The sequence below is a fragment of the Eurypyga helias genome, unplaced genomic scaffold (genome assembly GCF_000690775.1).
Source record: "Eurypyga helias isolate BGI_N326 unplaced genomic scaffold, ASM69077v1 scaffold1032, whole genome shotgun sequence".
In the NCBI taxonomy this organism is placed as follows: Eukaryota; Metazoa; Chordata; class Aves; order Eurypygiformes; family Eurypygidae; genus Eurypyga; species Eurypyga helias.
The window spans coordinates 5,535-59,579 of record NW_010237651.1 but is presented as its reverse complement, the minus strand read 5'-3'; the positions used below and the strand labels follow the sequence as shown (position 1 = coordinate 59,579).

At 38.6% G+C, this 54,045-nt stretch overlaps 1 protein-coding gene across 1 annotated transcript; it reads right to left on the bottom strand.

Annotated features, from left to right (window-relative positions):
* Positions 1-18,176: 18,176 nt before the first annotated feature.
* Positions 18,177-44,916, bottom strand: ARHGAP29 (Rho GTPase activating protein 29). The gene is made up of 22 exons (XM_010147517.1): positions 44,770-44,916; positions 36,453-36,549; positions 36,028-36,100; positions 32,163-32,223; positions 31,550-31,687; positions 31,206-31,270; positions 30,607-30,717; positions 30,416-30,496; positions 29,926-30,114; positions 29,535-29,672; positions 28,082-28,272; positions 26,089-26,255; positions 25,453-25,581; positions 25,182-25,280; positions 23,498-23,661; positions 23,066-23,254; positions 22,795-22,932; positions 21,373-21,605; positions 20,312-20,618; positions 20,046-20,151; positions 19,621-19,740; positions 18,177-19,115 (listed from the first exon to the last, which is right to left on the bottom strand). The coding sequence occupies exons 3-22, from the start codon at positions 36,082-36,084 to the stop codon at positions 18,229-18,231; spliced, it is 3,570 nt and encodes a 1,189-aa protein (XP_010145819.1). The 5' UTR covers positions 36,085-36,100; positions 36,453-36,549; positions 44,770-44,916; the 3' UTR covers positions 18,177-18,228.
* Between the last annotated feature and the right edge of the window lie 9,129 nt (positions 44,917-54,045).

Sequence of the window (54,045 nt, the reverse complement as noted above, 5' to 3'; positions counted from 1 at the left end):
AGCAGGTTTCAACCATTCTTTTGGTGATGGTGTTGAAAACTTCAGTCCTGTGTACACTGGCAGGCAGAGATTTTAGGAGATGAATCAATGCTACTGTGGAGCTAACAGAGATTAACACAGCAGCACACTACTCCTGGCACAGTAGATGTCTGAAGAAGAGGTTAAGGACCAAAGGGGAAAGAGAAGCCCAGCAGGGTTATCTGTATGCATTGTCATGAGCAGCAAGGAAACAATTTTCACCATCTCAACTGATATAGAGGTGTGAAAATAAGTAGAATGTATCAATTGACACTGGCTTTGGTATGATCTTGTGGTATCGCTTCATGAAAAAGTGTGGAGAGGGGAGGGCTTCCCCTGGTACTAACCAAGAATAGAGCAGATAAGTAATCTGGCTACTAGTCACAACAGCTGGAACCTGTGGTTCTCAAAAGGAACTGCATGCAAATTCATTAGTGCCCTCCCTCTTTCTGTCCACACACAGTTCCAAGCATCTGTGTTTTATTTGGCAGCGAAAAAGAGGAATTGTGTCTTTCAGCCTCAAGTATTCACTTTCTTCCACCCCCACACTAACACAGCATAGAAATTGTTCCAGAATTCTGATTCAGCGGCATTCATTAATACAGCATTCCTCAGAGAACCCCCAGCCACCAGTACATGCAGAGGCAGAGACAGCCTGGACTCGGTTGAACAGTCTCTTCTGCTTAGCTGCTTCAGGAGGGATTTGACCTGCAGTTTTCATTCTGAATTTTCTGAGCTGATCTGTTATTCCATCAGAATTCAAGGAACTCCGCTCTCACCCATTCACGTGAGACAATGCCATAAAGCCACCATATCACTCTGCTGACATTGGGCAGAGAACCTCAAGTTGTTCTCTGCTGGTATTCTTCAGGACTGCTGTCTCAAGAGGATGCACAGCTGCCTTATGCTTTTGAATCAAGTCTTTAGTCATGAGGACTGATGCATTGCTTGGCAGTATCGATTTTTAATGCTCCTTATTTGTGAGAAACTACAACACTGAACCAAACACCTAAAATCAATGCATATTCAGAATGGTTTTTAAAGACAAACACCTCTTTCTCTAGATTCACAAAAAACAAAGGCAGAAGTTGTACAAGCAACCTATAAGGCAGCAGGTATTCTGGGCACAAGGTCTTCACTGATGCTACTTTACATATACAGCTCAAGAGATTGCATTCTACACAGGGAACAGCTTGTTAGTTGTTATACCCTACCCACCTGTTCAGGGCGCACTTGAGCGTTGATAAGCTGGAACACAACCCCATCTGGGAGGCCAGCATCTTCCAGCAAGAAGGAAGTGAGAGTCTCCCCATCTTTCAGAATGTCTAGAATTCGTATTCCTCTTCCTGAATGAAGAAAGGAGTGCAGAGATCAGTGAGATACCAGACAAAGGAAGTTAAAGAACCACGCATACCCTGGCTTAAACCTGCAAAAAGTACATGCTTTGGCTCCTATTTCCTATTTTCCCCCAGGATTGTGTTTTGAGTTTGGTAGGTTGTTTTAAGTAAAAATTAATGGAGTCACATAATTTTCAATCCTGTTTATAAGAAGTGTACTATGCCTTCACTAAAAACATCATCAGAACAAGAAGGAAGTGTTTTCTTCTTCACTGTTACAAACCTATTTCAGCTAAAACTTGAAAGAAAGTCACTGGGTTATACTCCTAGTGTCTATAATATGTCTAGGCATATTCCTAGCTTTCCATTCCTCTGCATCTTCCAGTGATGCCTTCTTATTGCTTCTGTCTCTACAGTAATAATAATTAATGAAATCTCTTAATCCCCATGTTTTACTTTGGCTTGTGAGATACCCATGTTTTCATGTTTTGAGTTTTGGCTACTGGTGTTTAAGGAAGATGGTTGTAGAATGGAGCTGAATGCCTCTCTCTCCCAAACGAAAGGTGTTTGGTTCCAACACTGGATGAGTTTTAACTTACCCTCTCTAACAGTAAGCAGAGTAACAGCCACGTATGAAATACATTAGAATGTTGTCAGGCTGCAGAGTAAGTACTAGTCGGCTCTCAGAAAGAAAAAAACTCAGTAGTCTAAAGGATATAGACCAAACAATTACCTGCAATTCTTTCAGGATTAGTTCTCATTGTTTCCATAAACTGAGTCATAATGATCAGTTCTTCCCAGATTCTGCCGAGGTCATGGATTTCAGGGGCTTCCAGTAACAGCTCTTGAGCATCTTTATATACCCTTGCAAGTCTAAAAGAAGAAACAGTGAACCAAGAATAATTTAAGACTGATGACTCTTAAGAACCTTTCACAAAAAAAAGGTGAGGTTGACTTTCTCTGTATTAGGGATGAGGAAAAAATAAATTAATTTGTCCTCAGTCTTGAAACTCAAAGCTCAGTTTTGTGGTGAAAAGAGAGTAGTTTCAGGTGGTGTGTGATTCAGTTAGATATCCAAGTCCATAGAAGGTTTAAGAGGGCTACTGGTGTTGCAGAAGGTTGGCCTCACACACTTTCATCATTAGTCATGCTGATCTCACCGGGAAGACAGGGTCTTCCCCAGACAGCATTCACCTCACAGCTATGGTGCACATCTGCTCTGGTTCTGGCCCAGGCTCAGCTCCATCAGTTGCATGGGGCGCTCTGGACACATGCAGCCCTCCTCAGCCAGATAAGTGATATGGAACCACCCAGACACAGAATCCTCCCTCCCTCTCCCAGCTCAGTCCCTTCCAATGTAAGGGTGGCTTTTAGGTCCCCTTCAAAACATTTTTTCCAGAAGAGGCAGGGAAACAGGAGTAACAAACTGTCACAGGCACCTGTTTACCTACTGGTTCTTGATTAGGACATACAGTTCAAACAAGGATGCAAGCAGGGCCTGTGTTTATAAACAAATACAAAGATGTTTTTATTAGCAGCAAGGGAGGGCATTACACTTCTTTGACAGTGTTAAGTTTTTCCATACATGGAATGGTATATCTCAGTCCTCGTGCCTTATTTTAGCTTAGCGGAAACAGCCAACAGGAAGGACTAAATTCTTTCAGAAAACACAATGTATTTGCTTCCTCTGAAATGCACTGAATTTACTCTGACTCACAAAGAGATGGTTTGCCCTGCAATAAGCAACCTAGAAAAGCCAGAATGTATAGAAAACAGAACCCTCTAGCTTCATTGTGTGATTGACTGCACCCCACAAAAAAGTCCAGCTGACTTTTTGAAATCCTGTTCATTAGGAACAAAAGGTGAAATGCTAAGTTAACTCCAAGCTCCGGACTTCCATGTGACTAGAGCTTTAATGGCCTTGACATCGTTAGCACATGAATTTTAATCACTGGATGCTTCAAAGCGGACTATTTGCAGAGGGAGATTTGAAGCATTTTTTTATAGCTATTCAAACAAGTTTTTACTCTAAGGGCCTTTTTCTGCTATGCTGGCTTTCACAACTCTGCTATAACAAACAATGCAATGAAGTACTCCCACAGGTCTTTTTCACTAACAGTCCAGAAATCTCCCATCCTCCTATTTTGTTAATAAGCTTAGTAACTCAAGGTTACTATGCTGATTAAAGTCTCATGAGTATATAGCTAAAACAGGTGCTACATAAGAAGTGTCAGTGCAGATTTTCCTTTGCTGCTGCTGCTTCATCAGAATTCTCATTCAGAAGGAACAGTTCACACCAGAGAAAAATTCTTTAAAATATCCCTCAGTGCACTGAGGGACCTTTCTAAGCAGGCTGAGGATACTCCCATCCCATCTCCTTGCAGCATTCATGCCCATGAATGCCCAACAGGTTCCAAGAGCAGGCTGTCAGCTGTTGCCTAGCATACCTGTATTACTGCTACCCAGTCTCATACAAAGTTATAACTTTGCTCACATGGAATTGTTGTAGTTGGACACAACACCTGGACCCTCTCCACGGGTTGGGCTGCGGAAACAGGGGTTGTTCATGTTACAGAAGATGCCGTGTAACCATGGCAGTGTTCCTGCAGAGGGCATTGCCTTGTTTGGGAAGTGACCTAGAGTACAGAAACACAAAATACAAATTATTAGGTGTCTTTTCTAATGCAGCCTGGGTGAATCTAAGTAGCATGATGGGTTGGCTCACTACTGAAGGAACATGATTGAAATCATATAGGTTACTCTCTTACTAACAAAAAAAAAAAGTAGTCACCGATATAAGCAATTTGGCCATTTTCAACTGAAATAAATTCTGAGCTAACTGTAAATAAAAAAAAAGAGAAGAGTGGTGAGGCAGTACTTTCTCAGTAACAGAATTACAGAAATCTACAACTTGACAGAATCTTGAGACCTCATGTAAGTCCAACCACAAAGCATCTCGCCGGAAAAGTAGGGGTCTTTTTTTCCCCTCTCCTCACTGATAATTCTTACAATGTATGGCTATAAATCACTTAACTACTTCAAAGTCTGTTCTTTTGACACTGAAGAATAATACTCAGCAAACAGCTCCCAGTATCTCTGTCTGAGAACTTTAGCTTTAGATAATAGCCATTATCTATCACAAGTCAGAACATTAAAACATCTTAAATGTTCTTACATTCATGTTGGCGATAGAGTGGATTAGCTTTCCGCAGCCAGACAAGGACAAGAAATAATGACAGAGGCCATACAAGCTCCACCAGAAAACGAAGCTAGGATAAAAGAAAGAAACAAGTAATTAAAAATAACTTTTACAGATAAACCATGTATAAAGTCACTAAGTGACTAGAGGGCTGAGGCCTCTTCTCACAGCACTAATGCCCAGGTGCAGCATGTGCCCACAGTTATCTGTTGCCTGTTTCACCATTTGGAAAGGACAGGCAGAAATAGCAAGGATTTCATCAGAGCCCCACAAAGCATCACCACTCAGTGGCTTCTCCACCTCTTCTAAAGAAATGTTTAAACACCCTGACTGAGGTAAAAAGAGGCAGCAGGTAGTACTAAACTGCCAGATAGACCAGACTGAAGTCTAGACAGTGTTTTAGACAAAGTGTATGAATCTATAACACCACAGGAAAAAACATAAGATGCAAAAGAAAAGGGTGCCTTTTTTTTTTTTTAATCCACATTTTTGCAATGCTGGGGTCATTAGTAGGCTGTCAGTGCACAGTGCTTACCCAAAGGTAAAAGACTTTAACGTAAGTTTACATTCTTTGATCTTCACTTTTGCTTGTGTCATGATTAATTTCAACATTCTTAATTTTCTAATACAGGTAGAAATGTATACATTAAGGTCAAACACTTTATTCAATATGATAGCAGGCCCCAAAGTCCACTTTATTGCCCAGATCTTTCAGTACATTACAGTACTGAACAGTACGAACAGTAACCAGCTCCCAGTCATGACAGAGAATTGAGGGAACTGTTTGACCACAGAGCAACATCCTGCCTGGTTTTTAGTCTGTTTCCTCTGCTCCTGTGTTTCAGTTTGTTTTTACTGCCTCTGTGTGTTTTGGTACAGGTTTAAAACTACAAACCTTTGATCCTGTGACAGCCTTCTTGTAGGATTTGTGTGTCCAGGCACAGGGCACTTTTTTTCTCCTCCCTACATGAGCCGGGCCAAACTCTCTCCAGAACCAGGGTTATAGCTCATGCACAGGAAAGCCCTCCCTGTCTCAGTTCCTTTGCTCCCGTATCCTTGACCAGGAAAGCCCTCTCTGCCTCAGTTCCTTTGCTCCCGCATCCTTGACCAGGCATGTAACAATAATGCATGCAGCAGCAGAGCCAGAGACAAGATGGGTCACATGTGAATGCCTTCTTTCAAGCTGAGCCATGCAGGGCAAAAGACACTCCATAGCATAATTAAGAGCAGGTAATTAAGTAATAATTAAGGGGGCAAGTAATAGATTAATTTGCTCTAAGACAAAGTATCATAAGATCTAAGAGGATCTGAAAAGATTTAAAATACCTCTCTCTGCTTTCCAAGTTACTTATGTCATTCAGCCACATTAAGAAAGACAAAATCTATGTACTAGACACTTCATCCAGTGGCGTGCATGGTCCAAAGCTGAAATCCAAAGACTAATACTTTACCTTTTGTCTTTTCCGAAGGATCCAGTTCTTCCAGAGTAGAAGTCTGACTTGCCTGAAGTAGTTCATTCTTCCACATCAACACTTCTGGTTAACCTGTGGCAAAGGGTGCATTACCATTACTCAACTGACAGCTGAAACAGACCTCAGAGCAAAATAACAACTTTTTGTTCTTATTTTAACATGATGTTGTCATAGAAATTGGTTCTTTTCATTGTCTGCACCACTAAATTTTGCACTTGATAACACTGTCATACATGAAAAATCATGGTTTTCCTTTGTTTGGAGGCTGTTTCCTGTGACACATTTATCAGTGCCAAAAAACAACAGAGAGGAAAAGCATCTCTTTTCAATGAAAAAAGTTATGAACATTGAACCCAGCTATTAAATTGGACTTGCAAATAATGAAAGCAGTTAATTATTGCATCATTTATCGGATTAAATCTGTGCTTTCAAACTATTTTTCCCCAAGAATAGATGGGTTTACAACTGGACGCTGGTTTATATAAGGCTGTTTAGTTGTTTTGACAGAATTAGGTTTTCCATTCAGACACTTTAAATGCGTATTGATTAACACAGCCTGGAATGGATTTTGTCAAAATAATTCCATTTTGTTACTGTTTTATTAAAAGAATACAGGATCTCACTTTTATGCTTTTGAACTCAGTAACTCCCACTACATTTTAGTAGGGATACAACAGAATTTAAACCATTATGTGCTCTCTTTTCTAGTTTCATGACTAGATCACCATGAATTTTTACCTTCAAAAGGAAAAAGAGAATTTGACATAGTCTAAATACCAGATACAGGGACCTGTTAAAAAACCCCAAACCAACCATTTGAATTTGCTACCTGTATCAACTTCCTACTTTATAGCTGCCTCATGGGATTAAAATGATTGAAGAGTAGTTTCTTGATGAATGGTTACTAACTGGGAGAGTGTGGAAAAGAAAATAGAAGTTTGAAACCAGAAAGCACTTTCTAATGATAAAGGTGAATGAGTAGAACTGATTGCATGGGGGAGCTGTGGGGCCTCCATTCTAGAGATTACTCACACCTCTGTCAAGACTTACACAGGTAAAATTGCTCATAGATTAGATGATTTGTTGAGTCTCTCTTGCCACTATTCTTCTTGAGCTCTCTTTCTGGAAAAATCTATTAAGCAGAGGAGACTGAGCTTGAGAAAAAAGGTTTGGAAAACACATCAGAATATTTTGGCCTAATGTGTCAACAAAGCGTTAGTTAAAAGAATTAGATAAAGATCAATAATAATTATTTGACTGTTTGAGAAAACCATCTCAGGTCTACATTTTATGAACTGAAAAGGAATACAGACGTCAACCAGGGAAAAGGTGACCAGTCCTGGTCAAAGGCTGGCACCAGCCCTGACTAACCCTGCTGGAAAGGGATCCTGAAGAACGTGCAGATCTTGTCTGATACACTGAGCGTGGGAGAGATTGCCAGGATATTTAAAGCCAAATTTCGGTAGAATTGGCTGTGCTGCTTATTTGGGATCAAATAACAGAACAACAATTCTGCAGAAAGAATATCCACGCAAAACCAATGGTGCTAAAACCTGGAGCATTTTCTATCTTTTGTAGGTCAACAGTTTAATGCAATTTTCAATGTCATTCCATCAACTCTAATTGCTTAAGTTACAGAGCACCACAAGAAGTGAGACTAGATATAAAAAGCTACTGTTGTTATAAATGGATTAACACTTGATGATTTGAAAGGATACATTTTTGGGGTGCAACAGCCTCCCACTTTGAGTGGATAAAAGCTAAACAGAACAAAATTAACCCACAGCTTAGTGACTTTGTCCAACACTAAGTTCAAAAAAATGGTCTGTAATAGTAGAGACAATACTGTGGGATCCTAAACACACATCATGACATGCAGAAGAGGACCAGTCTTACTTTGGGAGATGTACCTTCACACTGATAAGCTCTGAAGCCTATTTCAACCCATTACTGGAGAAAACATTATTGAAGTCTTGACATTGAGACCATTCAACTGAATAGAGATGAGTAAAATTCTGTATCAAACTGGCTAAATGCTAGTGCTTCCAGAGCTTGCCACACTGTATTTATGCAAAAAGGCAGCCAACAATGTAGGAACAGAGGCCAGTTTTGCAAGCCTAAGCATCAGAACACAGACATTTCTTTTTTCAGAGCTGCCACTAAGAAACCAATCTAGACTGGTTATTTGATTGCTGGGTGTACTCAGGAGACAGAATAGGCTAAATTTAGACACTAACATTCAAAACTTTTTTTCTTTCATAATTGAGAAAAAGCACATCTAGTTCTTATTCAGACGTTTGCCCAAACCAGGACACTTCTGAGCAATTAGCTGTTGGAAGGATTTAGAACCAAGGAATAAAATCCGCTGAGCATCATTAAGACAATCCTTTTACAGTTTCACTAATGGCAGCGGGTTCTGCATGTAAACAGGCTGATGGCTCCTAAGAACATTCTCACATGGAAAGCTGTCCTATATTTGGTTGCAGACAGCTCCCAGCAGTCACCAACTTGCCATTAGCGTGGTATGCCTGCTGCTCCTCAGGAGTTTCCAGCGAGATTCCCTTCACAGAGTTGCCAACTGTGAGCAGTCAGACAGCTTCCTAACACTTGCATAATCCAGGACTCTCCAACCTGCTGCTATCCTGAAGAACGAATCCTGCAGCTGAACAAGTGAGGAAGAGCCAGTTTCACTCCTTTTGCCTTCCTCTAAACCCCAGATGGACACTGCATGCTTTCTGCAACAGCTGTCAAAGGAAACTCAGGCCTTCATGTCAAGGCCATAAGAATCTATTGTCTACAAATGGCCTGGCCTCTCCTCTTCCTCGTAGGTCTTTACTGAGCCATCCATCAAGTTTTTCTGTCTCAGTGAGAGATTCCCTAGCAGTACAAAGAGTCTTAGCTCATGTTCCTAAATCTCTCACCATGTACGACATACCTGTAACTTTCAGTACTAGTAGCGAGAAAATGTGTAGTGCAAGGCCATAAATGGGATTAGGATTGCCAGATAAAATGGCTGTTAGCATTTTCTTTGAAAAAACCCTATTTTTCTGAGACTAAAAACATAAGTAGTAAAGAAGTCAAATCCAATAATCCTGAGGAAATGAAGGGCAGTAAGTAAGGTTATCCAGATTGTTTGCTATTAACCCTTCAAGTTTTTTTTACATTAAACCTTGCTCGTTATATCTGTTGACAGTGATGGGGAGAATTATTCCTTGTAAGAGGAATAACTGGGTGACAGAACATAATTAATATTCACAAAGTGCCAAAGCTCTTTAAGGAAGCTACTACTAGATTGATTACCAAGGTTAAGATTCTGCTAAATGAGGCAGAATTTAAAAGTACTGTTCCTTTTGGCCTAAACCAAACTGCTTAAATTATGGCCTTTATACATGAAGTGCAATCAACACATAAAACTTAAAAGATTCTATTTTGCTCATCATACACTTTAGAATCACCTCTAATTTTAGGATGAACCAGAACACATTTTCCCAGACTGCTTTGTTTATAAAACCTTCACTAGGAGCTAAAGGGAAAGAACTTTGCTTTCCTAAATGGAACAGCTTCATAGATGTGAGTGTTGAAGTGTATTAAACTTATACTGCTTAGAAATCTGAATTCCACAAGTGAACATGAAACAGAAGTGCAGGAAAAAAAACCCTAATGGAATCAGAAGAAACTGGCCAGATAAGTTTCAGATTCCGTAATTAATTTTCAATCCTGAGATATCCTTTTGTATCTGCGCATTACTCGACAAGACTAACATAGAATTGTGTGGTTAAGATTCAAACTCTACTCATTTAAGTAGAGCAACATACTATAATAAAATAACGGAGTAGGACCGTGATGAAAACAGTACCTAGCAAAAATTTGTTGAAGAACTCTGCTTGGGCTGAGGAGGTACATAAGATTCTGGAGTGATTAGTCATGGTGGAGATCAATCTTCATTCTTTAAAGGCAGCACCCTGCTCACAAAATCAGTGGGGGCTTGAGACAGCTGCATTTGTAAACAGCACAGGCACTAAAGCAAAGTTTATTAACAGAGATATTAACACTCTGCTAAAACCAGAAAAAGTCCCACACGTTTATGAACAATTCAGTTTTTCATTAAGCAGCTAATGCAAATGATGACTATTACTATTTAGAATGGCATATGCTTGCTGACTGAAGACAACGTGCTCAAGGGATGACACATATCCATGGCATACAAAAGTCTGTGGTTTGTTAATTTTCCTTTTGCAGGAACTGATTTCCTTTCCTGGGGGCTGATTGTAAGGGCCAACAAAAATCACTTGGTTCTATCACCAGCATACTAACAAAGTGTGGGAAGACTCTTACAAATCCCCAACTCAAGAAAATAAAAAATAGGATTTATTTTTTACCTTTTTTTTTTTCCTAGTAGTTCATCCTATAACATGAAAGAATGATTTGCTGCATACATTTAGAAAGAAAACTCATTGTTGACAGCAGACAAAAAAGTGAAATTAGTAATTGGTTACATCAGTCATTGCCACGAGTTTTAATACACCATATAGCAACTCTAAGTACCATTTTTAAATCAGTATAAATAAATTTACTTTTTACATTTTAAAAAAATCCATTTTCTCAGAATTCAATTCTGTCTTACAACCTCTGGGACAACATCAAAAGAAAAAACAAGGGTTAAGAATGTTTTTAAATAATTAAGTAACTAAAAAAGGCCTTTTCTTCACACATTTTCTGTCTTTTGCACTTCAGCAGGGAAATATGGCAAAAACTTTTATCACCTAGAGCTTCTTGCTAGGCAGCATGGATTCTAGTGTTACAGCTGGAACAACAAAAAGGTGCCTGTGTTGGGAATGAAGTCAACTATTTCTCAGTTGGTAGTACAGGTAGATGAAGCGAGTCATGCAGCAAATCAGATATGTCTGTATTTTACTTTGTGAGGTGAGTAACAGTGAGGCCTAGAAATGAGGTAAACAAATTAACATCATGTAGAGTAAGGTTTCATATTTTTTTGTTGTGGACAGCCAGTCAAAATAACTCTTCCCCCTTCATCCTGGAGGTACAGTATAACATTCTTGGCCTCCAGATTGCCAACAGCAGTTAGCAAAGTGTCTTCTTAGCCTGCTTATACTATATCAAAAGCTATCAAGAATTTCTTTCAGCTGATTATTTCTTTAAGCCACGGTCTTCTGCATTTAGTCATTACCTACAGTATGTTTCTGCTTTTCCTGAGAAGCCTGAGCTCCAGGGGTACTTGGAGTCTTATCATCATCATCAGGTAAGAACAGTATATCGTGTGCATTAATTCTCAGATTCTTGAGCATTATTGTGGCAAACAAGTATCACCCTTGGTAACTTCATTAGCAGATTCTTTCAACTGTATGTCTGCCAATATAGCCTTAGACAAGACAGAAATATTCCCATTACCTCAAAACTTAGTTCATAGGATTTTCAATACTTTCTCTAAGCTTCACTTGTTTCATGAAAGTGGAACAAGTGGTTTTTTTCTATTGGAGACAATGTTTTAGAGACTGGGGATTTCTTCTAGGCTTTCTAGACAAATCAGAAATGCAGTACCTGAAGAAAATGAATATTTTTTCCACCTCATTCACTTTCACAAGTTATTCTGGCAAAATTAGTATCTTTGCTTTGCTATACTCTCTTGTGAAAGCTCTGAGAAGTTTGTTCTTTTAACATCTGCATGTGCAGAAGTGTAGGTAGTTCAGTACATTTCTTCATGGGCCATCATTCTCCAAGAACAGAGACAGCAAGACACAAAAGTAACTCTTTCACAATAACACTACAGGAGAGAGAAATTTTCATTCTTCTCATCTGATCTTCAATTTTATATTTTCTAGAACTTCTGAAATGTCAGCAAGCTGCAAGCTCCCACAGAAATACATTAAGCTAAATACACCATGACTTTACGTCTGTTCAGACTCAGACCTCTAGAGATGCATTCAGAGAGCTTTTCAAGAAGCCCTGTCCTACTTCAACTCATATTTACTAAATCAAATTACATATCAGTATTAAATAGCTCATTTCGCATCTCCAACAGAAATTACCCCCAAGTACTACGGTCAGATCTAGAAGCAAAAAAGCACTGAGCATTGAATTCTTTATAGATTTTCATCTATAAGGGTTGAAAGAAACAGCAATGCAGCAAAACCTCCCACTAGTTCTCATGTCGGACAATGTCTCTGTATAAGCATTATTGCAGCTTCTCTCACTGCCCCACTGTGACTGTTTTTCCAAGTAGCACCAGCCCACCCTTCGCTATTTAAAAAAAATAAATAAAAAAGGATGTGGCAGTGGTTTTCTTCTGTTTCTTTTTCCTTCACAGGGCTTCTGGGAGACCTTTGAGAATCCTCCACGAAACTTAATTTGACTGAATTTAACAGCATAAGTTTACACCAGCCCACAATGCAGCTCTGACAGCAGAACACCGCACTCAGCACGCTGCTTCCTTCCCAGTGCCATCTCAGGACCTTCAAGCCTCTCCACAGATTTGACACATAAACCACTGATTACAATCTGGCTTCCTTCACGAAGGAAATTTTACAAGTGGCTTTAATGTGATTTCTGTTGGACATACGTTCACATCACAGCTGAGACTCACCCTGCTGCAGTCTTGACAGAGAAAGGGCTTAATAAAGCCACAGAGAGAAGTCCACTGATTAATGGCAGTGTAAAGCAGAAACTAGTGCTGCTGCTGCTTGACTGTGTTTAAGCACTACAACTATGTCTGAGGCAACCAATTTCACAGTTTCATTCAAACAAACAAACATTTTAACCCTGAAATTCTAAGACAAGTTATTTTAAGAAAATGGATCCTTTTTGTGCTGCCCACATGTACACAGAAACAGCTCTAACAGATTAAACTAATCTCTCCTAAGTAGATTTTTTTACATCACAATTGGATGATGGTATGGTATATTTGTTTTCTGTGTTCAACTACATCAGCTGTGCCTGTGACCTATTTTTGCTTTTTAAAGAGGGGGATTTTTGAAAGTGAATAGAGAAAACTTATATGGGGCCTATCATTTCACATGGGAGGGGAAAATACATTCAGCTTATGGAGCACACTGCACAGTTTCTCTGGTAGCTCTACATATGTTTATCACTATTACTTAGGGATTTCCTAATGGTATGTAGGTTGTTGTCAGCAGCAGCAGAAAAGGAGGCATTCCATTTCTTTATCAGAACATATTGAAAGCCATGTGTGGAAACAGATTTGGTGATAGTTCTTGCATTATGCCTACAACAGATACCACAGAACATAGAAGTTTCCTGTGGTGTAATTCATGAACACCTAGACACAATACACAGGGTCATACAGTATGTGTGTTCTGTTATACAACATAATATATCCTACGTACATATGCCATAGTTTTAACAACTCTTAAGTTTCAGCATTTTATGAGTTTTCTTATTTCCAGGTTTAGTCCTGATTTTTGACTACAAAAGTCAAATCTAGTTAAATGCTGCTTGTCCAGCAAATTATAAAAGCATCTCTAGTAAACTCTCCAGCAACACAATCAAAGATTCATCTAAAATCAATAGAATTCAAAAATTACCTGAAAAGATAGCTTTGAAAATATGCGCACTCATGTGTACTGGGTGGACTCATGGGTCAATACTTCTGATTTTCAGGAATGATGCTTACCAGCATCCAATTTCTTAACTGTCAAGACATCCTGTCTTGCACATCTAGAAGACCATGTCCCTAGACACAGCCTCACTAGAAAACTAACACAATTAATACTAACACAATTTTACCAAGGCAAACAGTAGGAGTGTGCATGTTTAAATGTATATTTTATAGACAGATACACCTACATGTGTGTATAAAGAAAACTACACATACACAGGCTGGGGTTTTCCAAGTTAAGTTTTGTATCCAGCTATCTTAAACTGCTGGGGAAAACCCAAGATGAAGGTTAAGTTTTCCTTAATGTGTTTCAGAGGCCTCCCTCCAGGAAATTGATAAGGAGTTACCTGAGAACAAGAATGGGAAATTCTGGCAAGCTGGGGTCAAAATAATATTTCTTGGATATGGCTGCTAGTAAAAAAAGAAAATTAAAGAAAGGTGACGGAAAGTGAGGAAACAAGCGTCACTACTTGAACGGATAGCAAACAACAAGCTGCAAAGAAACGTGTGCACAGAAACTGATGGAAGCTGTATCATTCACAAGGTTGCTGATAGAATGGTTCAAGGGGAATGCTGACAGGAAGTCAGAAAGAATAAGAAAAGGCCCAGTGAAACTTCCGTTTGAAAGGTGCATTTGTAAAAATCAGACTCCTCCATGTGCCGAACACAGTGAAATGTGGCATCTTACACAGATCCTGTCCATGTGCAAACCCAGCAGTGGGCTAATCTTCCCAATCTGTGGTTAAACAAGCACAAAGCACACCAAGTGCAAACTCAGAAGACATGCTTTCTACTTCCATCATAATCCAGTTTACTTCATGTAGACACTGTTCTGTCATCCAGCAACATAAGGAGCTGAGGAGTGAGGATTTTCCTAGCATTCACATTCCTCAACCATTTAAAATTTTTGAAGATTTAGAATAGCTCTTTCCTCTACCTGTGAGTGAAAACACTTTTCAAGGATCCCACTCATCTCCGAATTAGAAATAGAACACTCTGTCTACGAAGATAAATGGGTGTGGAGGTAGAACATTTTATGCAGCAAGGCTTGTCTCCAAAGCACCCTCCTGTGAAACTCACTTCCATGTTGACATGTTTATATAAACATCATTATATAAACAGAGCAGATTTATAGTGATACAGTGAGTGCTGAGGACCCAGCACCAAGCCACTACATGTCTGGAGGTTACTTTAGAGGAGCTCCAGTCTGGCACCATGCATTAGCAGCTGCAGCACACCAGGTACACTGCTGAAGCACATGGTCCAGTTCAGTCTTACCCAAAAGAATTAAGTCTGTGTGCTCTGAGATCACTCTGTATGTAGAGGAGTCACTTAAAAAGTACAAACACCCTCTGAACTAAGTTACCAATGTTAACATACACACGCTGCCTGCTCAGAGCATTTCATGTCAGCCGTCAGATGAACTCAGTTAGGCCTCTACCACCCTACAGAAGCTAAAGAATTTGTGGATTTACAAGCAAAACAAGGACTTCTTAAATAGAAGCAATAAAAATCTGGAAAACTTACCACAAAAGTTTACCTCATGTGTGAGCACTGCTGTGCTGAGAAAGGTTTCTGAAGGAACCTTCAGCTTGGCTGCAAAGAAACACATATCTTAGAAGTAGTTAGCGCTTGCAGAATAACACTGCTCAGTTGTAAGGAGATTGTTTTAATCCTCAGCTTGATACACAACAGCTCAATCGGTGTGTTTAAGGACTCCTGAACAAAAATCCTCCCAAATATCCAGTATGACCAGCACAAGCACAGTGAAGTGTGTACTAGGAGGCTGAGAATTTCTGAAGGTGTTTCTTCTGATGTGAAGAAACCCTGTGTTTGAAAAGATGGTCGCAGAAGGGCAGTTCTGGTAGCACTGAGGCCCTGCTAAACAAACAGCTGTCATGACTAATTAGGTCAGCAATTTAGGAAGTCAGCACTCTGCCAAAGCTTTAAGAGGGATGAGGCAGTACATTACGACTTCAAAAAACACAATTACCAAGCAAATCTGATACAGAAAGGTTTGCCCCCCAGAGGGCAAGTCACAGGGTGCTGGGTCTTTGCATGACCCAGAGCCCTGTCACCAGGGCCAGGTGGGTGGGATTACTGCAATTCAGTTAGGTTGAAGCTATTTCCAACACAAGACCTCGGGAAACCTGAATCAGAACCAAAAGAAACAATAGGGTCCATTAGTAACACTTCCAGTCAAAAAGAAATCCAAAGCATTTTCTACTAGGCATAAGGCCTAGCTGCAGGGGCTGATCACTCACAGCCGGTGCCTCAGGGTGCTGTCAGGCACTAGCAGGGGGAGGCGGCCGCCGCCCCGGAGGCCTTGCTGAGGCCCTTCCTCCCACGCAGGGGACGGCCTCAGCAGACCATCCCAAACAAAACACAGCCTCGATGTCAAGGTGCAACATTTCCAAAAATTTACAAATTAAAAGGGCCGCACGCTGGCGCTTAAGCCACTGCCTCCTAGTGTCGGCCCCCGCCATAAGACACCGACTCATCCCCACACACAGGCATGCAGGAGGGCGCTCCACTCTCCCGCCCACCGGTAGCTGCCTGGCTGCGGAAAACACAGAACGAAGACCTGAAGCACGTTTAAAACGGCAGAAATCTTTCACACTAGCAGATCATGGAAGCAGACAGTACATAAAAAGCAGTATGGTATCAGCCAGTAGAAACAGGTGTTATGACTTGGTTAAGAAATGTCTATCTTTTTCTCTCAGTTATGCCGTGTAATCCTCCCTCTCAGCAGCCTGCTGTGGGGAGTACTGGAGTCTCTCCTCCCAACTAGGTGAACAGTTATTACCATTTCTTAATCCATTAGTATATTCAGTACTGAAGATATGCTAAATCACTTCAAAATATAGTGAGAGAATAGATTTAATGGTAGTGCACAAATCAATTTGCCATCTTGTGGCCCTAAACTATACCGATCAGCACAGCTGTGCTACGAGCTTCTGCTACAGGGCCTGTAATGCTTCAGTAACGCTATTTCTGCTCATTAACCAGTTGTGTGGGGCTTCCTCTCCCCTTCTCAAAGTGGAACAAACTCCCATCTATGTCAGGAAGTCTCTCTCACTCCTTCTATGTTATTATGCAACTCACCATTCCAGTGTGGGCAGACAGCAGCATCTGGCATTTTCAGCTTTTCTGCAGTATGAGGCAGATCCCCAAAGAAACGGCTCCTAGCATGACCAGAACAGTCAGTGCTAGCATGGCTGTTGCCAGGAGTGCAAGACATGCTTCCATGGAGATATGATGAGGAATCAGAAGTTCAGCACTGCAACTTAAATATCTTTTGTTCTGGAAACTAAATCAGATTATGTCCACTGAATGCAGTGCAGAATTTTATTTGGGATATTTTGCGAGAAAGGGCAAAGGGAATGGAGTATAGGGAAAAGTCCTCTGAGAGTCCTTATGTTTTTTGTATCAGTAGCAAGTACCATGTTAAAATAACTGTATAGTATGTGAGAAATGGTCAAGCTAACCGTAATCTCATCAAGAAAAGCATGCTGCCCCCCATCCCTGGAAGGCAGATGCAGAGGAGTACTATGCTATTGTATGGGCCAAATGTCTGTATTTTAATAAGTTAGAAGAAATCCAGATAGAGAAGCCATAGTCACAAAAATGTTAACAAGTTAATATATTTTAAAGCAAATATAACACAGTGTACACATAAAAACCATTTAATACAAAGTGAAAACCATTAGATGCACCTACTAATGCAGATTTTTGGTTTTTACCTTTCACCGAAACTTGGAAAAAATGCTTTTCATTTCAGTTACACCAGGTTAGGTGGTGAAACTGATCAACAGCAAGCAAATCACTGCCTTTTCATTCCCATGGGAAAGACAGCACCACTGCAACTGATAGTCTCTCCAGAAGGGCATCCAAGCGAAACAGGCTGTGCTACGTAATACACCAGATGTGGACTGTATGCTGCTTCTGAATAGTAAAGCTTAGTAAGTGCATCCTTGCTGTACAAAAAAAATAGTGACAACATAGAAAACTGGCAACGGATAACTACGTCTGCCTAAAATATACACATATGATACATAATTATGGGCCATGCTGGCCAGTATGCAAGTTTGTTCAGGAGCAAAGCTTTAATCGCACAGATTAGGAAACTGAACAAATGCTTTTACAGAACAAAGCACAAGCTTTGGTTTATACTTAAGACAGTGAACATTATACCTTCCATTTTTATTATGTTTATTATGAAAAATGGCTCCTTTGAGTGCTACACGCAATAGCTGTTTCTCTATGAATAAGCACTCCATTCCATACAATGAAATGAAGCTGTCTTATTCAATGAACACATTAGCTGTATCCAGACTGGGAATGCATTAAATCTTTATGAAAAGCTACTGAACTACAAAAAGTTTGACTTACTTCCTTCACAGTTCCCCAGCCCCCCCCCCCCCCCTTTAAAATGCTGCATATATAAAAATAACTTCAATATGGCACAAGAGTGGGATTCTCAAGGGAAGGCAAAGGATAAAAGGGGCAAAGGGAAGCCTCCACTGTGAAAATCAACACATTGCATACAGTCCTAGAGGAATTTGCACCCTATACAAAATGAGCTTCCCTGTGCTCCAGTTCTTGGATCCTTTTTGGTCTCAGTCTCTGATAAGTAGGCTTCAGATCTGTGTGGTGAATATCCTCTGAACTGCTTCTTTGTTCATTTGTGTTTTGTTCAGGATCACCTGATGGAAGTGCAGAGCTCCTAGCCAGTTTCACAGTATTATCCTGGTGAAGCACAGAGCTAGCACTGGTTGGTGCACAAGCTTTAGCAGAAGAACCCTCTTCATTTTGTTTTGATTTGTTAGAGGGTGGTTTATAAAATGTCCCTGGTGGTGGCTGCAATGTTCTTGGTGCCCTGAAGGCAGCAAGAGGATTAGCATCAGGACCATTCCCTTCTGTTGCTGTCCTTCCTGACCTGACAGAAACAGAATATGGCTTACTAGGAAGGATGGCATTAGCTGAATTGTTACCAACACTGCATGAAGATAAGGCACCTGCAGTTCCACTCTCAAGTGTTCGGTTCTCCTGGGGCACATTAGTCACAATCATTGCTGTCCTTGCTGTGATATCATACTGTTTATATTGCTTGTCCCAAGTTTTTCGCAGCATCTGGGTGTCGTAACAAGGAAGTCTGCAGCAAGTGTTAACAGCAGGAAGCGCCTTCATCTCTGAAACTTCTTCGATAGTAGCGGTCCTGCCAATCTTCTCAGGACTTACTGCTCCTGCATTTTGTGAATTTCTTTCATTCAAAATACATGGAGGAAGTATTCGGTCTACCGGCAAGCTCACAGGGCGAGTAGCTGGTTTCGTCCTTGGACCCCGCAATGGAACTTTGGTAATCTGACGGTTAGGTTTTGCAGGAATTAAGCTGTTTTCACCTAGAGAAAGAAGTGAGTCATTGTGTCTCTCTGAAGCTGGACTCACAGCATCACCTAGAAACACACAAATAGACATGACTGGATCTTTGCACCAAATGTAAGAGAAATCATTAAGACTTGCCAGCTGAATGATCCCTTGACAGTTGGTAATTTAACAGGGTGACAGTTTTTAGGTATACCTTATATACATACTAGAAGTGTCCTACTCTAACCAAATGTTAGCATTTCAATAGCAGTACAACACATACTGTACAGATGTAACCAAGGAAGACACTAAGGAGAAAACAGGCAAAGAACAGCTTTTTTTTTTTTTTTTTGGTTGTGCTTTCCCATCCCTGAATATTTTCAGTTTTAGTATGTTTCAGGGTGTTGCACCGTTAACGTGCAGGAGTGAATTTGTAACATCAGCTGAAAATCAATATAATTAAAAGGGATCATGTTTAGTTACTCCTAAATAAAGTAGTTGAAATCATACCTACATTAAAATAAATCACTGTAGTAGCACAGGCAGACAAACAGAAAAAAGTCTTATAGAAGATTTACAGTTAGGTTAGCAAACCTGGCTTTTTTGGAGCAGAAATATTAATATCCAAAATGCTGGTAGCTGATGATTCTGCCCGAGGATTAGTCTTCCCAGAGCCTTCTGGTTTAGTTCCAGTGAGTGGCAATGATACACATTCTTGGAAAAAACAATGGTCAAAACATGTTAATTGCTGGATATTGGTTTGCAGCTTCATAGTGGATTTCAGAATAATTATCTTTTTAAAAAGGGAGAAAACAAACCACTGTTGTATGCACAGGTTTCTTGAAAGCCTTTACAAAGACTTAATTCTGTTCCTCTTACAAAGAAAACAGTTTATCAAGCAGTGGTAAGCAGGTTTTATCACTTGCTTCTGTCTAAACTGAACAGTTGCCTGCACTATAATCTAGTGGATCCATGGTTGCTTTTTCACCCACCCCAACGCTTAATAAAAGCATACTAACCAGTTACAGACGTATCTCTTTGTTCTTCTGTATTCTTGTTGTTCGATTCCAAACCCAATGCAGCTGTTTCTGAAACTCTGCTTTCACTTGCAGATACCAGAACACCCTGTTAACAAAAGTCAGAGCAAAAGTAAACGAGGACAAGAGGAAACACGTTCCTTAATAAAAAAAGCTTTGCAAAGATTTAATAGAAACGTGCTCTAGAACGCTGCAGTATTTGACACAGAAGTTAAGATGGCACAGGCACCACAAGAGAAGTCACTCACTTCCTTTACAGCAACAAATGACTTCCTCTGCTGCTGTGGTTCCCTCTCTTCTGCTGATAAAGCAACTCTGACCATAATGGCAGTTTCTTCAGACTGATATGTGCTCAGAAGTGGTTTCAATGAAACATCAAATATCTTTTCGTAGTATGTTATGAGCAGCTCCACCACCCGGGCCTGATAAGGGTAATCCACAAGTGACGACAAAGAAACTGTAGCATCTGTTTGACGTGGCCTGATCAGCGTTGGGCCGAATATTATACCAAGGTTGCTGGCTGACATTTTATTTTCATCAGACTGCTCTGTAACCCTGCATAAAGAGGGTAAAAAAACCCCAAACCCCAAGAGTTAGAGAGTCTTAATACTTCAGAAATAGTTCAGATATTTAAATGTTACCTGATGTCACAAGAGGTTAGAAGACAATAAAAAATAAAGGTGGGTTCAATAGGCAGGCAGAAACCTCAGTGCAGACTGCATTAAACAGCAACTTGGACTAAGCGCTTTCCACACAGTTTTTATGTCCTATTTGGTTAATGTTCTTTGTCACTCTCTGGCATTTCTGGGGTAGCAGGAAAGAATGATTCTCATTCTAAGTCGTAATATATCTGTGGCCCAATATTACCCATTTCTATTGGTAGTCATCAGCTTGGTACATCCTCATTACACATCATTGTACAATCCAGCATTTGGAGGACAAGGAAGTGAAATGTTAATTGGATAATGGTTATTAACAGCCATGATACAAGCTTCAATTTTCTGTTAATAGCCACCAAATCACTGCCTTATCTGGGTCACACCCTGATTTAAACCACCACCTAGGTCCCTGCAGCTGCCATTTGCTGACCCCAATGCTAGCAGAGAATCAAGACTAGTGGAGTTCAGCTCTTCTTTCTTTCCATTTCATATTCTTCTCTTGCATTACACTGGAAAAAGAAACATCAACAGAATAATGTCTTTAAGGCGTATGTGACTTCTTCCTCTACAGTCACGAGAAGGTACAGGAGTTTGTTAGTATGCAGCAGTTTAAATGCAAACTGATGCTGAAAAATAAAGTCTTTCCTCACCTGTGAAGGTGTCCAATAAGGTACTGAAGAGTGTTATAGTTCGGTACAGGCAGCTGTTTAAGAAGATCTTTCATTTTAATGATGATCCTATTCAGTTCAATACAAATTGACTGTCTTTTCTTTGATTTGGGGCTAGCTTGTTTAGCATCCAATTCCTCATTAACATTCTGGCTCTCTTTCGCGAGTCCTATGAACTCATTGTAAAGCCGAAACAAAATCAAGGGTTCTGGAAGCTGAAGAAATAAGAACATTTCAGAAACATACTCAAGCCTGAATTTTAACTTCTTTGTTTCCTTCCCGTTTTTCTTCAACTTCGTCTGGTCTAGCATCTTTTCTTAGATGATGACATTGTTTAATCCTTGTTTATTAGCTCAAACCACAATTTCGTAGAATGGCTTGGGTTGGAAGGGACCTTTAAAGGTCATCTAGTCCAACTTCCCAGTTTGTCAAATCCAATCCCAGGTAGCAAAACCACTCCCACCAACATCTCTCCAGAAATCTTTTGCTATCCCCTTGCTGCAACAGCTTCAAGACTGAGCATACAGGTACAGACTTCAAGAAAGCAATTGCTATGAAAGCGTTACGCCGCATATGCACAAATACCATGATAAACAGGGCAGTTATTTTTCCAGTCTTTGATAGTGTGGCATTAAGATTGGTCCATATTCTATTTTTTTTTTAAATATTGGATTTTCGGCCATGTAACACTCATTTTTAACTGTGATCTAACTATTCTCTCAGTATGAAAATGATTGGTAATAATAAAAAAGTTACCAAGGAAAACAAGACAAAAACCTCAAACCTGACCTGGCTATTTGCACTGCCTCAGCTTAGATGAAAGCAAGAAGTAGGAGGACTAGATAAAAGCCAAAATAATTAGTTCTAATAATTAGCCTCAAATAGGGTTTAACTCAGGATTCTGTCTAAAAGTGTCTTAACTGTCATGATTCTAGCACTGTTCCTGCATTTAAAACAAACAGGTTTACCTAAAAAATATGCCAACAGATCAGCTGCAAAGGAAGTAGTAAGACCAGAAGAAAACATGTTATTAGACTTTTTTTTTTTTAATTATGAGCCCTACTCAAAATACAGCACAGTGCCTCAAAACAGTACCCCGGTACGATGTATACAATGTCACCTTTTTACTTGAAAAAAGTAGGCAGAGTACATATTTGTAATTTTTCAAAAGCACTTAACTTGATGGTGATGATCATAGGATCAGAATGCTTATCTCTGACAGTAGTCAGTACCCTCAAAGCTTTCCCTATTCCAAACTTTAAGTGAAAATAAAGCAGCCTACTGCAAATACACAAGGCACTCAATCTTCTGCTGCAGGACTGCCTGAAAAGAAGTTTTTTCCTCTTGTGCTAAGGAAATACACTACACTACTTTGGTTTTCCTTCTGACCCCTCAAGCACGTACCTGCCGGAGATACAGCTTGAGAACATTGCTGATGTCGTGCGCATACAGGTCTGAAAGCTCAACCAAATCCTTTCCATTTTCAAAAGCTTGACAAAGCTTTTCAACTCTTGATTTGGCTCCGTTCACACGATAGATGCCCTGAAATGAAACAGGCCAGCAAAACTCTACTTTAGTTTGAAAAGCAAACGTAAAACACAGATGATAATCAACAGTACAGCATTAATTCTTTTTTTTTTTAAAAAAGATAATTCATAATTAAACTCGAGCATACCTTGACATTCAGAGCTCTGCTTTCGATCTCTGACGTACACTTTTTGATGATGAAAGGAATGCCATCCGGAATATTTTTAGCAGCTTGGGCAAATTCCACTCCAAACAAGTGAAGCCTTCCATGAAGTTTTTTGTGCCCACATTGAATAGCTAAAGTCTCTAAACACTTTTTATGGCATGCAAGTGAACACTACAGGGGAGGAAAAAAACCACATGGTTTGATACAATCTGCCACCATAAGAAATATCTCTGCTGTCTGTCACCCCATATGGGAGCAAAAAGAATGATTTATCAGTCTGTTGTGCTTTTGCTTTGAGCTCATGATGACTCTACAAGACAAAGAATCTGTACTTTTTCCATATAAAAACAATCCAAATTTCTAAAACTCACAACATATATCCAAAACAGCAATTTAAACTGTTTTTCCACTTACCTCCTCACATTCAGCTCCATGAAATACTACTAAGCTGTCACATTCTCTGCATTTAGATGGAGCTCTCAGCTTCCGTAGTTTGTGTGTTTGTGCTGCTTTGGACATATTAGCATTTCTAAAAGGTCCTGGAGAATTTGCAGTTTCAGATGTCAGATCATTTAAACCTGGAGAGAATTCCACTGTTACAGTCATTCTAATAACTACTATTGAGAGATATTAGATATCTAATATTCAGTATTTATTCCGATTTTTTAGAATCATGCTGCAGAACACCAAATTCTCTAAGTAACAGCAACTGTCAAAGTAATTAAAATAATTTAAATCACAAGAAAGCAAAACAGTGCTACAGCTTACATAACAGACACCTTAACTATCAAATAATCTCACATAAAAAGTGGAATCAAACAAGCAGGTTTGCATTTTTAAGTATTTTGGTTTTCTTCTGTATTAATGGCATGTGAAAAATATTAGAATACTTAATTCGAACTGCCCTGCAGTTCAGGCAACTCTTCATTAAAGTTTCATTCTATGCGTTTCAAAATCCTGTATTAGAGGATGAAAAATGACATTGTGGTTTGGCATGTAGTGTTTCTGAAATATTTAAAAAAGAATACTTTGCAGCAGGGAAAAATTACAGTGCTCACAGCAGAAACCATATAAACAAAATAGAATCACAGATTCTCCGTCTCCTGTGAGAACATCAAAATATCTTCTGGAAGATTCTGAAACAGAATAATCAACTGGCACTTTTTGTGACTAATTTTTTCAAGTAATTTACTTAAAATGCTATCAACAACTCCATGAACCAAAATCCATTGTTCTACAGATAAAAACTTCACACATAATGTTAATTGTGCAGAAAGCTTCTTAAAAGCTTAACTATTGATTAAACAATACCACTCCAAGTGAAGGTTTACATTCATTAATGCATTGGCATGTTTTAAATCTGGATCTATATCAGTATTGTTAGCCATAGGCTCGTTCCTAGAAGGAAAATTATACATTTAGGACATAAGTCCTATCTGAAGAATTTCCTAAAGGCTTTACTGAGCAAGTGCCTCAAATATTTCAGAACTAGTTTGTAAGTACTGCAGACATCCCATAGAACTATTTCTGATGATCCAGTTATTCAGGTTTCAGTACCTCTGGCAATATTGTCTTTATGCAGTCAAAATTAGTTTGAAAATTAGAAATGGTCTGGTCATATCTGGGACAGACATTACCAAACTTGCTTATTTAAGTCGAAAAGGGTAAACATCTCAGTTATTACCCTAAACATTTGGATTCACTTTTCCCAATTTGCCAATTACCAACTCTCCCTATCTGTGCATTTCACAAAGTTTCCAAGTGATACCCTTACATGCCTCAGTCCCATGAAGCTAATTTTAAATGGGAATGGTTAGTGGATCAGCTCTCTACCTCAGGAAGGTGAAGACACTAGAAATGTTTAAAGGCTGCCCACAGAGGTAATCTAAATGTGTGAAGACAATTCTGCACTGCTTCGGTAAAATGACCTGAACATTATTCTTCAGTTCTCAACCTCAAGTGGATGCACACTGTATTGAAAAACAATGCTGTTAGTAATCACAGCCTCGTTAATGCACTTTTAAGGATATTAAAAACAAAAGCCACACTCTACAACAAAAAGCATCTTCTGGGGACTTCAGGTATGAAACAACATTACCACAGTCTGAAGGAGATGGTGGCTCTCTTTCATCAAGATCATCTGCAGATGACATAGTACCAGTGGAAGGTGTTCGGGGAAGTCGTCTTTTAAAATCTCCTAGCAGATGAAAAAAAATTTTCAGGAAGCTGTAAATATCGGTTCCACTCAACCATTTATTTTCATTATAGGCCCTGTCCAACACTTGCTAAACTAACACCCATGTCTACATTAATTTAAAACATTCCAAAGAAAAGATTTCAAATTAGTATAGTAGTGAGTGTAGCTGTACCTGGGCTAGCAGATGGAGAATCCATGGATCGTGACTCGCTGCTTCCCCCTGCACTTTCAGAATCACTGCACATTCCTCCGCTCTGGTTACCAACTGACCACGATCTGAATGACAGTGGCCTTCGCATTGCTTTTCAAAAGAAAATCCGCAAATTACAAGTGCCAAGGACGAAAGTATATTGTTTTCTTTTTATTTAAAGACTATTTATTCAAAATAGGAAAATATTGCAAAAGTGACATGAACAAACAATATAGTGAAAAAAGCAAATATTAATACAAAAACTTCAGGATGTAAGAAAGTGAACTTCAGAAACTTGACACTTGTGCTTTTGCAAAAGATCTGAAATCAACATAGTGTTTAGAAGAGCAAACATACTTTAAATTGCTAAAGTCAATTGAAGTAACTTAGTACCCTGAGCTTGACAGTATTTGCTGTTTGAATCACATCTCACCTTTCTTGTTCACATACAGGCAGTTTGCCATTTGTACTTAAGTACGTAACTTTTTCATAGGCTGTGAACTTTAAAATACATATTTTTAACCCCTTCAGTGTTACAGTGAGACATCAAGCATCTTTTTTTTTTCCCCTGTATTTTTATTTAGAAACTGAACTCCAAATGAAATACAAAAGAACTACCTTGGATATCTGTGCTGCTGGAAGATCTTTTCTCTCCAATCTTTTGTGAGCGATGATATATTGGGCTTCCCACATCATCTAACATCTGAGCAGGAAAATCTCCTGAACACTGAGATAAGTTACCATGTGACATATGGACACTGTTGGTTGACTGCTTATTAAAAACCCTTCAGGTAGAAGAAAGTAAGAATGAAAAAAATAAAAATGTTGGGGTTTTGTTGTTATTGGTTTTGTTTGGTTTTAAATTCCTGTCCATTAAATATGCTTCATTTAATTGCTTTTCATTAACATGTATATTTGATATGTAATTATAAAAGCAGCTTCACCCCCAATATTTGATATGCAATTATTAAAAAGCAGCTTCACACCCCACCACACCCCCCAAAAAAGGGTACCAATTTCTTTTTAAGTATGTAGAATTTCTCAGTGTTCCCCCCCCCCCTGTAAATCAGCTTTTCCACATCTCTGCAAGGTATTATGATCATTACTTCACAGACACTGAAAAAACAGCACATCTGTTCATCTAAAGATCAGAGTAATTCAGAGGCTAATGCATGCTACATTTATGCTTTCCTCCAAAAGAATCTCTGCCCAGCCATCAGGACCATTCACCTATAAACACAGAGGTGTTAAAATGCTGTGCTTTTAAAAAAAGCACAGAAAACATGTTGAAGCTGCCAGAGTGCTTATAGTCACTCCATTGTGAAAATCTGCTCTCGGATACAGACAGTAATTAATGTAAAGTGCTGAAGCACCCTGTGGATAAAACAGATTGCTAGCCAAGTTTAGCAGTCAGGAAGCTGTTCCTTAAGCTGTTCTACCCTATTCAGCTGAAGGAAATAAAGAATTAAAACATTAAAATTTGCGTTTGTCCAAGCTACTTTCCCTTAGATAACTGCAGACCTAAACAATAAAAGTGATCAGTTCAAGTACATGAAGAATCACAAGGCCATGTGTCAAAGAAAACAAAAGGTGGGGATAGGGGAGGAAAAAACCCAAAACACACTCTCATAAATTTTAAGCAATAAATAGCTGGGAGAGCACAGAGTTTGAAATTTCATACTCATCTGTTTCTCAGGGCACTGCACAGTTAAATACCCTAAGTTAAAGTTCATGAACATAGCCTAAATCAGTCTTAAAAGGCAGGAAATTTATAGACAAGAACTAAGAATCTCAGCTTTAACTTTGAATTTCCTGGCTTTTGTTGGTAGAAGCCTGACTCAAGCACTAGGGTTTTTTGTATTTAGTTTCCTTTTGAAAGACGATGACGACACTTTCCGGTAGAACTGTGAAACACACGGATTGGAATGGATATTCTGGTGCTTTTGTGCCAAGATGACTACTTCACAACACGTTAAAGGTGGAAAAGCATTTGGCATACTGACATGAGGAGTTGCTCTCTTGTAATCCTTACTTCTACATTAGCTGTATCTAATAGATTTATAGTAAAAACTGCCATTTCACACAGGATGGAAAACAATTAAGTTATAACATAGGGACATGAGAACTCTCAGGTTTTTTTTAGTCACATAGCATGAGAGAAATTGAGCAATGCTTCCTGCCAAAAAGTTGCCAAAAAATATGGACGAAGGTACTGTAATAGCAAGGCCTGCAGAAGAGGAAAACTACCTCCTCAGACTTTCTAAATGATTATCATCTACTACTGCCTTACCACACTACAGAGCTCAAAATGTACGTTTTTCATATTAACCTATATCTACGTTAAAATAGTAACGTCAATTCTCGCACAATTGTCAATGTTGTAGCAAGTCTTCATACACAAAACAGTACTCTCCTTCAAAATTTCAAGTCAAGTGTTAATGTCAGCATTATATATAATCTATCAAAAGACGAGTCAAATAGAGGATGATAAAGCAGCGTAGAACACCAAGATTCATTTAATTCCCCCCAAGAAGTTGTTTAGCTATTAAAACACATGGGCCTAGCATTTCATTCTAAGCCAAGCAAATGCCACCTGTAGTTAGGGACTCACCCATCAACCTGGGAATTCTGTGTTTCAAAAGAAGCCGATTCAATAGGAACACTTTCCTTCGGCAAACTTTTCACAAACTCTGAATACTGCTGACCAGGGTCATAGAGTTTGGCACTCTCACAGAGAGATTGGCAGTTAACTGGAAGAGATACAACCTGAGCATGCTGCAGCTGAAACAGGTTAACTGTGACCTGACAGAGAAAAAAAAAAAAGAAAAAAAGTATTTCACTCGCATACTGCTCAACCCAAATTAATATCCCAACAGAAAGTTATTTAAACAATGAGACTAGAAAAATTCTAGAAAATAGTAACATTTGTAGTGATGGATTCCAAGCAAGATTACTGAAAGTCGAGAGCAAAAACTTTATCTGTAGTATAGGTACGAGTATTTGTCTTCTCTCTAGGTTATTGAATCCTCCAGGTAGCAAAAGGCAGTTCCAGTGGCTTCTTACTTTGGTTTGATCAAGACAGACAGCAAGGTTCAGTGGTACCTAAAAGGCATTTTTTTATGCTCTGGAAGGAATTTTAGTCACCACTAGAATGATAAAGTAGTTGAAGTTCCAAACCCAGATGAGCTCCGTATCACCTTGAGCCAAGACATGGACAAAACTCCTTATCTCAACAGAACAGATTAACCAACTGTTTTCTTTGTTAAATTACATAAAACTTCTAAAATATTTTATCACAAGGCAGAGACCAGGGAAGGGGACACTGCATGGCTGCTGCTTCAGCTTTGGGGTTGCATAATTCACAGTTTAGATATGCTTGAACTGATAAGTTTGTCTAAGCTTTCTACTGCTCTTATGGGTTGTTTCTTTTGGGTTTTTTGGAGATATGTGTTTGGTTGGTTTTCAAATTTTCCTTCCCCATCCCAGCATTGTCTTTGTTACATCTAAAAAACAACACAACTATTGGTAAAACGCACTCTTAAAGCTTTTTAATAACTGTGTGTGTCGATATACTGTTTTGACAATTCTTTGCTTATTTATACACATTAAATTAATTGCAATGGAACCTGCAGTAACTGAGACTGTCATCAAGACTAGCAGGCTCCATGCTGCAGCCTGATGTCCATTCTGTGCTTGGGCCAAACATTTTGCTAGCACATCAATGAAAAAAATGGGAATGGGAGCTGTACTCTTACACAGAGAGACCACTGCTATCAATATTCTTAGAGAGATTTTACAAGAAACACATAGTCAGGGTTCTCGCAAGTCAAGAGTTCATTAAAAAGAACCCAAAAACATTCAAGACAAAGCTTTTTTTTTTTAACTCCTAACAGAAAAGAAAACACTACAAATATACTGAAAGTTTTCCTTCTTTTTCTATTGGCTTGACCTCTGCCCTTTGAAAACTTTCTATTTTAGGCATTTAACACTGTAGATGGGGCTTTCCCTTAGTCTTAACAAGATTTATGCATCTGTGCCAAACATATTTTTAAAAGCATGCTTACAGCTTTAAGAGTAAGATCACACTGGTAAATAAGCTCCCGAAGCTGTGTTAGAACATCGCTTTTAAAGCTTTCCAAACCATTTCTTTTTTCTTCAACCTCTGCCATGCTTGCTTTATAGTGTTCATTGGCCTCTTCAGCCTAGAGAAAACACAAGTACAAAGGTTTGGTGGACTACAAGCCTTGATACTAGAAGCAAGGAAAAAAACCCACACCACACACAAGATGCTTACAGTTGGGAGATTCCCATAATATCCGATAAAAGCCCGAAAGAGCACAGCATGAATAAAATTAAGCAGCACAAACAGAACACTTGCTCAAATGCTTCCACTGCGAAAGCATGAGTAAAAGCAGTGTAGGCTTAACTCTGAAAGCAACGAACAAAGTCTCTTACTTTCTGAAGAGCTTCCTCTTCTAGCCTTCGCTTCTTTTCCAGTTGTTTGCTGAAATCTTTCACAAAGCTTCCACTTGAGCTAAGGTGTTCCTCCTCAGCACGAGCAGTGCAGGATTTTGCCTTTTCATACTCATCTTGACGCTGCATATATAGCAACTTCGCTTTTTTTAGAGCGGCTTCCAGCTCTTGCTGCAGAACGCAAGAAAAGAAAAAAGCAAAAGAACTAACGATTTTAATTTTGCAGTTATTTAACGTGATGTTTAAAGAGGCTGTTATGCACAGGACTGTATGCTGCAGTTTAAAGTACATAGTCATAGAAAGATAACCTCTTACAGGGGGAAGTATGTTATGTAATCAACAGTTGCATACTACATCCAATAAGCCCCCTAGATTCTACATGTGAATTTAAGGGAGTAACACCTAGTTAGAAAGTTTCATCCTTTTGAAGAATTTTAAATTGAATACTTCTAAATATGAAAGAAATACCTACCATTTTTTTCTGTTCTCGCTGCCAAAGCTCCTTGATATCTTTCCTTTGTCTATCCAACTCACTTTTCCTTCCGAGAAGAGGCTAGATAGGAAACATTAATAGGGTATGTAAAAGGCTTGTATGCTGCCAGTCTGTTTTTCAAACCTACTTAAAAACCTAAACAATATTTCAGTCTTTTTCTTTAGGCTTACCTGCACAAATTTGTTAGACTGGAGAGCAGCAGCTGTTTGTTGCCAAAGTTGATTGTTCTCAATATCATTTTGAAAGGCACTAATGAATATTGATTGGAATGGCATATAATCCTAAAATTACACACAACAAAACATTAATGTTCTAGGTAAGGTAGAGATGTGCTGACATTCTAGATGTCTGCATAATTAAACTAATTTTTGATTAAATTTAATAAGGTATTTATGTGTGTATGGAAGTCAGAGTTAAGTATAAATGTAGAAAATGACTGTTCTCAGCTACAGTTCATTTTACTAGGAAAACACTCTGAAAGAGAAGTCTGCAAGTCTAAATCACAAAACATAAAAGTCAGAAAAAAGCGTATTTTGAAAACTAAGGCTATTTTGAATTTTCAACAACAATAAATTTATATATCCAAATTCCCATAGGAAATGAGAAGACAAAATACAGTGCATCTTTTTAACTAGTTATTTACAGTACAAATAATTTCTGTATCAACTTAAAAATCCATCCCTCGATATGCCCAAAGTTTCAACCTTTGGGCAAGACATCCAATAAACATACCTAAGACTTTAAAATAAAGCCCCTAAGAGGTACTCACCTGGTGTCCAACAGCAGCTTTAGCATTTTCAGCCATTTTTGCTAAGTTTTTAGCACACTCCACTTCTGTTAAAAAATATTCACAGTTACTGTTTATACTAACAGTTGTACCACATACTAAATGCTTTTTCACCATTCCTCCTATGACAGATAGGCTACAGAGGGGACCACCTTCACTTTGTTACAGGCCTTTAATTATAGGAAATGTGCAATAGTTCTGTCCACTTCAGCGGAACAGCTACTAATTTAGAAATCACATTATTGACAGTCTGCAGCACAGAAGCCTGACAACAGATTTAATTTCATCATGACAAAGCTGATTAAATGCCAGAAAGAGCCACTCACCCAAGCTAAGCTTTTTTTCTACCCATCCGACTACATCCTTGGTATATTTTGACCATGCTTTAGCATAGGATAGAGCTGATTCAATTCCACTATCATTTCTTAGGAGCATGCTATCAACCTCCTCTGCCCGAAGATGTCCTGAAAATAAAGCACCAAACACAAAGAAGTGAGTTTTAGACATGACCACACACTGAGAGCAAAGCCAGTATTAGCCAATTGTGAACACTTAAGCCGCTCTGATCTTGAGTTGGTCTTTAATGCTAGTTGACTATGAACAGGAGTGACAGAGGTTCTAGAACAAATTAAAGGGTCATAGTGTTTTATCTGGAGTAGTCATATGGCCAGCATAACTTTCTTAGAGAAAGTGACCCAACAAAACACCAGTCATATGACGACATACAGAAGGCCTTGGATCTTTTTTCCATGAAAAAATCAACCCAGGTTGGTTACTTACAAAAGCATAAAACCTCTGCAATAATGATTTTTTTTTTTTTTTACAGTGAAGTTTTAATGGCAGCATAGGTGTACAATACTGACCAAGCAATTTACTTATAACATTTTAGGAGACAAAAACACAGAATGGTGTTTAATCAATATTAAATGAACGACCTACCTTGAATATCATCCCTTTCATGCAGTGAACCCCCAGACTCCACAGAAAGATTCTCGAAAGACTGGTGTACAACAAACAAAACATTGTTAGCAAAGAAAAGCTCTCACTGGAACTGACAGGCTAATAAAATAAATGGCATAATCTGTGTGTCGTCCCCCCCCTTTTTTTTTTCCAGATAAAGCAATAAACTGTACTGTAACTCACTCTCATCTAAGGCACAATACCCATGAGCTCTCATAGCTGTCAAATGAGATGTAATAAATGGCAAGGAATTATTATATAACATTATAAATCAGCTAGCTTAAAAGGCTATGAGGAAAGAGTTAAATATCAACTTGATTTGTTAAACAATTAAGTGACTTCCAGCTTTTCTTAGATCCCTAACTATTGCATTTCATATAGACCTAATGTCATATACACGACAGTCACCATTCTAGAAGTCACTAGAATCATGTATTTCTTCCTCAAGAGAATAAAGTTATGATTTCTCCTAAATTTCTTGCAGGTGTGCACTGTGGGCACAACAGCTAACGACAACCTGACCAATAGTACAACCTGGCAGATTTTAATCCAATAATAAAAAGGTTTCATCCTTACTTTTCTCCTCATGCTGCATTTTGCTACCCCTTTAAATTGTGCAAGTTGAACTATTTGCAGGACTGTGCTGTAAACCAGTCCACTGAACAAATTTAAATAAATGAATGGTTTATGCAGTAACCACCACCCCCTTAAAAAAAAAAAATTAATAAACTACTCTTGAAAACAGAAGAGACCAAGCAGAAGACAAAGGCCAAGAAATAGCTGCAAAGTGGCATTAAATTTTACAAAGACAGCTTGTTTCCATTTTAAATTTTGGTGCCATTTTATTTTAGGACTTAAATCACAATAACAGAGATGCAAATAGGTTTGGTTTTTGTGGGTTTTTTTCTAAACATAAACATCAGAAATCACACAAAAATTCCTCAATCACTGTTCGCTTCACAGCAAAAGCAGCTTTTCCATATATCAAAACATGGAAGGTATTAATCAATTACGTTGAACAGAATCCAACTACGGTCTGTTAGGAATGGAGCTGTTCTTTCAAGTGGAATACTAGTACAATTGCTGTCTAATAAAAGAGAACTTCCGTACAATGGAAGGGCCTTTTCAGAACAGACAGGAAATTCAAAGCTGTCTATCAACCAAATGGTTAAAAAAAGAATTTGAGTTTAGAGACTGACCAATATTCAGTTGCACAGAAAGCCTGAAGATTCCTAGACTTACTTCTGATTTGGGTATAAAGACTTAAAGTAGATTTTAACAATTGGCAAACAATTCTTCAAGAAGAACAAATATGAAAAGGAAGAAAGTCCATACTTTGTATTTACTAAGGAAGCACTTACAAGTTCTGGTCCTAAAACTTATTTCCTATTCTGTAAGACCTAAATAATTTCAGTCCGGAGAAGTGTTTACTCCTCTCCAGTATTTCAGGCACACAGTCTGGTTATGGCAGCTAATCAATGCTCATTCCTCCATCCACATTCACCCTACTGCAACTATGTAATACCATGTTTTAAAAGCAAGCACATGGAGAAATACTTTTAGATATTTTGTGTAACATATTATCAGAACTTGACCCATATTACAGCATCACTGTCAAGCATCCAATGACTCATCCTCAAGAGCCTAGCAAAAAAAAAAAAGCCTGACTTCTAGATAGATTTCTCAACTTCAACCAGTGTCTTCTGCCTTTTTTCCCATTACCTAACTCTCACCCTGACAGAGGCAAATCTCTGCATGCATTTTGAAATTTTCATCCTTCTTTATTATGCTCTCAGATCTACATAGCATCCAATAGCATTCAAATAGCTTGTTGAGTAATGAAAGGTCAGACATGCCTGTCTCATCTCTTCCAATATATTCTAAAGCTCTTCTATTTTTAATTAAGAAATATCTTTGCTTCCACCTTGTACTTCTGGTTGTACTACAAGGGCTAAAATGAGAGCAATTACATTTGCTAAGCGGGGGTATACATACCATTTAACTTAAGCTTCCAAGTGGAATGCCTGAACTAAAGAATGTTGACCCCCCTGCAGTCAAGAGAAGCAAGATCAGCCCTCCTGCCCTCCACCTTAGAGCAATCCTTAACAGCTTAGTTAGAGAGGTCCCTAACTTAACACGCAATCAAAATCTCTCTCCATAATTAACCCTCAAAGCATTTACTATTAAATTCTGCCAAAATATTATGCTGTAATCTTTTTAAGATAGAGCTAGCTGCTCTATTCAACCACTGACTGTACATACCTACAGTAATGCAAAGTTAATACAGCTACTTAAATATTCTGCATTTCTCCTAGCACTCAACTTCTAGTTGGCCTCCAAATTGGTCTCTGAATTGCAAATCAAGGGGAAATGCTTTATCTGTTAAACATATATTTATTTGCCTGAATGAAAATGCACCAGAATTTAAGAAAAATTGCCAAGAAACTATCCTATCTGCTCCAAAATTTATAATTGTTCCCTTCCACATTAAGAAAAGCAAACAACACTACAAAAAAGGGCATTTAAATATAACCTGGTGAGTTCTGGAGCATCTAGAATAACCCCCATATTCAGAAGAGTGATCTTTTAGCCAAGCACTCACTTCAGAATACAATATACGGGACCATCTTGTTCCACAGGAAAGCATTTTTGCATTGCAAAGCCACTACAAGATTAAAGTGTTGGCAAATTCAGCACCTTCTTTCTGCTGGTGAACTGATTAGCAGAAATAGTACTTCTTTAAATCATTTCATTTAAGTTACATGAAATGCTGGCTTCTATGCTACTATGCTATTTTATTTCATACATTTTATCAGCAACCTAATCCTCTGTGTCTTCTGGAACCAGTTTTCCTTGTAGCCTCCTTCTCCTCCTTATTGTTTACAAAGATGACAGTTGGACTTAATGATCCCGATGGTCTTTTCAAACCTAAAAGATGCTATGAGTTTTGCAGCAGCTACAGAAGTAGAACTTCTGTGATGATCCATCTTTCTCACATCAAACATAGTGAAAATTTAAAGAGACTACTTCTCAGCTGTAGCTGCACAGCATTACTATGATCAAGCCTGTGTGAAAAAAGCACTAAGGCTTAAGTAAGTTTCAATGAAGCCTTTTAAAAAAAACCCATAATCTAAAGTTTTTACTCTTGCTACAAACTAGCTTATCTTACACACCAATCATCAACTGCATTTTCCAAGCAAAATGAAAAGTTACAAGCTAGGTTTACTTGAAAGTCTGCTTCTAGATACACAGAAATTCATAACAGAATTTGGTACTGAGCATTTTTTAATCTCACCCTTGAAGTGTTTAAAAGGGGACTTTAAAACGCTATTGTTTTTCTTTGTCTACCCATAAGTTCATGGTGCTATTTCAGTTCTCTTAGTGAATTGTTGTTGAAAACAGCTACAGCACAAACTGGGCTCTGGAAGAAGTTATTTTTTAATGAATATTAGTCTTTAAAAGCCAAAAAGAGGACGTTAAAGCTTTAGCTTCTAGGTCTAAAAGGTGTATTTTAGTTACTCCATCATGCAAATAATTCAAGTATCTTACTTCTAATTATTTAGTTCTTGTGACTTAACCAATTCAAAAATCTCAAATACAATTACAGCAGGTTACCATTTACATATTTGAGTTATAGTCCCATCGAGTAATCACTAGCATTTAGAACTGAGAAGACATTTAAGTGTCTGAAACCTTGAATGCATTTTTTTTATGGGTTTGACCTTGTTTTAACACTCAGAAGACTCCAAGTGTCCCAGCCCCACGATGCACTGTGTTTCAGTGGAAATTAAAATCTCCTTTAAAAAACACCATTCTGCACTCCAAGAGAACTTGCTTAGCCTACCCGACTTCTCCGAGATACAGGAAGTCCCAGTGATGAGCCATTGTCTACATCTCCCATAAGGAAGTCTGAAACACTGCCAGAAAAACAAAGAATGGTGTTACTTTATTACTTTATTCTCAGTGATCTGAAATTGCTTAGTGAGGTGAAAATTCAGATATGGTTTCTAATATTCTAAAAATTGTCTGTAGAACTTTTAAAGAACTAGTCTTATATTCCCTGCAATTTCTATACCATCATCAATTTCCTTGTTAAGGCCAAAAAAACCAAACAGCCAAACAAAGCAGTAAAATTTCTCTGGACATAGTTAACTTGAATTAGTTTATCAGTGATTATTTGTCCAAAAGAAAGTGAGTTTTCGTTGTTTTGTCTTAATTTGATTCAACTCTAGCGAACTCCTTAAAACATCCTTCTGGATTCCAACTTACACGTTTCCAAAGGTGAATGCCAATGTTTCAATGGAAGAAAATATTTCACTGAAGAGTTCTCTCTTGTTTTCTTCGTTAACTTCTTTGAAGTTCACCGCTTTGGAAAAAGAAGAAAATTAAAACCCAAGGTTTCTAGGCCTAAAGACAAATTTTACACACGCAGTCTCCTACAGAACATGCAACATTATACTTTTCTGAACAATTGAAAAAAATAGTAATATTGATTAGTAAGAAGTAAACACTAAACAAAAAGAAATTAACCCAATCCAGATGGTTCCCACAATGAAATCAGATTACTCTCTCACTTCCTATATCTTTCTACTTAAGAAGCAGCTCTGTGTGAGAACACAATGGTAATGTGAGGGGAAGAGAAAAAGTCATTTACTAGCAAGAGACAAATCACACAGCAGCAGTAACACCACAAAGCAGCTCACAAATGACACACACAGTAAAATATTTGAAAAACTGTTTCTTTTCTGAGTAGAAATTTCAGAATTCTGAACAGGAGCAGCAGTTTATGGGGGGGTTCCACTGTCACCCCCCCAACCTCAACTGTATGTGATCCTACAATCCAGAACACAGGATTTCTGGCTTGATTACAGACAAACAGAAAGCTATCAAAAGCTAGTGTCCATTGCAAAACCCTTTAGTTATTAGCTCCCTGGTCTGGCAAAAGCACCTCAGTTTTGCCTGTTAAAAAAAAGTGGGGAAGAAACTCAGCTGAACTATCACTGTTGGCAAATAGGAAAAGGAGTGTTCCTGGACAAGCTAGATGGGTTAAACTTGCAATCAAGAGAAGTATTTAGCCATGCAAAACTGAGCCTTCAACATGCTTCCTTAACAAATGAATAATAAGGCAGAAAGAATGATTCATCCAGAATTTCTATTAACAACTACTGGACAAGGGGGAGGAGGGAGAAGGAAGACAAAAAGCACAACCATTTTTTTCCTGTTTCCAAGTTAACTCCTTAATCACTGGTTACTAGGAATGTTTCTGTCACATACACTCCCTTGAACTGAAGCTGAGCCCCCTCAGTGGAAGTTTTCCCAATTTTACATTGCAATAAGTGACAATTTCACATTAGTGTTTATTTTTAAAATTAAAAATTTTTTCTTAAAAAAGAAGTAAATTCTTTAAGCAATGCAATATTCTGTTTTCTAGACACCTATGTTAGACTTAATTGAACTGTTTCAGAGATACTGCAATGACACACATACAGCTGTTCATCTCTATTCACCACTTTTTTTGCAAGACCTCTGACAATGTAAATATACGTATCCTCCTTACATTTCAAGTATAAATATGGAAATAACGGACCGTAACCACTTCTAGAAGAAGCAAAAATTTTATCACATTAGAGAGTTGCCCATTCTATACATGTTTTCTTAGTATATTAAATAACAGACTTTAATCTAAAAAAGTATTCAAAGCTTCCTGCCAGGTGCCTAAACACTAATGGGTAACAAACAAAGAAAGTACAGTAATCTGCTCCCCCATTAGACTTCCTTTGTGAAAGGAAAAGTTTTTAACCAGTAAATTAACACAGTTGAATCCACTCCTTTTTTTATACAGCATGCCAACAGGCCTGATCAACATTTTATAACAATTATTTCTACACAAAGCTATTACACAAAATATGTATTCTTCCCAAGGGCTATTTTCACAATTACCTGCAGATCTTGAAGAGTAATAAGCCCACAGGACAAAAAAAATCCCCACCAAGTATTACAAAAATATTAACAGTCCCTGTTGCCACAGTTCACTGCTAAATTAAGGCTTCTCCTTCCTCTTCATTCTTCTACACTTTGTAATTACATTAAAAAATGCCTCTAGCATTTTTGTTTGAAATGTGACTCAATACAGCTCCCCAGATAATTTTTTTAATAACTTAGTAAACAGTAGTAATTTTTTTTTTTAATTCAGGTTAGTTGAAAAACTCAACTTTCCACAGATAACGCTGCTTATAAATCTAAAGTTGCCATTCAAAATCATTAAACATCAACAGTTACTGCAAGTTCTATTGATTACCAGCCACTGACTGGAAAAATCATTTGAGTGCCACCATGAAACGCAAACTGTTTTAAAATTAAAAGGGTACGAACAAAAATGTCTCTACATTCAAAGCACTTACCGCTGAAACATCCGTATATCCATGAGCTGCAGCAGTGTCTTCAGAGAAAGAGCACTCCTTTCATTTTGCTAATGAGACATTAATATAGATAGCCTGTCCCTAAAGAAACACTGTTTGTTTCACTCTGCCTTCCTGTTCCAGGAAGAGCTTTGTTAAACTTTACACTTTATATACCAGAGAAATCCTTTCTTTTCAGGATCCATCACAAATGGAATAACCAAATCTCAAATCTTTCAAGATTACCATGTCTCCCAAAAATTATTAGTCCAAACTTTTAGTAATACAGTGGAATGCAAACAGCTTTCTTCTAGATTACTACCACTGGAATGCTGATGTACCTAACGTCAACTTTAAACCATGCACGCTCTTTCCCCAGGACATCCTGACTGCACACAATAGCTACTGACAACAATGAACTATAGTAATCTTTCCATGTCTGGAAATGACAACTATCTATCTATAGTTCTACAGATTTCAAAGCGAGTATACAGCTTAACGACGCTTTTAAGTAAGACGTCAGATGGCACATAATGAACTTTAAAAACATCATACAATAGCAAAACATTAAAATTCAGAATCCAGTACCCAAAATGCAAGCCTACCTTGAATTAACGTAGCTCGGTATTTCCAAACCTAGCAAAGCTGTCTGTAAACTGAGGTGGGTTTGGCAACCTCATCAAAATGCTGCAGGGCACTGCCAAGTTTCAGCTCTTCGATCATGCTATCAAAAGCTTTCTGAATCAAGCACAGAACAGGCTGGGTGACCAGCAACAGCCACGGGGGTTTTGGAAGCCAGAATCCCAGAAGCTGAAGCAGCACCTGGGGGACATTTTAGCAATGCTTCTGAAACTATGAAGAATAGGCTGTCAGCTGTCAAGACCAAAGTGCAACCAGGGCCTTTAAAAGACAGTGCTTAGACAGCTCACAGAAACCACAGCACACAAGCTTCTGCAATGCTCTCGTGTCCCCTTCCAGTCAAGTCAAGACAGCAAAGCCTAGAAACCCAGGGGTCACAGCCATGCCAGAGTCTGCAGTTCACTTGTTTCCTCCTTCCCCCTCCCCACAGACACATGCAGGACTGGCAGCAGCAAAGGTACCCTGCCAGCTCTCTACAGAGCCTGGACAAGTTCAAACAACAGCTTACAGATTTTACTCTTTGCAGGTCAATTTTCTCATACCTAACAGACAGACAGGGTAACACTACCATCTATTTCCATGGACAGGAATACATCTTCAATCCATACTTTACTATCTGACTTTTACATAGGTAAGCAACTGGCTGACCTGTTGGAACTATCTCTGCAACCAACTTTCTGTCTTTGAACTCTCAACAATGTGTTCAAGAACCTTTCAGAACTATTTCAAAACCAAAACCACAGCCCAAACAAACAAAAAAACCCCAACCAAGACCAAAAACCACTCCCTCTCCCAAAATGAAGACCTATACCTATTACCTCTCATCTTTAAAAATATGTGGAGGAGAAACAGGTGGAAGACCTTGAGTAAAGAGCAATAGGATGCAGACTGGAAAGAGGCAGAAGAGTGTTGTCAGGATCCCACTAGCTAAAAAGGATCAGCAGGCAGTCCAGGCCCCACTGTTCTACTTTTAATTCTCTGTGCCATATAATTTCATCAGCCTGTACTACTACCAACTTTGGCAGCCTCTCCAACTTTAGCTAGATGCCAACAAGACAAGTTTGAGGAACTGTTTCCTACTCCCTCCACAATACATTTACATCACAGATGCACCAACAAAACTAAAATTAGTTCACCTTGCTAGAGGGATTTATATTTGATGCAGAACTATTAGAAAAAATGCATATTTAAAACGGGAATTTCTACCAGAAATTTTCTGCTTTACCAGGAATCTGCATTCGTGATTCAGTTAAGGCAAAACATGCAATTTAGAGCAAAAGAACAGTACAAACTTGAATTCAGCATGGGATCAGAAGAACCATGTACTCCGTGTCCATCAACTATTTAAAGATTCTGAGTGGGAAAACAACAACTGTGAGTGTGATGGTGTGCCAGACTGGGAAGTGATTTCCAGAAACAGGAGTCTAAACAGGTTCCAGGCAAGACTCTTCAGTAAGTCTCAATTCTTTGAGACAAAGCGATGTGTCATTTAAAAGACACTCTTCACAAAGCAATCGAGTAACCATGCCTAAGTAGTGGAGTCCAAGCAAAAAGGCCTGGTGAACCATATATAACCAGAGAAAGATGTTTTTTCCCCCCCCCTACGCTTTCCTGCAACCTTAGTTTGAAACGGAAGAGTCTGACATTACCTGTTCTGCCAAGCATCACATTCATTCTCTGTAGCAAGATTAAGATAACAACCTATAGTTTTTCCTTCAATTTGTCCAAAAGGAAAAGCATTAGCCATCCGAAGCAGAACTACAAACACATATCATTCCTACTTCAGGACCTGAAAAACGGCTCAGAAGCTTGAAGGAGGGGCACTAGCACTCTAATTTTTTGCTCGCATTCAAAATACTTCCACTTGCAGTCATTTAAAGGGGGTGGCCTGTCTGCACTGGACATCACATTTAAATCACAGTGCAACTTGTCATACTCACAAGACAGAGTCACTGACAGTCACTGCTTCCAAACTATATGACTTCCAAACTACTATGACTGCAGTCATTTGTTAAAATAATAATTTGCCCCTATATGAACTTCCAAACACAAACTAGATTCGAAACCCTGGTGCTATGTAAAGATTCAAAAAGGTCTTTCTAGAACTTAAACCAGTTATGCATCTATTTCTGAAGGGGGGGGTGGGAGTGGGAGAGAAAAGGAATCACATGTAAACCCCCCCAGCTTATTTCATCCTCTCTTAAACAAACATCAGAAGTTTTCCATGCCAGGTTAATCTTCGTAGTCATAAATCTGACTACAGATACAGAGTGCTTCCACATCTTTTTATAGTTCTGTTCTCCAATGACCAGAAACAGATGAGTCAGATGAACTTCTTTCATAATGTCACATTAACACAGTCTGGGAAAACACAAAAAGCATACTGGTTCTGTCCTACCAGCTCCTCACATTCTTGTAGCTTCCTGTTTATTCAAAAGTGATATTACTTCTAGTGAAATAGCCAAATCTGAAAACCTGTGAACGTACGTGTTGCAGACAGGCCACCATAAGCAAACCTGAGGTCTGATAAGCTTACAATGCACCACAACATGCTGTATATTTATTTCAGCTTCCCCAGTTCCAGCAGTCCTATACTTCAGTTTGAGTAAACATGGAGCACTATGATCCTCACACAGCTGTAAAAACCAAAGAGGTGCTAAAGGCAAACTGCCTTTACATTTGCCACAGCTTATGCTGAGGTGAGGTAGGCCATTCCCATAGAGCAAGGGTCCTGCTGTTCTCAGAGAAGTAAGACCAAAGTACCAGTTGGAAAGAGCTGAAGCTCTGTAACTTGTTTCCATCTCCAGACATGTGAGGAATACAGTACATGGCTGAGCAAACACTGATAGGTGTTACTAAAATTTTCTGCTAGATACAAGTACTTTCGTAAGAGGCCACAAATACTGAGGCAGGTCTGACTGAGACGACATTCTCTAGTGTGATCTGGAGCTCCCTTTCTTTGCAATTAGCTTGGGAACTCCACAACACCAGGTCACAGAGAGCTGGATTACAGGAATGACAAATTTGCCACAGAGCAAGTTCGTGTTTGCTTTAGCCGAAGAACAGCCAGAGAGTTTATGCCAGCCTCTCTGTACTAGGTCCAGAACATATCCTGCTTATAAGACAAATGAGTAACTCAGTGAGAAATTACTGAGAATGCTATGAACAGCAATTGCATGCCATAACCTTCTACTCCATCAGAAAACACATATCTATCTATTCCAGCTGAAAGAACACTCTTATTACATCAGCACCGTATCATTGCTGTACTTTAGGACTCCTGCTACAGGATCCAAAGCTTGATTTTCAGTACTGTCAAACCACAGCCAATGAGAAAATTATTCAGAGTAATGTAACCATGAGGGGAGGAAAAATTAAAAACTTGAGCTCAGTTCCAACAACTGTTACCATCACAAAATCAACTCCTTTCATGCTTTTTTTCTTTGAGAGGTTTCTCATCATTCAAGATCATATTTAAGATAGTTCAAGTGAGCTACGGCTGAACACAGGCTTTTTAGATATACCTGAAGTACCATCTTACAACTCGACCCACTTGAGCACATTTGGCAGAAAACTGGAAAACATGACTATACTGCTTTTGTTTCAAGGGTAATTTCTACAAAGAATGGAGTTACTTTCAGAACTCTGTAATATTACAAGAGCACAGCAATTTCCTAAAAGTAATTTTTCTTTCCACATAGTAAATAATGCCATCCCCTCCATGACTGTAGCTCCTTATAAACTCAGTATATTAACAGTGAATTAACTCTACAATGCAAGTGTCAGCAGGTAGCTTATTTCAAGTGGAAACATTAATTATATGAACTAAAATCTGTTTGGGTGGGAAAAGTTAAGAAGTATTTGTGAATATGTGTATTGCCAAAAAAAGGCTTATTACTGGGAGTTATTTCTTCAGCTCACTACCAAGAGAAACTAAGAAATCCTAAAATAATTATTCAAAGAACAGATACTCATCAATAAGGACAGGCTGAGAGAATTTGGCTTGTTCGGCCTGGAGAAGAGAAGGCTCCAGGGAGACCTTATAGCACCTTCCAGTACCTGAAGGGGACTACAAGGAAGGTGGAGGGGACTTTTTACAAGGGCCTGTAGTGAGAGGAGAAGGGGTAATGGGTTTAAATAGAAAGAGGGCAGACATTAGATATCAGGAAGAAATTCTTCCCAGAGAGGGTGGTGAGGCACTGGAACAGGCTGCCCAGAGAAACTGTGGATGCCCCATCCCTGGAAGTGTTCAAGGCCAGGCTGGATGAGGCTTGGAGCAACCTGGTCTAGTGGAAGGTGTCCCTGCCCATGGCAGGGGGGTTGGAACTAGATGGTTTTTAAGGTCCCTTCCAACCCAAATGATTCTATGATTCTGTAAATACCATTGCATATGTGTACTTCCTGAGCTCAACAAGACAAACAGCAACCTCTCATGGATACCCTCTGCATTTCTACTGTTATGTACAACTCTAAAGCAAATTCAGAAGTTGCCGTCTTGCAATAATTTCAAATACCAGGGACTGATCTATGGGAAACTCTACATGTAGCAGGAAGAAAACGCAAGGTGGGATGCTAGCACCTGCCAAGATTAAACAAACCACCAAAACTATCAACAGAAAGAGTCCTTAAGAAGCTCAGAAAAATCCAAGATATAGGAATCAGGCATCTAAACATATTACCATTTTAACTGTTATTCTTACTTTACTGAATCAGCAGTCTATGTTCAGACATACTAAGATAATTAGAAAAGACAGGGAAAAACTCAAGAACAAGGAGAAAAACTAAAATTATGTGTCTCTGAAGGAAGACATTCCACATGATTTACAAAGCACACTCCATGCCACATGGAAGAAACTGTACTGGTTCCACAGTAATACAATGGACTTATTCCAGAGTAAGGACAGCTGCACTCTAGGGCTACACAGAGAAGAAACAGCTATGGTTTGTGGAGCTGGAGCAATTATGCACTTCACTATTTGCATTTATCTGACACAACTGCAGCAGCAAAGGCCAGCAATAGAAACTGTTAACACTGTATGTCTGCAAGGCTTGTTTTGTTGCTGTTGACACCTTTACCATGCTTATGATCTGTTTGTGTAATTTATAACTGTTAGACCATCCAGATTTGGTCATTTAGGTATTTCTTCACTTGATTATAAACACATCACCTTCCCTATAAATTCACAGAACTAATCACAGAGTTTTGGCAAATCTCTAAGTGGATAAATACAAGGTTTATTATTATGTGACATGTTTCTGCGATACACAGGTAAAGAAATCCCAAGATCAAAGACTTGTGCTTTTGGAATTCAGTGTGGGTTTGCAGTATTGTATTCTATAAGCAGAATTTTATTACATCAACAGCAGAACAAGCTATTTAATATTACTATTCACTTACCAAAGGTATTTTTAAACACATGTTAAGGTATTACTCAAAAAAAAAAGTTTCTTCTGTATAGACAGAATCCTATCTGTAACTCCAAGTCATAGGCAATCATGTCACTAATTCCATTTTTCCAAGAATATGAAAGGTAGTAGTAATTCCTTACCTTTTACTTTTGCAATAACTGTTCCTGCAGCACTAAGAATATCAACTGAGTTTAGAGTCTGATGTTTATTTATCACTGCTTTTAAAACACGTAGCAACTCCCCCAGGCGTTCATGTACTACCTGATGCAGGCCATCTTGATTTTCTGAAAAAAGTAAAAGAAGAAACTACATTAACACACTTAATTAACACCCAATCACATTACAAACCTGTCTTTGATGGGATTCAGCTGCACTGAATTCTAGTTCCTGTGCAAGCTGGGCCTGCTTAGAACAAAGAAATTGTTTTAAAAGAAGAGTTATACTAGCATTTGCTAACAGTTTACTTGTAAAGTTGCATGCTGTTTTATGTAAACTCATTTCCCCCAAAAGACAAGCAAGTACTTTTAAAAGGAAAAAAAAACCCTCTACACCAATACCCAAGGTTTCTGAATTAAAATATCTTCTTTTTCTTATGTCATTTCATCAACCACCATTTTGATAATTACATATATTTTAAAAAAGTATCAACAAAAGCAGATTTGGATTGCTCATTAGATATTTTTTCACCTGATACAAATTCAACACCATTTCTGTATATTCACAGAATTTAAAAGATTTTTGGCAAATGTCAGCAAGCTTTTAACTCACTTGTCAGTCAAATCTTTAGCATCTTCAGCATGTAAGCCTAGATCTACAATGGTCTGTCTTTAAGCATGCCAGTCCTGATAAAGAAGCTGAATACCTAAACTATTTTGTGGAACTAAGCCTAATCAGAAAAATTCTCCAACAAGCACACATATAGGGTGATGGTTTTTACAGTACATGCCTCTTTCTCTGCACCTCTAAATCCTGCCCTACCTCCCACCCCCCCCACCCCCTTTTGTTTTTTTAATAGTTCTTATTGCATACATGGCACAGGTTAAACCACAAGCTCTTCCGTTCTGTTACGGAAGAGGTACTGGTGCACAGAATTAAAGTTTCACATGCACTAGAATGCTGCGTTGCAGGTTGTGGTAAAAAGCTTTCAAATTCAGGCAAGTCTAGCTTATGAAAAAGAAAAAGAGGATCTAATACAAGCTGACTCACTTCCCCACTGAGCAAAAAGGAATGGCAATTCTGTGTTGTCTATGGCCATGATAACAAACAGGTCAATACAGACAATTAAAGTACAGTGCAAATCGATGCAGAGTTATTCAGAGAACAGTCTCAAATCAGAGCCATTTTGTTCTGGCTACAAGATATTATACTTAGGCTAGAGGCAGCTAAATTTTTCTAAGGAATCAACAAAGTACAGCAAATGTATTAACTACTGTCAGGTGGGGGGACTACATACCAATTACATGTGATTGTTATCAAGTACAAAAGCAAGCCGTCTAAGGACCACTGTGCTTCAGGCTTTATCTCCCTAGATGTCAAATATCAGATTTTTTTAACTCTGACTAGCTCATACGTGGTCAAAGGAAACACCCTGACAGGAAGTGGACGAAGGCAAAAACTTCATCTACCATTCACTGGCATTTTGCATGTTTTTTCCTGCTGGAGGGAAGTAAGAGGCCCTATCCGTAACAGGACACACAGAAGTCTACTGTTGCGTAGAATGGGTTTTCCTAAAGTAAGAAACCTTTATGTACTTTATTACAGAAACAGTTGTGGCTTTATCTTCATTTACATTTATACATAATGTTTTTTATCTGAGGACTCAAACACAGCAAAAGGAAAAAAAAAAAAATGTCAAGAGGCTGGTACCAAATGTGGCTATGATTCATTACATACACATTAGTAGCAGAGGTAGTTCACAACAAACACACATTGACCTAAAAGTTTACTATAGCTAAGAGTTAAAAACCTAATGGGGAAAGTAATCCAGGCTTGAAGCATGGATTGTTGTTGCTTGCTTGAATCCATGCAAGCCATAACAGCGGAAGCTGAGCTGAGTCCTTGGATAATGGATGACTTATAGGGGATACAAAAGAATACTAAAGAATCATGAAAGGCATGAAAATAGCGAGTAGAATCAATTGCTTAGCAATGTCTTTCAGTTAGATTTAACACACCTCAGATGATTAAACAGACCAAGCAGGAGCCAGATCAAAACAGAAAAGGGTGATTCTTCCTGTAAGAGACTTGTGGAATTTCTTGCCAAAATACAACACTGACCCAAGTTTACATGGAAACAAGGAGAGAATGGACCAGTTCTAAGTTACCCCGTGGGTTACTAACAAAACAATAAATGCTTTAATGGGCCAGGCTGTGGGCCCAGCTAGCCTGCGCCTTACGCAGCAGTGGCCGCCGCCGCTTAGGAGACTAGTCAAGACTGGCCACTTTCTGCAGTCCAGTCACCCAGCACCCACACATGCTGCACCAGTTCTTCCTATGCACTTCAGTAACTGCTTACAGACCTGCTGTCTTTGAATTTATGTAATTCATTTTGAACCTGCCTCCAGAACTTTTTTTTTCCACTCAACTACTCTACTCAACTACTAAGCATTGTACTAAACCAATGTAACCTGCAACAGCTCAAGAACTCCCCATAGCTAAAGGATTCAGAAGATATGTCCAACTTAGCATTTTTACCTTTCTCTAGCTATTCACTTTTGGCAGTTATCAGAGCTCAGCCACCGAGTTAGACATAGCTTTAGTCTAAGTCAGCGTGGCTATTGCCACCTTCTAACGCTTGGAGAAATTCTGTAACTGTCAGAATGAAACCATATAATGTTAATGGTCCCTTTGGGCTTTAATCTATCAAAGCCTCAATTGTACTGCACCAGTCCAAGAACAAAAGCTGTTGGGAGTAAGGGAGAAAAAAGAAAGACAGTAGTGCTGTATCAACACCCACAAACCCAAAGTGGATCAGACAACATAGAAAACACATCTGAAAATTATAGTAACGTTATTTTCAGGAAACAGGATATTAGATAAAGGTAATTCCAATTAGTTCATTAAGAAATGCATCTCATATGTAGGCCTAAGTTTCAAAATGCTTAAGGAGCAGGTAGTCTATGGAGGTCGTGTCTCATCTTTTCTTACAAACCTCCAAAGGCAGACACTTGGGACCAATGATTTCTATCGGCAGGACTGGAACAGATAGGCTTTTACGGAGGCATTTGAAGGCTATATGCCACAAGCCTTCCCCATCAGCCGTCTCTGTCTAACCGGAATATATGGAGTCCTCACAAGAAGGGCATGAATATTGTAGTGAACTACTAGAGATGGTCTGCACAAGTGCACCATTTGACCAGAACTGCATCTCTTGCCTAAGATGAAGGTGTTCCTGTCTTCTGACACACACATGTCCACATGTGGCTAGAGAGAAAGGAGTTCCTAATCATATAATCAGGAATACCCATGCACATACACCACAGCCAGGTCCTTTTGTTGACGCGATGGGCAGACTTTTGGACATTTAACAAGTAGGAGTAGAGAAACAAGGCAGGAAACCATCCAAACCAATCTACAGACTACTCCCAGTTTGAGAGTCCTCATGAAGGAGTGCATGAGAGGCATACGACAAACTGCGTGAATTATCCCAGGGAGTTCAGTGTGACTCACAACTACAGGCTTGTCATTACAGGATAAAGCAGTCTCTTGAGGTTCCTTACAGGTTAGGTCAAGGGAAAAAAAAAAGAATCATACAGAAGACTAATTAAAGCATATTTGATCCCAAAATGCAGTTTCTTAGTATTAAGACTTGATAATATCTTACCAGACCAACAGAGTTGGGGAAAAAAACAAAATAAGTGGGAGGCGAAGGAGAGTGAGAGTGCAAAAAACCTTAAGGGACACAAGCCTCTTCAAGTCTGAAACAGAAGCAGTAAGCTTCAAAGGGAAATGCAAGTTGAAAACAACCGCTGAGCTGAGTTAGATGTTTATCATACCATCCAGGAGAACACTATCACTAAAATAATGCAATCAAGCACGAGATTGGTTATTTGTACTCTCAAAAGCAAAGGTCTGGCTACACCCAGCTGAGATTTCTTTGTATTCCATCACTGTATTATTTGTTTACAAAATATCTGAAACATTGTTTCTGTGCCTCCAAAGACAAAAGGTCTGTGACACAAATAGTGTCTGGGGAGGGGTGGAGGCAGAAGCCCTCAGGAACCACAACTACACTGCATTCAGCAACTGATACTCAAACAGACACTAAACCAGAAATTTCCTGTTCAGGACAGATTTATAAACCTCAGGTAGTAAACCAGCCTAAATATGCCAGATTAACACCAACACAGTTTTAATATCAAAAAGTCCAAAAAAATGGGTGAGACCAAAACAACAGTAGAGCAAATACTGTTTATAGTGAAAAGAATGCATGAGGAAATGATGTGTCTCCAACAAGTTCCTACAACAATTCAATCTGACTCCAGCAGTCAAAAATTAATATTTACTTTCAGTTTTTCTTCTGTCCCTTGTCTCACTGTACACATTCGTTTCCCTATATAAAGTCAATCAGTAAACTACTCCACCAGTGGGTGCTATATTGGGTTGAAAAATCTTTCTCAAGCTTCATAACACAAACTGCAATACTGTAGAAGACTATTTAGTATGCAGGACCAGAGGACTGCGACAGGATCCTGCAGCACAGAGGACTCCTCTGGGCACGCAAGTTCAGCCGTTTGCTTAGGTGACTCCAGTTCCCTGGAATCTCCTGGAAGAATCAGTCAGCCCTCTACCCCACAAAAGAGTAAAATAAAGAGCTCTTAAAACTGGGACAAAACCAAAAAAAAAAACCAAAAAAACCCCCACCCAAACCAACCCAAAACCAACAACCAAAACAACCAGGCTTGATGGTTTTGGTTACCACACTTTATAACCATCCCATCCATCCTGAATGTAAAAACAGCATAAGCTACCTATTTTCTAATTTTAGGTATTTCTCAACAGGAAGGTTTTATTTAGTAAACATTAGCAAGCAATAATGGCCTTACAGCTATGCATTCTGTTCATGCAAATCAAAATTTACTCATCAAGCTCGTCAGTGCCAGCCACCCTCCCTGCCAAGTCAGGGCTGGTCACAATACATGCAGTCAGGAAAGGCACTGCTGTGTCAGTTGGCTGGTATTCTTTTGTCTGACCTGATTTATTGTTGGCCCAAACATTTCTGAAGCTGTTTATTTCAACAAACATTTGCCAGGACAAATTTTTTTTTGCCAGTCTTTTGGACTATGGGGGTGGGTATAGATATAAACTCACCTCACTTATGGAAATCTTACAGTAAACAAGGTGACTTGTATTTGTGCACAGTTTCTCAATCTACTCTCACTAACGCAATTAAATGCCGTTCTTTTGGTAGAAAAGCATCTATCATGAATTCACTCTCTCTATGGATGTTACCAATAGTTTAAGAAGATGAATAAATGCAACTGTATGTACACAACTGGCATTTAAGTGTCCTCAAAGCCACCGGACCAGTAACAAAAACTAACCATCACCGTTGCTAGACGCAGTTCCCGTTTTGAGAACTCCCTTTCTAAGTTGCTGCTTTCCTGGGAGCAGCTGAGGAGTGCATACTTCAGCTACCGTTTTACTTCCACTGAAAAACATCAGCCCCAATTCTGGTTTTAATACCACTTCACATCTGCATCAACCCTAGTCTCCTTCAGAAGACATGAAGGAGCCAGACAGAACAGTCTTGCAGGGTAGTGGCAAGAACAAGGGCACAGACTGAGAAGCAATTTCCCCAGTATCTGAATATCTAGAACTTTATTAAAAAGTTTCACCTCATGGAATGGGAATAGTCAACTCCTCATCGCTTTTGAACTTGGAAGAATTCAGAAGAAATAAGTTTGAGTAACCAACATTTCAATCTGTAAAACCTTGGCTAAAAGACTGTCAACTCTTATTTACCAATAACCTCATATTTGGCATTAAGTTAAATTACATCCTGTTTCCTTTATGTTACACAGAATGATTACATGGTAGCAGCAGTTACACCACCCAGGTCAGGAGAAGGGGGGAAAAAAAAAAAAGTCAGCATTGGAATGAATCTGGTCCAAAGTAAAATAACTTTAAACTAAAAATCACATTACTATCATCTTCAATGTCCATACTGTGTGTAAGGAAACTGTCAGCACTCAGGTTATGAACCTGATCCAGACTATGAGCTTCCCAGTGAGCACCACAGAGTAGGCAAAACAATCATACAGCAACGAACTGTGTAGAAATCACCCAATTCCTACGTCTGTAGTTTGGGAAACAGTCCCAAATTAACCCATCATGCTATTTTGGCCCTCCTTCCCCTATGAGCCCCACTCTAACATGATTAACAGACTGCCATATTTGTCTGATTTGACAGAGGTTACTATCACACTTAACAAGACAACAAGAACTAATCAAACACAGTGAAAGCATGGCTTACACTTCCCTTTGACCACAGTAAAGTTGACCTATGTCACCACTGTCTAGTTTCAAGAAACCTTTCTTAGGGCAATAAACATATGGGCTAGATGTTATTTTCACCAGTTGTGCAGATGTGAAATGAACAATGGTGTTGTAGATTTAAATATGGTGTAGATTTTATTTGCTGGTGGCCACAGTTCAGGAGTGATGAGAAAACAGCAGTATTAGCTATCCTACTTCTTTATTTGACTGTATAAGCATGCTGCAGATGTAAGGAATGAAGCGTTTGAATTCACGGAAAAACAGAAACTCAAATAATTTCCAGAAGAATTTATCTAAAATTTTAACAAGGCTGGAAGCTGCCAAAAGCACTAGAGAAGTGACTGCATTTCAACCCTGTGTTATGATACAGAATTGGAAGTTAGCTACCCATCCCTATACCAAGAAACATCATACCTGAAGCTTTCAAAATAGCAAGATAGCCAGTCCTAGCTTTATTGTTAATTGGTACCTTGGCAACCTTTGTTGTCATGACATCACTGAAGGACACTACACCAAATTCATATAGTCCTTGGCCACAAGTACTCCAGAATCCACTGCAACCAATGTTTTAAATCACATTATACTGCAGCAGAAGTAATTTATGGAAAATAAACAGTTAAGCAACTATTTAAATGAGTAAAATCTAAAGAAATGTGAAGTTTGATTAGGAATGAGGAAAAACCGTAAAAATAGTAACCCAAACTCCTACAACTGACATGAGAGCATTAAAGTTTGGGAGTGGTTTCTTTGTGGGTTTGTTTGTTTTTTTAAGAATAATATATCGATCTCATTCAGTGAGAATGTGTGGAAATTTCCTGCAAAAAGCTTACTGAAAGTTACAACAGTATATTGAAAGTTACAGTGTTTGACTTAATTTATCTTATGCAAATAACAGTTTTGTAATACAAGAAAGGATTTAACATTTGGTCAGTTGCCTGCTTACTGCGGAACTACTAAATCTGATCTTAAAATTAGGTCATACAAATTTAGGTTAAAATTTAAAACAAACAAATACCAAGTGCTTTTTCATATTTTAAGGGTGGAAGTTCTCTCTTGACTTTTTGATAAAAAACAGGGTGAAAGTGCAGGCTTACAATTTTTTTTTCAGAAATAACGCTCTTGGATAAAACACACAACTATCCCCTGTCAGTTCAGCCTTCGAGCTTTTGTTGTGTACCACAAATACCCAAACAGCCCCTTTAGATTTGTTTTTTGCTATCAGGGATTGGCCAAAATACATCAGTCTATCCATTCAGATTCAACCATTAACCATGCTGACTAGCCTCTGACGTGATCTTAAGCTGTGGTGGATTGTTTTTGTTTTTAAACTCTGCAAATATCCCTACCCCATTTTAATTATGGACTAATTCTGCACTTCTGAAAAATCAAAGCTTATGTAAGAAGTCTTTCTTGTCTACATAAATAGGGCAAACTAGATTAATTTTCAGAAATTAAAGTTGTAAAAATCAAGATGGCTAAAAAATCTTTTCAAAAAGTCAGGAAAATAGATGGTGTACTTGCAAAATACATCAGATCAAAGACTTGTAATTCTGTCTACACTGAAACCAACTAAGTATTTTTATTATGCTGGTTTGCCAACTGGCATCAGCAGAACAGTTGTTATTTCACATTTAAATTCACAGATGAACTCCCCATTTGTGTATGTGAGGAAGCCTTTCGGGGGGGAAAAAAAAACCCTCCACAATGTAGCTTTTCATTAATCTATTTCAATATGCTGTATGCTACATTCCTTCAACTTCTGTGTTCTACTAGCCTTGAGATTCCAGTCAACTAACCTATATGTGTCTAACCATGCAGTTTAATCATTAGAAAACATTAATCTTTTATTAACCAAAAATTTAAAGGCCAAAAACCAGTAAAGATAATTGCTGGAGTTTCCTTATTTACTGGAGAGTGAATACACTATGTGGCCGTTTTAGCCATTGTTCGTATAATTTCCCTGACTTTTCCAGGAGTTTAAGAAAACTAGGTGAGGACAATGCTTCAGCACTTTCAGAACACATTTTAAGAATTGCTAGTAGTCAAGTGGAACTAAGACTACATTCCACTCTTTATGACGACTACATTTGCAATAAGCCTGATCAGTAACACTCCACCAGAAAGTCATATCCATCAGGATTAGTGACTGTACTTTGGTAGTATGCTACTCATTTCTTGTTGAAGGGCATTTCACTAAAACTTAGTAAAGTAGTCCCTGGACTGAACAGCTGCGAGTGGAAGACACTTAAACTAAAATTAGAACACACTTATGCTTGAAGCATCTATGTTTCTTGCATATTGGTTCAAGTTCTGAAAACATATGATGTAACGCTCAATTTTCATAGCACAGACTTTAAAAAAAAAGTCAGAAAAAGCAAGATCATTCTAAGTAAATTGATCTTACTGTATCAAAGTGGCACACAGAAGGGGTAGTATGAAAGTTTTGTTTTATTCATTCAAAAGAAAATAAATTTAACCTTTGCTAACTCACATCAAGAGATTATGAAAAAAATACTTAACCTTTAACTCATTTTACTTTTAGTCTAAAATACTATTTGTTCTACGTGGCTGCTTCTTCCACTTTTAGCTTAAGTCACTGATTGAGTAAAGAAGCCATTTTATAGCTGCCACCCCACTTAGTTTTCAAAAGAATATACGAAACCAGGATTATGAGATTATATGCTGTTAACATGAGGTACATTACTTTGTGCATTTCTTTTAAAGAATTTTTTTTAAAAACAAATATAGACTGCTATAGGATGTAACAGCATTCCATTTCTGTTTTGTTGATTAAAAGAAAAAAGTTATGCAAAATCACTTTACTACCTAAATTGGATTCAAATCACTGAAGCAGCAGCAGCAGTCATTAGTTGTCTAGAAAACTGGTGAACGTAAAGGACTGATTATTTAGATGTTCC

What these genes read in the sequence shown, in the direction of transcription:
- ARHGAP29 (XM_010147517.1), bottom strand. Translation starts at nt 36,084, where the DNA reads ATGGGAGATGTAGACAATGGCTCATCACTGGGACTTCCTGTATCTCGG. An exon ending in AGAAAAAAAGCTTAGCTTGG is followed by an intron (nt 31,271 to 31,549) that starts GTGAGTGGCTCT and finishes ATTTTTTAACAG; the next exon opens with AAGTGGAGTGTGCTAAAAAC. An exon ending in TCAAGCTGTATCTCCGGCAG is followed by an intron (nt 21,606 to 22,794) that starts GTACGTGCTTGA and finishes TTATTTCTTCAG; the next exon opens with CTTCCAGAACCCTTGATTTT.